Source organism: Papilio machaon, chromosome 3 (genome assembly GCF_912999745.1).
Source record: "Papilio machaon chromosome 3, ilPapMach1.1, whole genome shotgun sequence".
NCBI classification, from domain to species: domain Eukaryota; kingdom Metazoa; phylum Arthropoda; class Insecta; order Lepidoptera; family Papilionidae; genus Papilio; species Papilio machaon.
The window spans coordinates 2070540-2122163 of NC_059988.1; the positions used below are offsets into that span (position 1 = coordinate 2070540).

General features: G+C 32.2%; 1 protein-coding gene across 1 annotated transcript; it reads right to left on the reverse strand.

Moving 5' to 3' along the window:
* Positions 1–34500: 34500 nt before the first annotated feature.
* LOC106707838 (5-hydroxytryptamine receptor 2A) lies at positions 34501–45124 on the reverse strand. Its single transcript, XM_045686370.1, has 7 exons — positions 44642–45124; positions 40338–40440; positions 38952–39081; positions 38582–38780; positions 37719–37842; positions 35704–35811; positions 34501–35527 (listed from the first exon to the last, which is right to left on the reverse strand). Exons 1-7 carry the CDS (start codon positions 44994–44996, stop codon positions 34627–34629), a joined length of 1920 nt encoding a protein of 639 aa, XP_045542326.1. The 5' UTR covers positions 44997–45124; the 3' UTR covers positions 34501–34626.
* Between the last annotated feature and the right edge of the window lie 6500 nt (positions 45125–51624).

The window sequence follows — 51624 nt, forward strand, 5'->3', positions numbered from 1 at the left end:
AAATGGAAAACTTAAAATATCGCATTATTTACGAGTACGAGTTCCGCCGTGGCACTAGTGCTGCGGAAACGACTCGAAGGGTGAATGATGTGTATGGCGGTCGTGTTGCAAAAGAAAACACAGTTCGTTTTTGGTTCCAACGTTTTCGTTCTGGAAATTTCGATCTGCAGAACGAGCCCCGTGGACGGCCTGAGACTCAAGTTGATAATGAAGAGTTGAAGGCTATTGTGGAAGCGGATCCATCGCAAACCACGTCCGAGTTAGCTGCAGGCTGCGATGTTAGTGATAAAACTGTTTTAATTCACTTGAAGCAAATTGGGAAGATTAAAAAGCTTGAAAGGTGGGTACCTCACGAATTGACTGAAGCTAACCGGCAAACGCGCGTCGACTGTTGCGTTACATTACTAAACCGGCACAATAATGAAGGTATTTTAAACCGAATCATTACCTGTGATGAAAAATGGGTTCTTTACGATAATCGGAAGCGCTCAGCGCAATGGTTGGATCCTGGCCAGCCAGCCAAATCCTGCCCCAAGCGAAAATTAACCCCAAAAAAGTTACTTGTAAGCGTTTGGTGGACTAGTGCCGGTATTGTTCATTACAGTTTTCTCAAATCTGGCCAGACTATTACGGCTGATGTCTATTGTCAGCAATTGCAAACCATGATGGAAAAGCTAGCGGCTAAACAACCTAGGCTGGTCAATCGCTCCACGCCACTGCTGCTTCACGACAACGCTAGACCACACACTGCGCAACAGACGGCTACTAAATTAGAAGAGCTTCAATTGGAAAGTCTAAGACATCCTCCGTACTCCCCGGACCTTGCTCCAACAGATTACCATTTTTTTCGAAATTTGGATAACTTCTTGCAAGGGAAAAAATTCAACTCCGATGGGGCAGTCCAAATCGCCTTCAAAGATTTTATTGATTCCCGTCCGACTGGTTTTTTTAGTAAAGGGATCAATGAACTACCTATGAGATGGCAAAAGTGCATAGAAAATAATGGTTCATACTTTGATTAATTAAATATATTATATTAAAAAATATTCGACTTTTGTTCCTCCCATACAAAACGCCAATTTCATATGTAAGGACCTAATATATGTCGAAACGGCCATATAGAAGCATATTTTCATCCCTTTAATACCCCTTGAAAACGGAAAAAAACAATATATTTTGCAATGGTTATTTGTCAGTGGCCGCTTGGCCGTAAAAATAAAATTTTACCTAAAACTAAAAAATTAAAATGGGTTAATAGTTTCTAAGCTTAGACCTATAGGCGACTTTAAATACTTCGAACTAGCACTAGGTAAAATGTATTTAAACGTGTCTTTAACACGACGTTTGTCTGTGATGAACGTTGAAACTACTAAACAGATTTGTAGCGACCAAATTACAACCAATCGTGTTGAATTTCGGACGCTAAATAGCTTTTTATTTCACCGGTACTTTAGTGTCGCTTTAAATTTGTAATTTTTAAATATAAAATTTCTTGAAATTATGTTACAAACTTCAATTTCCTGTTAACCTTACTAATATTATAAATGGATGTTTGTTACAAGGTATCTGTACAACGGCTCAATGGATCTCGATGAAATTTGGCATGGATGTAGAACATAGTCTGGAAGAAAACCTAGGCTACTAAGTTTTTTTTTATAAATTCCGCGCTGACGGAGTCGAGGGCGACAGCTAGTATCAATATAATGTTGGCAAAAGAAATCTCGTTGTTGTGATTGTTACGCACCGCTGGCCTCTGCGGGGTGGCCGCAGGGTTGAACGATTCAACGATTTATCAAATTGTGACGTCACGGCCTCTCCTTTATCGTTCCCGACAACAAAGGTTATGCTTTTCGTAACATAATGGAGATATTTCGTTTCACTAACTTTTTTGTATGTCATTTAGCCAAGTATTTTTAAGGAAGATTTTTCTAGATTTTTTTGAAGATAAGAATATAACGGAATATATTGACGGCTCGTAAAATAACAGTGAAAAACCAATCGTCTTAAATTATCTACAACGTTGTAGTTGGGTAGAAACAGATGTTAAACTGTTTTTTTTTATCATTAGAGAGTTCTGTTTTTTTTTAATTTTGAAATATTATCCAGTATTAGAACTACTTTAGTATTAGCAAATTGTATGTTTTATGTACGCAGTGGGTGAAATTAATCTATCTATCCAGTCTATATTCTATTATAGTCTTGATTTAAGCCACAACCATTCTATCTCGGAACTGTATTGTCCTTTCTGAATATTGAATTGATTACACGTGCAACATATGTCTACAGTTGATTATATTAAATGGCTATATATAGAATTATTATTACGCGTTGTCATTTATTGTTATTCTTTTTTTTATTTCTACTGATGATAAACACATTTATCTTGTGAACATAGATAGTAAATTAAATTTTCTCTCTAATTTGTATACGATGAAAATTATTTATAATTACGTCTCCATTACAGCGTTAGTCTTGGTATGATAGTGTTGCGTCTGACGGCAGAAATTAATTAATCTCCGGGGAAGTTACAATGGAACAGTTTTAAATGAGGAGACATTAAACAATGCTTCCGAGATACTTTCAAAAAACAGTATTGAGGTTTAATTATTTCGTAACTTTGTCGAGTTATCATTTTTAAACAAATGCTATCGTATTTTTCTACGATATAGACCTAATTTTGTACAAAAATCATTAGTATATTATCTTGTGGAAGAAATCCAAACTTCAGTTTTTTTTATAAGAGAAGAGGGCCAGCGAGCAGTGGGTCTCCGGGGTAATCAATAGTGCCCATGAACATCCGCAACACAAGGAGAACTGCAGATGTGTTGCCGGCCTTTGAGTAAGAGATAGGTTCAAGGTCCCTAAGTCGTCTATACTAAGAATGTGCAAATGCTTTTGATCCATTTGTAACCTTCTTACTAATATTATAAATGCGAAAGTTGAGATGGATGGATGTTTGATAACAGGTATCTCCGCAACGAATCTAGATGAAATCTGTGCCAGCAGATGTAGAACATAATTTGGAAGAACACATAGGCTACTTGTAAAGTTTTTTTTTTATTTCGCACATACTGTGTCGCGGACGATAACTAGTTTTAAAATAAACTGCAAAGTGAACATTGATATGCTTGAAAAACAGCTGACATTATGTTCAAGGTTTTTTGGACTCTGATGATGATGATGATGTAATCCCGCCCGATATCGGCCACGGCGACTGTCTTTAACTCTGGTTTTGACGTTGATGTGCTCGCATGTGGCTTATGTAGCCAATTTTGTTTATGAAAATCCTCGTACATTGCGGACATGAGAGCACACCGTTCACGTAATTATAGCTGATAGTTGCAGGTGGTCGGGTTTTCAGCTCGTCGCGTCTGGCATCTAGCTCAAGAAGCCGCCGGTTTTCGAAGGCTTTGACGCTATATTTAACTAGCGCTCTCCACTCCGGCCGTTTGGCAGCCTGCTGATCCCACAGCGAAGGATTGATGTCGCACTGCTTCATGTGTCGCTTCAGCACGTCTTTGTACCTGAGGAGTTGTCCGCCATGTTTCCGCATGCCTTCCTCAAGTTCTGAGTAGAACTTGGAGTCTATTTCTTCTTGAAAGAGAGATTGAGAGATAATCTTATCTACTTTATACTTTACTTTGTAATTTTGTGTCATAGATCATTTCAAACGATTGAAATAATATTTTGTATATCGTAACAATGTCAACGTGCAGTGGTATGGCGCATTGGCAGTTTACTAATGCGTAACAAAGCATTTTATAATATACTTTTACATCTGTTTGAGGTTTAAAAACTTTTGGCACTCGTTAAAAAATAATTGTAAATTTATATTGAGATTTAAAAAAAATAGATTACGTATATAAATTACTGTTTAAAAGTGAATACTTCTCGACATATAGCGTGGAGAAATGCAATTAAGTGACTGTCAATATCTCGTTCGTGGTTCGCTGAATGTTGAAGCAAAAGAAATTATTAGCAAAGTTATTTCCAATAACAACGATGTGCAAAAACTGTTCTAGTAATTAAAATTAATTGCAAAATCTATTTGTTATGTTTATTTATTCACCAATTGTAGCGAAACAATAACTCAAATATTACACAATAAAATAAAAATATGTACAGTAAAGTTTAAATATTAAATCTATTTATTAATTAATCCGAGTACACACTTGTGTTAACTGAACAGTCCGACTGTTCTGTTGACACAGGTTTTAACACAGTTCAAAACATGTGTTGAAAAGTCTGATAACTGTACTACAGGTTGACTTACAGTCAATGGTACTTTTACATGTAAAATTTTAAAACTTTACAATTAAAATTGCGGGTTTTATAAGAGATATATGTATGAATCTGTAAATATATTACGAGAACAATGAAGGAGGTTCTATTGGTATAACAATACAGCTACCATTCACACCTACGCTATGACATTTTAAATTTAAATACAAATCGAATCAATGCTGAAGCATGTTTCGGCGTTCGGCTTTTGGTATTGTTCTCATATTTTATAGACTACCTACACATTCTACGTGGTATGGAATATACGTTTAAAACAAAACAAAAAAGTAAATATAATTTACGTGAAATATTTGAAATTCAATTCTTTTTAAGATAAATAGAATTATGTATATTATTTTTCAAACAAGTATCATTATAGTCAAAAGTCACTATTAAAAAAATATTTTGTTTAAATCTTGTAAAATAGTTGGATATAAATATATTTTTTTGGGTTTTAAGATTCAACTGGCCACCTTGCTGGCAACTTTGACATCGGGCCATAACAGAAAAATAAATATCAAAATAAAATTTTCGAGGTCCCCAGTTATTATTTTCAATGTTGATATATTTCTGTGTAAAGAACACTTTCCGCCGCCACCTTGTTTGTTCGGAACACGTTCTTATCCGTGTAAAATGGATTATCTGTTTTCACATAAGCTGAAAAAGAAAATTGTGAAAATTTTTATATTGCTTGTAATTTTTTTCTACCAAAAAGATGACTGAATTATATAATACCTAGAATATGTTGTTTTTCGTGAGCAGAAAGAAAAAAGTACATCAATTTTTTTATGTACCTGTTAAATAATCTAGTAGTAGCGAATTCATAAGAGAATAAAGAAAAGATAAGATGCCTTATCTTTTCTGTTCCGTTGTATATTTATGAAAGTGGATTTTCACGTTGCGCTGGTATGATAAAATTCCTCAGCTTCATGTTAATTAAATCAAAGTTTTACTTTTTTATACAAAGGAAAACTTTAAAAGTAACGGCAAAAAAAGTTATATCAAGAAATTTATTTATTTACTAGCTGTCGCCCGCGACTCCGTCCGCGAGCAGTTTATGTTAGTTAGTTGTTATGAAAAATAGATGTTGGCCGATTCTCAGACCTATTGAATATGCTCACAAAATTTCATAAGAATCGGTCAAACCGTTTCGGAGGAGTTCAAGTTCGAACCCCGTGACACGAGAATTTTATATATAAGATTTATTTATTCTTTAGCACTTTTATACGTATAATAAAGTACAAGAAGGACTTAATGCGTAAAGGCATTCTCTACCAGTCATCCGGTATATGAGAGGAAAGTATAATTATGTGCAGGGCAGATATGAATTAATTTACTATTTAGAGTGTAATTTATTAATGTGACTTTAGAGATCACGCTACTAAAAGATATGTAAAAGAATGTAAAAAAAATAGATTTATTAAAGGTATTAAATCATCTTAATAGATTTGTTATATTTTTTAGTAAAATAAATGACGGAACAAAAACAAATGTCGTTTTAGTTTATCACCATTGACACATAACATTTTAAAACATTTAATCTAAAATCTTGAAATCTCTTTACTTAAGTGAACCAAGTAAGCAACGAAAGTTTAATCATATGAACAAAAGACAACTTGAAAATGTTAATAAAACAACGTTGAAGACGTACTTAATTATGAAGAAAAGATTTGAAAACTCCCTCCGCGTGTGTGTCGAATCTCGCGAGATTAATAATTTTGTAAGTACACGAACGCTTTTTGAATAAACACGAGACGTCTCAAACGAAGAAAGAATATTAAAAGTACCGAATTTCCTTTTAGAAAAATAAAATATACTTACGTACACTTACTTTACTTGCATACGTAATAGATTACGATTAATATTTTTTTTATATAAGAGAAGAGGGCAAACGAGCTACGGGAGCACCTAGGTGATCAACGACACCCATAGATGTCCGCAACACCAGAGAAACTGTAGATGCCTTTCCGGCTTCTAAGGAATGCTCGCTTCTTGTAGGACTCTAATTCGTATTATTATTGAGATCTTATAAGGTCGCTTTTATAATAGATGAGGTAATTTATTTTTATTTATTTTACTTAAGGATTCAAATTAATAGGTTACTCAATTATAATTGTTAAAATAATTAAAAACATTTTGTACTTCTTCATATACGTAAATAAACACAAATGATTTTATGTTAAAGAATAAAATATACTTTAGACTTCATACTTTTGGCGTTTTTTTTTTATAATAGAATGCGACGCATGCATATATAGCTGGTAATAAATAATTTACCTTTCTTCGCTCTTTCACAAAAGTATATAATGGTTAAATATTATATTGTCCTCGCCTTTTTTGTTTTGTCAACTGAAGTAATAACAAATGCCTTTGTGAAGACATCGTATCTGAAATAACTTTCGTCTTTGCAATGGTATAAAATGATATCGAATGAAATTTATATTTACTAATAGCGGTCACTCGCGACTAATTAAACACAAAATTTAAAAGTATTCCATAAAATGTATGGACATATCAGCTGCATACCAGTGAAAGTCCAGTCAAAATCGGTCCAGTCTTTGGGCATGCGAACAGACAGACAGATCGACAAATATTTATTTATTTTTTTCGTAATAGTAGTTATAGAAAATACATCACGTACACGAAATATGAATTATATTAATCGTATAGAAAGATAGACTGAGAAAAACAAAAAAAAAAACAGTCATTTATTTATCGCATTAGTAATTTTAAACCTAACATATGTTAAGAAGATTCAATAAATAATCTAAGAGAAACTATCCTAGCACTGAATTGTTAAGCTTGAGATATATAGCAAGTAATATTTCAAACTCAACTCACACCTGCTTTAGGTCTTGTTTAATAGTTTTATTTAGGGTAACAGCTTTATTTACTGTCAAAACATTTTAAATTACAATTCTATTTATAGTAATTAATAAAATCATAAACTTATATATAAACAATTGAACACCGAGTATAAAACGCCTATATACCACGTGAGTAGTTTAACGGTAAAATCCTATGTAACATACGTAATCTTGTTTCATGTAAAATAAAATAAATAACCTGTTAAAATCATAAGCTTTTTGATTACGTATTGGCATTAATCTTAAATCAAAAGATGGATTTTCATATTCTTCAATTACTTGTTTTAAAAAAAGAGTTCATTACACTTTAAAGTTTAATGTCTTGTTGCGTCGAACAATAAACTGCAGACATTTCATCTTAAATAGAAATTTCACACGTGAAATATTTTTATATACAGAATACAGAGAAACATTTTAATTAATTCCACGTGGACGAAGTCGCGAGCAACAGGTAGTTTATAATAAATTTCATAGATATACAAGCACCGTCAATGTATAATAAAGATAAATTAATAAATATTGCGTATATCTTAATACTTTAATATTATAAATGCGAATGTTTAGATGCATGGATGTATGTTTGATAGAAGGTATCTCCCAGCCAGGAAGAATACTAGTCTACTTTTTTTTTATTCCGCATGGACGGAGTCCCGGGGACAGCCAGTTAATTCATATCCATACAGTCGTTCTGGAGATACACAATCGAACAAACAAACATCCATCCATCTAATAATTCGCATTTATAAAATTCGTAAGATTTTTCTTCCATCGTTCTATGTTATACAAACTACCAAAGCCAATTTATACCGTGTAAATATAAAATGTTTTCGACACAAGTAGAAAATATGATTTTATACGAACGAACAGTTTACAAATTGATTTTAGAATAAAATTTTGTTGCGATTCACGAACAATAACATTGAAGCGACGATATTTGATGGTACGTGACTTTTATTACAATACGTTTGCGATTCGTGTCGTAAACTATTCATAAAAATGATATCAAATTTAAATTGCAGTCTGTTTCCATTTATTATGTTTTCAGCTTTGTGTACTCTGAATTTTTATAACTTTATACGAATTTATTGGATATATTAATAGTCAAGTATTTTCTTTTAAGAATAACGCTCAGAATGCTATTGAATTCAGTAAAATATCATCATATCTGAAAGCAATATCCTACAACGTATCCCTATGATGCTATAGTGAATGTGATTGAAATTCGATCATGACCGTATGACGTCATGATTGTTCAAGCAGTTTATGTTAAACGGTACAATAGAACGGATCTATAATACATTAACCCTGTAAAATAACCTATAGTCGGGAAAAGGTGAAAACAATTACGTAATCGTTCAAATATCACTTCAATATTAACTAATCTAACTAGTTTATACTTATCAAACTGTGCACTATGTATTATGAGTATGCTAGTTTGTCTTATTTAGTTGTCAACATCGATTGGGTCGATCTCAGTTCAACCTGTTGTAATATCAGGACCACACAGAAGACGGTCGTGAAGTGGAAGCAATTCCGCATTTCGTCAGATGAGTATGTCGGAGGCCTAATTTTGTTACACTGCCTACTCCCACCCTTTGTAATAAGGAAAGGATGGAAACGGAAAGTAGATTTGACGGAGGACGTGACGCATTGGAAGGGGAAATATTCTCTATCTGTGCGTCCCCCCCTCTTTCGATTAAAGGTATCGCATCTACAAATGCGGGTGTCTATGAGCAGTGGTTGCTTCGATATTTCAGCGAATCAAGTGGCTGCTTTCTTGTTTGCCTCTTTTTAAAGTAAAAAAATTATATTTATAAAATGTCCTACATATATTTGATACAAATGCATTTAGGAAGTTAAAATTACAAGTTAGTGTGTACAGGCTGCTTGCCGACCTTTTACATTATTCATGAAAGACTTTTCAAAGCACGACAAAGTTCGAAGTTTGTCAGTATACATAATACTTCGTCTAATGGGATTTATACAACCTTGAACTTTTAAATCTCAATTTATGCTTGTTAATGTTATTTTATTCTAAAAAAAGATTAGCTTGAAGTCATTATTATAACCATGTTTGTATGAATGTGTAATAAAGTAATCTTCAGTTTAATTCATAATGTTACTAGTAGCGTAGCCACTGGTCTAAGAGTACACGTTCGATAGGAGTACGCAATATCAATACCAGTGACATTGTTTACAATATTCAGCTAAATTCACTCACAATTTAATGTCAACTGTGATAAGAAAAACTATGCGAAAAAAAAATCATAACTGGATGAAAAAACAGAAATTACGTTTTAAAGATGTTTGTTAAAAACCCATATTATGAGGTGGCTATGGAAAATGTTAAGTCAACTTTGGAAAATTTTATTTGATTAATTTCATAATTGTGTATAGTTCAGTTCAAATCTAATTATTAAAAAAATCTGTACAAGGATTACATAAAAAAATATAATTTATAACTACCACTTCAATTGAACTTAAGTACCGTCGTAGCAAACATTATAATCATTTGAAAATGATTTTGTACGTATCTGTGATTTATTTGTCCCCTTATTATTTCGAATCGTGACGTCAGAAGCAATGAAATTCGAGCGTTCCCTTGAGAGCTTCCGACTTAAATAGGTTTTGAATTCGAATGGTTATTTATATCTCCCACTGAGCCTATAACGATTTAAATTGCAAACGTAAATGTCACAAAATGAGGCCAAAGGTTATGAAGCAAAGAAAATTAAATTATAACAGTTTATTTAAAATTTCGTTTTTTTATATTGTAAGGTAACAAACGAGCAAGCGGTCACCTGAATTCATCGAAATAGCGAAGTGACTGTTGTCTAAAGACATCTATAACTGCAGTTGCGTTGCCTACCTTTATTTCAAAATATGAAGGCTTGCCACTTCATAATTATAGTTTACTAGGTGCGCCCACGATTCCGTCCGCGCGGAATAAAAAAAAAATTATAAGTACCCTACGTGTTATTCTAGTTCTAGACTATGTTCTACTACATCCATCCATCCAAACATTCGCATTTATAACATTAGTAAGATTTCAAAATATGAAGGCTTGCCACTTCATAATTATAGTTTATTAGAGCCGCAAGTGAATTTTAACTTGATATTATAAGTGAGAAGCTTCCTGTCCATACTTTAACTATAAAACATTTTTTTTATAATCAAATAAAAAGGTTATTATTAGTTAAAGGTACGGATCATGTTTTCGAATTTATTTCTCTATTGTCGTAGTATCCTAGAATAAGACCCGAGACCATATGCTATAGTTCTAGCAAATATAAGTATATTTAAATAACCTATATATTAAAAAAAATCTCTTCATAATCTGCTATATTAGATATAAAGATAGAAATCTTAATAAAAAAAAAACAAAGTGAGATAAAACTGTCGAGCGATGCGTAAAACATAATTCGGATGGAACAATAAGCGTACCGGGAAGTTATTTCGGGCGTTGAGTTATTAAATTTTGATTAAAACGCGACTTTGAGATTGGGTTTAACTAACAACAGCTGTACGGATTAACATCGGCCGTAAATTGGACAGGCCGTTTCATCGTTACATAGTACAATATATTAATTGTATTTTACCTTTATTACTCTGGATTTTCATCAAGATATATTGTCATATCTTTCATTAACTGTAAATAAACTGAGAAAAATAACATGTTTTGTGGATTTCTTTTCGGCAGTGGAAACTCACGATAATGTTAACTATTCAATTACGTCTATACATGGACAGGCTATAAGCCGTGATATTTTGTGCCAATTCGATTTTCGAAATTTTGGCGCTGACTGTAGCGGTTGATAACGGTGGTGAGGATTTGAACTATTAATATAGATATAATTAACAGTCATTAACATAAACAGGCTTTCAAGTCCTGTCCATTACTATACATGTCAGTGTAACAATCGCAAGTAATTTTTCTAGTAGAATTCCATTACTGTGATACTTTTTTCCATACATATTGTTATCTCTGTTTTATAAAAGAGAGTGAAAGGGATGACAATATATATGAATAAATAGTAGTGTTACGGCAGTAGAATTATACTGTAAAATTGAGAAGTGTGATTTAAAAATGTTCTACCCATTTGTTCAAGTAAGAATATGTCACATTGCCGATTTACATAAAACCGAATAAATCCAGCTAAATCTAAAACAAACTCGAGGATTCGGAGTTTTATATTTCAGTAGGGATTTTTGTGTGAATCCTTTTTCTTTATCCAGTCAATGTAATGTACATGTATCTTACTAATATTATAAATGCTAATGTTTGGATGGATGGATGGATGTTTGTTTGAGAGTATCTCCGGAACGACTCAACGGATCTTGATGATATTTGGCATAGATGTAGATCATAATTTGGAAGAAGATATAGGCTACTTATTAGGTAATTATTTAATTCCACGCGGAAGGAGTCGCGTGCGACAGCTAGTCTTCAATAAATTAATAATTCAGAACACACTTTAGTTTTTAAAAAACATGGAAATACTTAAAAAAAAATGAAAATTTTAAATACATGAATGTTTTTTATTTAAATACGTGTATTAAATGATTACTTGAACATTTGTGCATTGACCTGATTGTAATACTACGATACCAATTACGAAGTCGACGTGCATGAAATTGACATACTCCATCGAATTGCGTTTGTGAAGTACTGCTGAGAATATCTCGCACTTAACTATAAATAAAATACAAAAACATTACGGATTTTATCGCATCTTTTGAAAATAAATTTCTTTAGGTTAATATTTGTTTTTAAAGACTAGCAGTTTGCCCGCGACATCGTTCGCGCGGAAGAAAGAAAATCTAGTAATCAATTTGGCTATGTCATCCATGGTTGATGTAACTTCACAAAAGTGAGAGAATTTTTAAAATCACATAAAATAATATTAATAGGTATGTGTAAAATAAAATAAAACTAGTAGATGGGAAAATGTCTAAGCTAAAAATTTGAATTTTAGTAACGTGAAAATTGCTCCGGTTGATGAATAACCTCATAAAATATTTATTTTCGTCAATAAATTTCGTTAAGATTAAATTGCAAAAGGTATTTTCTATTACCCATATTCCTATACTTAGTATACTGAATTTTTAGTATAGTATTAGTAGTAAAATGTGTAAATTTTGAGCTTCCGTGATCTCATGTACATGTTATAATTTCTTTCTTTTTTTATATTCATGTATTCCTAAAATTTCGGTGTCATATGCACATTTAAAGTTCCATTCTATATTTAAATTGATTATAATTTGCTCACTTTACTGAATTCAAAGCAGGAAGCCTTTAATAAGATTAAATTTTGCTCCATCGGATTCACGTTAAACGAATAATTTCGTTAAAGGGCCACATTTACCAGAATATAAAACTCACTTCTGACAATAATTGGATTTCTACCGAGAGAATTTGATAAATTTAGTTCACGAGAACATTAAATTTAATAAATTCCATTTTATTTAATTTCTTTTTTAATGAATAAGTGACTAGTCATATAAGATATTCACTTGTCGGCATTACATAGTTATTTCATACAACCTAAATTTTAAATTTGATTAACTTTGACGGAATCATCATCATCTATATGATGATCTTTTTGCCCATGTCATGCTGGACTGTATACAGGGTATTTATCTTCGTAATCCATCTAATAATTCATCATTCTTCACTCCTTTCTTAATGTCACATAATTTATTCATCTCTTAATAGACCTACCCCTACCGATATTTAAAGTTAGTCTTGTTACGTGTCAATGAAATGTCAAAAAGTGAACATCGGTTGCATTTTGACTAAGAATTAAGCTATATAACATTAAAACTTTCGTGTTTTTTTCTAATGTATTGTTCGTAATAAACAGGATTATTACCATTACATTAAGCTATTTGAGCTCCCGATATTTCGGCACAGGTCACAGGTTACCATGATCACGGGTTGACTGGTGTTGAACTAGTCAACCGATGATCATGGCGTTAGTGTTGAACCAGTCAATCTGACTAGAAATATAGGAAGACATTTAATATGTACTAGGTATATTAAATGCGTAGGACGTTAAGGTCAATGTCAATGTCAACTAGAGTAGTAAACTAAATAAACTAGAGTAGGACACACATTAACTTATATTGACATCAGAAATTTTTTCTCTTCATTGATATTTAGATATACGAGTACTTCATGGTAAGAATATTTATGTAGTCTATTTTAAACATACGTCCTGAACTGTGGACAGTGCAGGATCTTTCAGGATACTGCTCTTACTTCTTAGTTTAAACCAAATTTACAAAAAATACATTCTTACTAATTCAATCACTTTGTTTACACTAAATATTGTCCGGTTTGTATGTATATATGTTTTTCTATATATTCTATTTGTTTTATCTTTGCCCTACATCTGAACATAACTAAAAGTTATTACCTCCGGACCCTTGGAAGGTAAACAGTGCCTTGTTTCAGTATCCCTTACATAAATAAAATATTACCTTTTAGTCTAAAGACAAGCATACAAAGCCGTATTAAGTTACTATTCACTGTGGATGCAAATGCTTTCTTGTAAAGTTATTTTCAAATGTCAAGAACAATAATTTTTTATTTAAAATCCAAGCTAAATTTGCCACGTTGGCCATTATATCAACGGCGGCTGTCAAAAGGTTAAAGTAATGTTAAACTAAATAGTGTCAAACTGTATTTTTCGTGTTAAGATTGGTGTTGTAGTTAAGATTTGACTTGATATCAAGTTATAGGTGACAATCACTAAGGAATTGACTTTAATGCCGTTTGTCCACCAACACCGTCACCGTCACGTCAACGAGAACGAGATAACAGTAGCGACAATACATTCACTATACTACAGCGGCTCGTCCACTGCACTCCCGTCACCCAAGTGCCGTCATCCCGGCCGACGATATTTTACGTAGATCGGCGCTACCGCTAGAACGGCGCCGAGAACACAAAACACGTTTGTACATGTCCATCGTATCATCAAATCGTCTATCCATGTCGTTGTGGACATATGACCACTGAAATCATTTTGATCTCGGACAGAAATAAGCTCGTGAGTTGTGCTCGGTGTCGGTGATGGTATAGGTGGACAAACGCTCTAAACCTTTGATACAGCAAACATATTATTGTACACAGAATTGTTCGTGTATTTTGACTACAAAGAGACTGGCAATTGAATGCTCATAAGCATTAAAAGGCTGGATATTTCTAACTGGGAAGTTGTGGAACAATTAAAAGCTCGATATTCATGTATAGTCAACGTTACTTCGTATCGCAGGGTCACTCGCTTTGAAGTAAGAACAATTTAAGAACACAATATTCACTATTTAAGAGATTTCCTATGTCACAGTATTTTACTACCTCAAGAGTATATTGTAAGATCAGTTCGGATAAGATTCATGTGCATATAAATACACCTTCACGTATCACCTTCTCAAAGGCCGGCAACGCATCTGCGGTATTGCAGATGTCCATGGGCGTCGATGAACACCTTTGTGTTCCCGCTGCTCGTTTGCCCCCTTCTCTTATAAAAAAATACACGTTGAAATGCATACAAAATGTTATTCCCCTTAATAAATCTGTATGGGAAGTTTTTGTATTTCGCCTTTTATTAAAACCAGTCCATTTTGCTCTATTTTCAATACACAATATACATTTCGTAGAAATTATTTATTAATAAAGTTGTTGTGGTTAAGCTATACGAGTTTAATATTTGAAGAGTATTATTAATTTTATATTTGGATATTCATTTACACAAAAGGATTTCCTACAACTTGTACTTTGTATTCCAGATAAAACCGCTCAGATCATGGTATATTGAAGTAGTTTTTTTTAAACAACATGTTTTCAAAAACCTTCCATAAAAAAAGTATTTTGATAAATTTCATAATCTAGTTTTTAATTGAAACATTAATAGTCTGCGGGATTTAAAGTAAATTGTAAATAAACAAATTATTATTTTAATTTGCATTTATATTGTTCTTTGTACAGCTTTATTATGTAAGATTAATCTTTTTTATTAAAATCAGTTTAATTTTAAAGGAATTCAGTTCAGTGGTGTTGCCAGAACGAAGAATTAGCAAAATTCGTCAGTTATGTATTTTTTAAATAAACATTTCTATTGTAAAAGTGTGTTTGTGGTCGCAAACATTGAGGAATTAATTTTTAATATTCTAAATGCGAATGTTTAGATTTATGCATTTTTGTTTGAAGGTATCTCCAGAATGGCTAAAGGGATATCGATGACATTTGGTAGGCATAGATGTAGAACATGACGATGATGTCCTCTGTGACGTAATCCGTCAATAGCGAACCTTGCTATCTTGCTATCTCCGAGAGTGCGATCGGAGATGAATGGCAAATCCGAACTTAGTTTTGAAGGTCCGGTCGCACGGCGCACAGTATAACCGGCCTGAGGAATCGTATGGGTAGGTATAGGAAGACTTGGGTCCAGTTATTTTATTTATTTATTTATTTTGGAAAATTTACACTTACACAGTTATACTTTCAAATATTACATGCCCCGCAAAACTGCTTACGCAGTTTGACTGCAGGTCACTCGCTTTACATTACTTAAATGGTTACAATGTATTTAACAGTTTTTCTAATTTGGCGTTTTGCATCCAGGTCTTGTAATCGTCGGGTTTCGAAGCGTGTTACTGCCGAATTGACAGAGTTGCGCCATTCTGTGGCGCGAGCTCTTCCCAAGCTTTGACCGTAAGTAGAACATACTCGTAGTCTGGAAGAACACATAATTAGTTTTTTTTTGTTATTCCGCTCGGACGGAGTCGCGGGAGATAGCTAGCTAATAAAATATCGCAAAAATATAAATTGATTTTTCGATTGCAATTTACAAATTTTTGAATCGCGAAAAGGCCGAACGCAAAGCCTCTTACTCAAAGTCATTTCATTTTATTCCCCAAGGAAGAGAGAATAATCTCTCGCGAGGCCTTGTGTTGAATTTTCCGTTGACTTGTGGATTCCGGTTTCATTTTCCGCTCCACGACAATGTCGTCTTCCAATACATTGTTTATTTTATCGATACACACGTCCCCCATTCAGGGATACTAAATCTCAACTCGCTTTCGTGAACGCCATTGTTGCGGAGTAACTCTATATGGTAGGTAAAAAACTATTTGTGTCGAAATTGAATCAACGGGTAACGAAGTTCCTCACGTGAAAATCATTATGTCAATGAAAAAGACCATTTTCAAATGTTGCAATGGTTCGATAAGCAATTATTATGCCGTCATTACGCCCTTGTTTTATTATTTTTATTGTTTATCTATTTATAAGTCATTTAAAAAAGATTAAAAAAATAAATAAAAGCAGAATTAACATTGACGGCCTTATTTCTAAAAGCTATCTCTTTAAGGCAACCCAGTGCGACAGGAGAGGCTAACGTAAATAGCAGACTGACATAGATAACTGTTAGATTGTTATTATTTATGTCATATAACTATATATCTAGTTTTATAGTTTTTAGTAGTCGTCTTCATGTAATCTCTTTTATACTTGTTGAAAAAAAATGAATTTACTTAAATTTCGGTTTTCAGAACGCAGAAAATCAATTTCACTATATTCATTACTTTTTCCTTATATTCCATTTATTTTGATGACACAAACTATAGCTGTAGAGTAAATCGTTCGTGGAAGTAATCTTACCGAAAATAATCAACAACAATAATTTTTCTACAATCCTTTTTTAATGACCGCACAAACAATAATGGGCACGATTCCAACGTGGAAAGAGGCAATATTGTGTTTAACGAGTTGGAACTCAATTTATCATTTTCAGCGGTAGGTCAAGCTGTCCTAGTTATAGAAGTGTTTCAAATACTTACGACATTTTGATCTATTGCTTTTGCATCCTTGTATGATAAAGAAACAATTTTATTTGAAATTACAATTCAACAATAAATAGGTATTTCAGCGTACCACATATATAAAGATAGTTGGATAGTGTGATTGTTTGTTTTTGATACTATAGTTTTTAGTATTTTGTTTTTAGTATATTTATGTAGTAGTATATAACTGCCCCAAAGTGCGTGTTTTTAGCCGAGATATGTTCACTTTTCACTGACTACGTGAAGTATTATTACTTACACAATTATACCAGAACATTAAGCCACACATTAATGTAATTATAACAAATTATCTTAGCCAAATGGACATTATATATAGGTCTATAATAATAGTATTATTAACGAGAAATATATTTTGTAACATTCAGTGAATACAGAATCAATTTTCTATAGAAATGTACATATAATATGACTTTATATGATTGATATATATACAATAACTAATAACCCATAATACACTATAGTTAATTTTAGATACGATATTTTGGATTTTCTAGAACTATGTCATTTTTATCTATAAGTTTAGGCTTTATATATCTTTAATATCAATATAAATAGTTTGATGAATCCATGTATGAATATTTAATGAATACAAGTATAGTCTGACCAGGAATATTAATAACCTCGTTGTTTTTTATATTCTTGGTTAGCCTTTATAATATATTGACTAAAATTATTTAAGACGATATGAACTTTACCTTGATGTTTTGAAAATAAATACAACGCAGTAGAAGAAAATCAAACAATGAGGTAATTTTAACCATTTCACTGCTCAAAGTAAGCCATAACAAATGTATACAATTCCTTTCCCCAGTCATTAAGCTGTCTCCCTTTGTTAACAAAATTGAGATGAATTAACTTAGCCATTCTTGATTTATTTTAGAGATAAATGCTTAATTAAGTTCCAGTATTAAATAGGTTATAGTTAGATGTGTTATAAACTATAATTTAGAAGTAATTTTAATGTATATCAAAATATAAATTGAGAATGTTTGTTGTTGTTGGTTACAGCTGTTAAAAGGTTGAATAAAGAAAGAATAATTCGTGTTGCCAAATTGTCAACAATAGCTCTAATGTTAGGACATTTTCTTTTAACTTGTTTTGTATAATAAAATTTTTAATGAAATATGAATAATGGACCACTGTGACAAAAATTAAAAAAATCATTCCCTTTGATTAAAAAAAATAGAAACAATTTCATGTGTGCAGTGTAAATCGAGGTTCTTAAATAATAAATAGACGTTTCTATTTGTCCTTGTAAATGAAATTTTAATAGAAAAAGAACACTAAAAATAGCAATTGACGTCAATTCTAATTTTGTATTTGATTGTAAAAATATTGATTAAATAACCCAAGGTTGGATTGAAAAGTTAATGATTGTTAAAAATGTACTACTGAATAAATAACTGCAAACAATCAGTTTATGAACCCCAAAAAGGATTAAACAATTTATGTATTTAAGAAACCATTTAAATGTAAAACATGGAACGGAAGCGTATACATTTTTTTAAATTTCTTTTTAAAACGTTTTGAATTTTAAAATCTATAAATATGGATCAAGGGACCGCGGAAAATATAAACTAAATAATTTATCAAGACAATAAAACTTGTAAAAAATATAATATCACTTGCTAGCAATATTTTCTATCAGATATATCCCCGAATAATACTTCCAGCCAATCTTCCACTTTAATGTGCAGATATATCGTACCAAAGAAAACGTTAATAGAAAAAATCATCTTGAAAGAGGAAAATACAACTCGATCATGATTTAAAGAGATTCCAACAATTCACATAAGTTGAATTGACAATAGGATAATAACTTTTTTAATATAAGAACAAAATGTAGGAACAAAAGTATTACAATACCACTGTTTACTTTGTTCTCTTACTCCTCTACAGTTGAACAATTTAATGAATCAATTTATCAAGTGGTGACTTTATGATCTTACTTTTGTTGTGAACGAGAACAAAGAGTGATGGCATTAACGGTTTCCTTCTTTAAAAATTTATCGGAATGAAAGAGAAAGTTTCGAATTCGTTTTAATGATTTTCTATTAAGTATTTTAAAATGAATTATACTAGTATTGTAGAAATACTACTATAGAATTAAGGAATTTATAGAATTGGCCGATGTGTGCAACTCACAATTGAGCCGAGTGAGATGGCAAAGATCCGCTCTAATACACTACTCTTACTCTACTCTAATACTCTGCTCTATTCTGTACTAAGAGAGAACTGTAACAAAACGTAATTTTCCTACATAATTTTGTTTTATCCAAAATAAGACTTAGTAAAACTATCTTAAATGCGTTGATTAATTCGCGATGGATAACCAGTTGGTCGTCACTTTCCTCTAAAATAAATACGACACATAAAAAAAACTAAACTTGACATAAGATAATAAATTTTAACAATATGTTCGACTTTGTTCAACATATTTGTGTCTAGTCGTGAAACAGGTGTCGGGGCGCGGGTCGATTCATTTCCTATCCCATCCGACAAGTGCTTCCTTTTTCCACGGCTAGTTCCGTTCACTTGGGCTCCGAGAAAATTTTCCGCAACACGACGTTTGATAAAATTTCCCCTTGTTTTATCTTGAACATTGTTACAACACGTACTCTTTTATTTTGTTACTTCCTGAGTGAATCACGACTTGGTTCAATATAAATTGAGGACACAGAATCATACTTCATACTGAAATTTTTTTTTTTTTTTATAAGACAAGGGGGCAAACGAGCAGCGGGAACACCAAGGTGTTCATCGACGCCCATGGACATCTGCAATACCAGAGGAATCGCAGATGCGTTGCCGGCCTATAAGTTATTAATTAATTCGATTAACGTGGCGATATTGTAATCATTTATCAAGAGGTGGCATTTTTAACAGATTCTAATATCAACAACATCTGTTGCACGAATGGGCCGGCTCGCCTGGTGCAATACCACGACCACACAGAAGTCATGAAGGGGAAGCAATTTCGCGTTTCATCTGATGAGTGTGCGTGCCTATGACTTAATTTTAGTCCTTTTTCCTTTCCCGCCCTTTTCTTATAAGGAAATATGGGAAGGGGATGTGAATTTATTGGAGGAGGGGAAGAGGAAGGGAAAATATATTCCACTGAGCATCTTCATCACCATCGATTAAAGGTAGGTAACGGGTCTATGTCATTGCCATAATGATATAAAGCTCACAGCACACCTTCAGTTATAACTGAACAGTTGGACTATACAGTTGAAACTGAAACCGGATATAGAATGTGTAAAGTAGGCGGCACATTGTAAATTTTACAAAAAAATTCTACTTGATAAATGTCTGACCCGGAAGGATAGTCATATTATCACGGTAATAGCTGTTTTACCCATGTGCGGCCGTAGTTTGTAGTTTAAATAACCGTAGCATATGTGCTACGAACCTTTGTAGAATAAACGTTCGTAGCAATGGTGCTACATAAAATCGTCAAATATAGATCCGTAGGGTTTGTTCCTTGAAAAAATAACAATAAACCCCTTTATCTATATCATAAAATAATTCTATATATCTGTGATGAAATATTAAATAGCAAGTATGCACGCACGCAAACTTAGGATAAAATAGTTTTTTTCTTTAGTATGAGTTTAATATTAGATCCTCGACTTGTGTAGACTTAACAAAGGATGTTCATGTGAAGAGAATGTTATTAAAATTTCTAATCTCAGCTTACTCTTGTGCAAAGACTGATTAGAACTTGCTTGAGATATAAGTCTTGCACAATATCTTTTGGTTTTAATAAGTTAATGTGTAAATTATTCGCCCTTTGTAATGTATACTATGTATTTGTAATTATATATACAAATTTTATAAATAAGTGAGTTACAGAATTACTGATTTAAATATTTTTCTGTAGATTTGATATTCTTAATCTATAAAAACTTACTCTACGTAAAGGGGAGAGTCGGCGAATAGTGGTAACTAAGTTATAGCTTCTGGAATTAACGTAGGTGTAATATTAAACTACTTATTGTGTTATTAACTTATGCCTTTGAACATTAAATTTCGTATTAGAATGTCTAACGTGTTTGACATACAATTAACATAACACTTGTAAATTAAGCTTGTTTTTTGCAGTAAACATTCAATTTTATGGGAATGAAATCGTTTTAGGTTTATCATCTTATATCTTATAAGTTTTTATGTACTTTGGTATAAGTATATTTGTATAAACAAATGTATGTTTGTAAAACTATACCAGTGACTGTTCCTGACTTCGCATAGGTAAATATTTGTATTTGTAACATTTTAGAACATTTTTAAATATAGTTCATGTTTCTAAGGGATAATGTAGCAGTAGTTTTTGTAGTTTATTAGTTACAAATAAACGAGAAACATATATTATTATATTTAAATGTAAAACAACTGTACATGTCAGTTCCATTGAGACTTTCTATATGCTAAATGCTATCTTACTATCTTACTAATATTATAAATGCGAATGTTTAGATGGATGGATGTTTGTTTGAAGGTATCTGCAGAACGGCTACATGGATCTCTATGGAATTTGGCATAGTTTTACTAATTAAGTTATTTTTTTTATAAAGCACGTGCGGTTTCATGTCCGCGACTACTATAAAATATCTTGAAAAAGAGAGTAATATTTATTTACGTGAAAAAAACTACTATTCCTATTAAATCGTCTGTAACTAATGGTCGATTTCTCGAATAGCAATATTTTAAAACAATAGTAGAAGTTGTATCTTGAACCTTTCATGAATACAAATTACGCTGGCTGGATACATTGTTCTTATATCGCTCACTGATTTTTATTTGTTTTATCGTTAAAGAAAACCACGGAAGGAAGATTTCTAGTGAAATGTTTTTTTTAATGAAACAACTGGCATTTGCCCGCGACTCCGTCCGCGCGGAATAAAAAAAACAATTTATTAATTCCATTAGTAGCCTATGTTATTTTCATCTGTCCTAGAGGAAATCTTTCGATTATTAGAATAGGATGACTATGGCCTAAATATCAACGGCGAAAGCCTAACTCATTTGAGATTCGCGAACGATTTAATTGTATTCTCTTCCTCAATATTGTTTTAAAAGTATTTTGTTAAATAAAAATGAAAATATTAATTAATATTGATTTTTAATTCGTACTGTTTGACTAAATTTTGACATAATTGTATTAAGTATACATTTCAGATATTTTAACAAGTAGTTATATTTAGGCTTTCTTTTATTAAGATTATTATCTGCCGTAAAACTAGGCAGACATTTGCGGAGGACCCACCGTTAGTTTAATAGAACTAAAAAAACACTATATACATAGTAATAAAACGTTATGCCTACATTTTACCCTAAGGATGTCATTCATGGTAACCCCTTTTAACAAAACCTAAGACAACATTTACTTTGTCGAAAGCTTTTAGGATATTAAATGTAAATATTTAAATAATTATTGATGTTAACTTGTTCAAAAAAATGTTTCATATACCTATCTACTTTTTTGTATTTATGGTCTACTTACTTTTGCTCGTGACTCCGCCTGTGCAGAATTAAAAATCTATATATATATAAAAGATAGTCGTGTCAGTTACACTATTTATAACTCAAGATCGGTTGAACTGATTTAGCTGAAAATTGATGGGGAGGTAGTTTAGAACTAGGAGACGGACATAGGAACTTTTTTATCCTGTGTGCATTTTTTTTATTCCGCGCGGACGGAGTCGCGGCTAAAAGATAGTAGAACATAATTAGTATTATTTCAGACTATACATGCCAAAATTCAGCGAGATCCGTTTAGCGGTTCTACAGATACATTGTAACAAACATACATCCATCCATCCATCTAAACATTCGCATTTTTAATCACAAAACGTAACTTGATACAACAAAAAAAATGTCTATTTGTCGCATTTTAAAGAAGTCTTTATGCAATAAAATTAAAAATTATTTTTCTTCCGACTCGAATTTATATATAAAAAAACTTTTTAAAGTTAATAATAAATTGCATTATTAAGTACTTAAAATAAAAATGCGTAAAACATCCAACTGTTCTGATCAACGTGTTTCCATAGCTTTGTTCAGTTTTAATTTAGATATTATTATAGGTAGCGTTTCACTTCTGCGGTCTGACGAACTTCAAAAGGTATTGTGTAAAATTATTCACATGCTCGCCATGTCCGAGGTCAACATGAGAATTTTCATTTCAAACTCCGGTAATACAAACCAGCTATATGCAACAGTAGCAAATAAAATAACTATTAATATGTGTATACTTTGTATAATTATACTAGCTGTCGCCAGTGACTCCTTCCGTGCGGAATTTAAAAAAAAAACATGACAAGTAGCCTATGTCTTCTTCCAGATTATGTTTTCTATCTGTGCATAATTTCATCGAGATCTGTTGAGCCGTTCAAGAGATAACTTCAAACAAATAACCATCCATCCATCTAAATATTCGCATTTATAATATTAATAAGAAGTAAGATTTGAAGCGAAAACTTTGGACAAGATAAACGTGAAATTGGACACACTTAAATAAATGTAAAGAATGGAATAAAGCTATTTTTAATCAAAAATAAAGTAAAAATATCTATAAAATAAAAAAAATCGACCAATGGACGACTAGTAAACAAAAATGTATAAAAAACTAAAAGTATGTATTTTTTTTTTTCTTCAAATAAATACGTATTTGAGTTAAAATGTTGGTATTACGATACGAACAAAAAACTTTAAATTCAAATAATAAAAACGTCTGAAACATTAGGTGAAAATAAAATTTTCAAGTAAAAATATAAGCCACCTCTCGGTTTATTTTAGTACCGAGGCTTACAATTGAATAAGATATCTCTTGTAATATTTCTTTTGGTATAAAGTGTCGGGCGCTGTAAATAAGAGAGTGTTTCTAAGTACTCCTTTGGGAATAAGAGGCGCCTGAAGCATTCATGTATCAACATAAATTGAGCTTCTTTTGTTCATGGTAATGATGAATCAATGTAACTTAAAGTTATCTCTAAGGACTAAGTATCCCGGAAAAAAATGGAATTTAACTGTTACATTTACCTGATTTTTGGAACGAAGTTCCTTATCGCGCGTTGTGAAAGGGGGCTAGACGGAAAAAATTCTTACGAAAAGTTGTCACGACACTTTTTGCTATAGTAAGTATGTTAACGACGAATGAGCGCTACTTCACCATGGCAACGACGTGACAATATATAACGAAAATTCATAGAAATAAAATGTACTTTTTGTGAAGACTTAAGTTTTTTATTCATAGAATAAACATTGGTTCCTTCACTAATTAATCGAAAGGAACTTCGTTCCATCCGGGTGTCCCTTGTCATCTCTCAAGTTTTTTTTTACTTTTCGCTAATATATTATTTACGATGTACTGCAGCTTGTTTACGTCTGTTGGAACATCACATTTATTTCGTTCAGAAAAACACAATTCATGAGCTTTCGTTTGGAAATATTATTTAGTGGCCGTCATCTCTATACACTTTTACTAAGAGCTATATAAGCAATACTAAAACCCATTTTCTGCAAAGTTGGGGCCAAAGTCCGCATGGTACAGCCATTCGTGCAGACATAGCAGGAAAACGATCAGACTAATGGAGCGTAAATATCAGAACCTTCTTTGTAATAATGCATTCGATTCCAACGGGAGTGATATTGCACTGAACCTTATTAGCCATTTCTGTTTAGAGATACTCTTATGTACAAGTTATGAATTCGATACATTTAAGATTCGTGTACTCATGTAATACGTTTTTTTTGGGTGGAGATCGTTCAGGTCGAAACTAAATCGACAAGATCGGTGCAACGGCGGTGTTAAGGGCACCTGCCGACGTGAGCTTAGATGTTTGAATTTGGAATAGGCGTTGGTGTACCTGAGCCGCTCCTTAATAAAAAAATCTGAAAACTCTGCCTACTCCACTGGATATGGGTAAAACTCGTTCTTGTTTTCTTTTAACTGTATATGCTGTCATTTAAATAGTGCACATTTTTTATAATGATTAGTATTTTATTAAATTTTATGCAATATTTTAATATTATATTTACATTGGCAGTCTCCCAAGAACACCATTAAGCTTCAGCGTTTAATTATAAAAGCTGAGCGTTGTTACGAACATTCTTTAACACTTGTCGCTTAAATAAATCAAGTCTCGAATTTTCATAGCCGCGTTCTTAAATGTGTAATTAATTTCGGATTAACGAATTATCTTTGAACATAATTAAAATCAAACCAATCTTATACTCTGTTTAATATTCTAAAATAATGTAAACGTTTGACAGATTTTAGTGTAGATATACAGGAAGGTAAATTTAATTTCAAAGCAAAAATCTAATATCTTGAAATATTGGTATTAATACGAGTAGTTGTTATAAAAGTATCTAAATATTTATACAGTAAATTAATTGGATTTTTAACCTTAATTGACATCTTATGTGAATACTTAGTATTACGTAATAAAGTTAGCCAAGTGGACGCAATATTCCCAGTATAAGTTCAAAACGTTAAAGTTTTGTAAAACTTGAAAGCTCTATTTTAATTAAATACGTTTTAATTTGTAGTGATTAAGTTAAAGGAATATAGTAACATACTTTATATACCATTTACATTATTTACCATCTCAGGAATACAAAAATGTTTTGACTCCTTCTTTCTTTTTAAAATAATAGAGAAAATTGTCGTCGACGTACCGTTCCCACCTATTTCTTATATGAAAGGAGAAATTGATTTTGCAGGGGACACATAGGAAGGGGAATTATACTCTTCTGGTGAGTTTCCTCCTTTGACAATATAAGCAGCGGTTACTTCGCTATTTGACGAATTCAGGTGCCCCTTGCTCCTTTGCCAAACTTAAAAAAGATAAAAACATGTTTCTGTATGAACATTTGATCGCTTAAAACTTAGGGTATAATGTACTAGAAGGTCAATGCTACCTAAGTTATCGATTGTCATTTGTCAAACCATTCAGCAGTTCTGAAGGCAATCAGAATTATGAACAGCGTCGTTAACATTAAACGTACCCCCGTATTGTTATGTCTATTTTGTATAAACTTTTGTTTGTAATGATTAGGGATTTAGGTTTTACTTTGAATGTATAAGTTTGCTTGGTAAATTTTACGTGTTAATAATTTCTTTTATTCTTTATGTATGCTTAGAATAGTGTACCCAATTGTACTTATTTTTTGGTTTTTGTTATATATCTGTATACTAGCTTTTTCCCGCGACTCCGTCCGCGCGGAATAAAAAAAAAAAAAGAAAACGGGGTAAAAATTATCCTATGTCCTATTCCTGGCTCTAAGCTACCTGCCCACCAATTTTCAGTCAAATCGATTCAGCCGTTCTTGAGTTATAAATAGTGTAACTAACACGACTTTCTTTTATATATATATATATATATATATATATATATATATTAGGTCCTTACATATGAAATTGGAGTTTTGTATGGGAGGAACAAAAAGTCGAATATTTTTTTATATAATATATTTAATTAATCAAAGTATGAACCATTATTTTCTATGCACTTTTGCCATCTCATAGGTAGTTCATTGATCCCTTTACTAAAAAAAACCAGTCGGACGGGAATCAATAAAATCTTTGAAGGCGATTTGGACTGCCCCATCTGAGTTGAATTTTTTCCCTTGCAAGAAGTTATCCAAATTTAAAAAAAAATGGTAATCTGTTGGAGCAAGATCCGGGGAGTACGGAGGATGTCTTAGACTTTCCAATTGAAGCTCTTCTAATTTAGTAGCCGTCTGTTGCGCAGTGTGTGGTCTAGCGTTGTCGTGAAGCAGCAGTGACGTGGAGCGATTGACCAGCCTAGGTTGTTTGGCCGCTAGCTTTTCCATCATGGTTTGCAATTGCTGACAATAGACATCAGCCGTAATAGTCTGGCCAGATTTGAGAAAACTGTAATGAACAATACCGGCACTAGTCCACAAAACGCTTACAAGTAACTTTTTGGGGTTAATTTTCGCTTGGGGCAGGATTTGGCTGGCCAGGATCCAACCATTGCGCTGAGCGCTTCCGATTATCGTAAAGAACCCATTTTTCATCACAGGTAATGATTCGGTTTAAAATACCTTCATTATTGTGCCGGTTTAGAAATGTAACGCAACAGTCGACGCGCGTTTGCCGGTTTGCTTCAGTCAATTCGTGAGGTACCCACCTTTCAAGCTTTTTAATCTTCCCAATTTGCTTCAAGTGAATTAAAATAGTTTTATCACTAACATCGCAGCCTGCAGCTAACTCGGACGTGGTTTGCGATGGATCCGCTTCCACAATAGCCTTCAACTCTTCATTATCAACTTGAGTCTCTGGCCGTCCACGGGGCTTGTTCTGCAGATCGAAATTTCCAGAACGAAAACGTTGGAACCAAAAACGAACTGTGTTTTCTTTTGCAACACGACCGCCATACACATCATTCACCCTTCGAGTCGTTTCCGCAGCACTAGTGCCACGGTGGAACTCGTACTCGTAAGTAATGCGATATTTTAAGTTTTCCATTTTGTAAAATGAGTGACGCAAACAAAAAAAAACAGAAGAAAAAAAACAAATGAATGACGGTCATCGAACCACAAATACATGAGTCTATAGCTGTACAAATTTTAATTTGGAATTCCTTACCAAAGAGGAGAAATTCGTGATTAAAGTGGTCAGTACGAAAAACGCCAATTTCATATGTAAGGACCTAATATAATAAAAAAAATCATCATTATCATCAAATGAAGTTTAACCATCGATGAATGCGACAAATTATAACCAAATTAAACATAAAACGAATGGAATGAAACTCTAATGTAAACAAGCGCTCGACAAAGTCCAAACGAGTAGCTGAACTGTTGTTACAATAAACATTAATGGATTTTGTTCAAGTTTACATTTAAAAGCATCGGTTGATAAACTTTCGTGAGTTTGTATTTGTTTTAAAACGTAAATTGGACTTGAAACGGATTTAAACATGACCAATTCTCAAACGTAGGATAAAATTTAAATAAAATACGCGTATTTAAATTTAAGTCGCCCGCGACTTCGTCCGCGCAAAGTTAAAAAAAAAAAAAAAAATGAAAAATTGATGTTGGCCGATTCTCAGACCTACTGAATATGCTCACAAAATTTCATGAGAATCGGTCAAGCCGTTTCGGAGGAGTATGGCAACGAAAACTGTGACACGAGAATTTTATATATTAGATATTGTTGTAAGTGACAGCAGTATCATAGCTATATTATAAATATGTTCATGTTTATATTTTACTCATGTCTTGAAAGTAGTTTTCTGTCAAATTGTATTTATAAGTTGCATAAGGAATCAATATAATTTAACAATAATAAAAGTTTTATTTTATTTTATTTATAGGTCAAGGTTCCGTTGATTAATTTTCATTGGATACCTTTATATTTTTATGAACCATTAACTTAATTCCGCAAAAGGCAACTCTGCTTAATCTGTAAAATAAAAATTGTAGTACGCCGGACGTAAAAAACTACTTTTTCGTAAAACGGATGTAATCCATCAGATTTAGTGGCCTATTTTCCACTAGTAATTACGGTTCGCCTTCGTTCATTGTGAATGGTTCTTCGTTTCTACTTCTGAGAAAATTAAGCCTTCATTACCTACACACTGTTTATCGGAATGTTCATATTTTAACTCCATGTAAAGTGCATTGACACAAACAATACTTACACAATGGTGGTGTCCCATTATGAAAATATTATTTGGACGGCACAACTGGGAATGAAAGAACATTGAAAAAATTTGATTGAAAAATATGTTCTTACGTTTTTCCTGTTCATTTGTTATGTGACATAATTTACGTTTAATGATAATTTTCCTAAGTTATATAGTCTGCTAACGACCACGGTCATGTATAAGAAGCCATTAATAGACAATTGTTACTTGTTTGTTCGAGTTAGAAACAGCCACAGGACACCGACAATATTAATTTCACTGAGCATCACAGTCTGCTTTCTTTCTTAGGATCAAATACCGCGGAAACAAGGTTTAAGTTTGTTCGAGACAACAAACATTCGTTTAAACTCTCAATTTGACTCAATCAAGTATCAAAATTTTATTAATAACTACCTGTCGCCCGCGACACCGTCCGCGCGCAGTTTAAAAAAACTTAATAGGGGTATGAAAAATAGATAGTAGCAGATTCTCAGACCTACTGAATACGCATATAAAATTTGGTAAAAATCGGTAAAGCCGTTTCGGAGGAGTACGGTAACTAACATTATGACATGGAAATTTTAAATATAGGGTTTAAATGATACTTAAATGTATTTAAATATCAGATGCAAAACTTAAATGCTTATAACCATTGCGTAAATGCAACAATATGATACAAAAGTTGATACTTTGAGAGACACAATATCCTAGTGTCGCTATTTCTGCACGCTACGAAAGGATACAGAATTTGATTCAAAGAAATTTCTAATGTCTCCATTGCGTGTCATACAAACAACAATTTTCATTTGGCGGCTTCAATTTAAGTTATAAAAGCATCGCGTGCACAATTCCACAATAGCAATAAATACTAAATATGCAACCGATAAAAAGTAAATTGCCTATTATTAAATGTTCTTAAATTTTTCTAGTAGTTCATAACTTTACATTTATATAATAAATTTTACAATTATATTTATACAAAAGGCGTGTAGTCTCAAGTTATTGTGGTTTGTTAAATACGCTTATAGCGACCGTTTGTTTTATTTTTGATAAATCATCTTCAGCTATGTATGTGGACAAAATAAAACAGTATAATTTGGTTTCTCTCAAAACCTAAACTCTCGAAGAATCTATTTTTTTAATTAGGTAATAAGAAATTAACTATTTAATCTTGACAAACTCTTCGGTAAGCTCCATTAAAAGTTTTTAAACTCGACAACTTTAAAGGTAAGACGTCAACTGAGAAATAAGTCCTGAACATTTCCCATTATTAATAAGTGGCCTATAAGAACATATTAATTACTTAGTATATATGTTATTATTATTATTAATAGTTTTTTTACAAAATGCAGTACTTTTGTAATTTCAAACATGCACAGTTTTTATTAAAAACTAACTAACTAGGGTGAGGCAGGGACCCGAAGTGGGCCTTGGCCTCCGAAAACAAAAGTCTCCACTTTCTCCGATCCCGCGCCGTCCCGACCCAGTCTCGGTGCCTTTCTAAGTGGCCGAGCCAGCGGAGTCGTTGCGCTTTTATCTTGCCACTGAAGTTTGGCTCGGCCACCAGTTTTTCGATCTCAGTATAAATTTTAGGGCCAGTGCAAAAAGAGGATGGAACGTAGCGCATAAGGAAAATTACAGTTTTTATTGCATCAACATATTTTCTAACGCTTGGTTTTATTAACAACTCACTATGCAGCATTGAGATCGTCAATCTGATCGATTCTAAACGATTACATAGTATAGTACGGTGCATTATGATATTATACAGTACTAGTTTTTGCCCGCGACTCCGTCCGCGCGGAAATATAAAAAGCTTTACTAGTAGCCTATGTGTTCTTCCACACTATGCTCTACATCTATGCCAAATTTCATCAAGATCCGTTGAGCCGTTCCGGAGATACCTTCAATCAAACATCCATCCATCCATCCATCCAAACTTTCGTATTTATAATATTAGTAAGATTAGACAGTATAGTAAAAGTATGTCTTACTAATATTATAAATGCGAAAGATGGATGTTTGTTATTGCGTATCTCCAGGACACATCTCGCTGAAATTTGGCATAGATGAAGAACATAAACTAGAATAGCACATAGACTAATGCTTTTTGAATTCTGCGTGAAAAAAACAAGTAATGAACTAATATAAACGTCTGCTTTAGTGACCAAGATGTATGTATATTTTAATTACGACTTAATCTAGAAATAATAGGTGTTTAGCTTCTTTTTTTAACTTTTTTTTCTTTTTATTACAGAAATATGATTCGGAATTACAGAAACGCTGGTTATGTCACTTCAAAAATGTTTTCAAAAGCTCATTGAAAGTGCTTAGTTATGACGCAAAATGTCGAGTCGTCTACATGCGATCCGAAACTAACACAAGTGTCAATTAGTAGTTTTAGAACCTCTTGGTTCTACGAGTACATCACTTGTTTATTTACCGTTTACATTGTAGGGAGTACAGCAGTCTAGTAATTAAAGAAAATATCGGTCTAGTAAACAAATATAGAGTATAAAAAGTAATCTTACTAATATTATAAATGCAAATTTTTAGATGGATGGATGGATGAATGTTAGTTTGAAGGTATCTCCGGAATGGCTCAACGGATCTTGATAAAATTTGGCGTAGATGTCGAACATAGTCTGGAAGAACACAAAAGTTACTAATTACGTTTTTTTAATGCCACTCGGACAGAATCTCGGGCGACAAAAAATATAAAAATATATATATACTAATAAAAATATTTCGGTAAATCAAAATCTTTGTAAGAATTAAATAAATGGCACACAGGCAGATTTTTTTTTTTCAAATTAAATTATTCCGAGTATATATGGTATAAGAAAGTTTCGGACCGCACTTGCAAGGAAAACTAAAAGCACAGAATTATAAAAAGTCTCGAATATCTCAATAAATAATAGATATCGGCGAAGAATCTCAATAGTTTTAGTTTCAGACAAAATTCAGTCCATTTAAAAGAATTTTCAAAGGAAAGTTTTATCGTATTTTCCATTGTGAGCTTCGACGCGATCTCTTAGAGTGCAAAAACGAGAAATACGAGTCGGAGAAAACCGACAGTACTTTTTATTACAGTTGCTAGGTAAATACCGATGCAAAGCTCTTGAGAGTTTTTGAGATTTTGTCTTATTTTGTTGGAAATTAATAAAAAAATACTCTATTGGTTCTCACAGGCAAAATCGTTAAAATTTATTAACTATCAATATAGTTAATAAATTTTAACGATTTTGCCTGTTTCAATAAATATCAAAAAATTATATAACGAGCATTTCTCATTAAGTATTCCTGAACATTTTGAACATCGTAATTAAGTTTGCCTGGATTAAAATTTTCACAATAAGCTTTAAATTAAGGTTAAACATGTTTACATGTAGCCATTATTTTTAATAGGCCGTACAAAATTTAATTTTAGTGATTTTTTCCTCTAAAATTTCAGAACAATTGTTCTAATTTCTTATTTTTATCTAGCCGTATACTTCTTTTTGCTTTCACCATAAAAAATTGAATTGTTCGATTCTTGCAGGTGTTGCTGAAAATGTTGATCGGTGTATTTATAAAAAAAATATAGGGTTGCTAATTTCTATACATTAAACTTTTAACTAATAAAAGAAAAAATATAATCTAATTTTATTTTAGTTCTACTTAAATTAAAGTCAAATAGTCGCTATTTAAAACTGCATATTTTAAGAGCCAGGTCATTGTAAAGGCCAAAGTCTTAATTAAGAATTAGTTGAAACAAAAGCGAGAACAATTAGCGACTAAAGCAAAGAGCCAGCCAAGAGGCCAAGCTTGTTGGTAATAATCAAACGAATTGATATTAATTAAAGAAAATATCTTTAAACACAACTCTTAACCTACGGAATACATAAAAATACTCGAAAACAGAGTGTTATTAATTACAAATTATTTATGTAAATTTACAACACCCTGTTTATGTATCCATTACACGTAGTCTTTTATAGGTAATCAATTATAAAATAGATTCCATCTAACGCTTAATCAAACCGACCTTCTTTACGAGTATTCCAGATAATGCTTTTAAATCAAAATGCAGAAGTTAAATTAGAAGAAAATCATCAAAATACTAAATATTCATCATACGAGTATTAACTCATATATTCGTTTTTAATACACCCTTAAATTGTATTGTTGTGTAAAATACTACAAAATATTTTTAATACATATATTTATTAATATACATAAATATATGATAATGTCTTCAACATCCAATTTCCTTAACGTACCATTTTCGTCGAAAATTGACTCTCTTAGGGAATTTAAAGGCAAATTGCTAGGAAAATGGAAATAAGTATTCCGAAGAAAGGATCTCATCACTTCTATGACTCCAATTAGACCCCAATATCAGCTTTAAAGGATTCCTTTTTTTGACGTAATATTTGTCAATACTGACTTAGGAAAATCAGTGCTAAGTCAAAACTTAAAATAATATTTTTTTTTTTTTTTAGTGGGATAACCAAACATCCTTTATTTCTCAGTGTTGCCAATTAATTGCATTTTTAATTAATGAAAATAATTTTTAGTGGTGGTCGCGTAATTCTTCAAACTGTTTGTTCTTTTTTTTCTCGTTTCACGTTACTATTTTCCCCGTTTCTCCTCTTATTTGTTATTATTATTAGTATGGTTTAATATAATTTATTTGGGTATTTAAAATTAAAAGATATTTCACGGAAATATCGATTTATTAGTGTATCCAATTTGCTTTATTAATATAATAGACTTATTTCTCTTTCAATTTCTTTTAACAAAAGAATGTCACATTTAATAAACACATAATACATAACACATTATATATACAAGTGAATCGAAAACCTTATTTTACATATATAAGTATTTTTAGTAACAAAGATAGAAATTTATTAGAGATTGTAATAGTTAAGGGTTTTTATACATTATTATTATTAATAAATTATTTTTAACTTTACAATAATTTTCAAGAATGTTATTATTTATTATAATTCTAAAATAATTATACATCTCTATTATATATTTGAAGTATTATTAAATGTAATTAACATTTCGAATTGCCACTGTATCCTTATCTATACATAGAACAATAGTTTAGACATTCTTAAACAAGTTCATAATAAAAATAATCAAAACTTTATTGTACATTTACCATACTATTTGTTTCAATATACTCCTTTGCTAGGTACATATATTTAGCCTTTATCGATAAAAGATGTTCAAACAAAATATATAGCTGCCCTAAGTTCGAAAAGACAAGGAAATCCAACTTTTTTTTGTTTTTTGATTTAGCCGAGAGTTGCATACTTAAAACATAAAAATGTAGTTGTCCTTTTCATTCTCATTGGAAAAAAGAGATAACTATATATTTTTGTATTGGATTTGTATTAAAATCACAGTTAAAAACACAGTAGTAAAGTATTTTTAAAATAATATACATATACATATACCTACTTGATTAAGTTAGCCATAGAAATATTATTTACTAATTTTTAATTCACTAACAATGAATCTAAAAACTACATTGAAATTAATATTAATTTTTGACGACAATTTTCATAATCCATCGCGACTCTTTAATCTTAAGTTTTTATTATATTACAAATAATTTATTTTAATTTTTAATATTTTGAGTAAAATAAGGAGTTTCATAACGATTTCTATTAATAAATAAAGAGTAGAATAAAATTTGAATCAGTGAAAAAATTACGACGTAACTAAGTTTATTTCGAGAAATATTTTATGTACAAACACAATATTATATTAAAGTTAGATATGTCTTTCATAATAAAGTCGTAACGACTACCAATAGACGACTCTGTACTATAAGCGTTATATTTAAAGCTCTGTGTAGTTTATACGAATTGAGATCGAATATTTCTATTGACTGAGAGCGCGCCGAGGCCGGGGTCTGAAGACGGCCGCACGCGCTCCCAGGGTGCCGGCTACCTCTTAGCTTTACAATACTGACACAGAAGCACCTTTTTGAAGGCTTGTCGAAAAACTTTGTTAAATATCGTATAGAATATTGGATTAACCATCGAACTAGCGTAACCCAACCACAGAACAAAATCAAACACCCAACTAGAAATGTGCTTCTCGCAGTCCGGACAGATCGCAGGAACCATGTTAAGAATGAAAAATGGCGCCCAAAGTACGACAAAAGTGAAGAATACGACACCGAGCACTTTAGTAGCCTTTTGTTCTAGGCGTAAAATTCTTCCATGTCTAGATGAGTTTCTTGATATGACGCTCGAATTTCTAGAGTGATGTGTCCTGGGTGTTTGTCGCTGAGGACTAGGGTTGATAGATTGCTGAGCCCTAGTGCTTGATCTTTGCGGTCGAATATTTCTAATTGGAGTGGATAGTGTTGTTCTTGCACCGCCCATACTAGAGCCTCGTCTGAATCTTCTAGCTTCCTCCCAGGTGACCATAGATGAAGCGCCGCGACTAGACCGTCTAAAGACTGGTGTACATGGATCATCAGGCTTTACATTGCCATTACGAGGGAATTCATTGCAGCCGTCGATATCACCGCCAGACACTATTATAACCTCAGTCGTACGTCTAGGCGGCGTAGAATCACTACCAAAGTAAGGGCAAGTACAAGGCGGTGGCAGAAGTAATCCATCTTCGGAGCTTCTCGATTTCGCAGTTAATGTCACAGGAGCTAATAGACCATCGTTACCTTCGTCATCTGATGCGCTTCGCGGTCTATTTAGGGGAGTGTTTGGATCGACAGTTGCTGAAAGACGTCGTTTGTCTTGAAGCATCGATGAAGGAGAGCTTGAAGAGACACTTAAAGAGCCAGGCGTCAACAATCCCCCTCGATCAGTTACATTTGTTCTGAAAGATATGCTTGTATCAAAATTATATCTACTTGTAAGAGTAAGAAGAACAAGTTATAAAGATGAAAGTGAATATAATAGCGGTGTATGTGTTTACGTGCGATAGATAGAAATAAAATAAAAACAAGCGAACATTAAAATTTTGAGGCAAACCAACAAATGCCAATCGTATACCCTTTGAATGAAGCTTTAGTTGCAGCCGAAGCTTCCAATCCACGAGAGAGGCGCAACATCTCTGCCCCAAAGTGATGCAGTGCGCTCATGGCTGACGGGGCGGGCTCGCTGTGCAACAACACATTTATGGTCACTACACAACGACACACACAGGAACAGGACAGGCGACTGTGCCCACAGATAACAAACACAATGTGGCGGTCTCCTTAATCAATAAAAAAAAAAAACTTTCACAATTAAAAATACTGCCAACAGCGAACACTACACGTTCTGAAGTAAGGGCATTTGTAACGCTTGTTTAACATTTGTAACAAATGGTCTTATACCAAATCGCGCGCTTCAAAACGAGTAATGTATATCTCTTTGTAAATGGTAACATTATGATACATGAATAATATTGCAGTCATATAAAAGTAAAATACAACAAACAAAACACTATGACGTACATTCAACACATTTCTTTTTGCACCAAACAAACACTACACTAGGTTCAGTCTAAAAGCTTTGTCTCCGTACAGTTTGCAGTGTTTTAATTCTTTTTTCTTTGTTTTAACTTTTTAAATAGTTCTAAGACTTAAAGTAAACAAAGAACACTGTAAAAGAGGTAAACACGTAAATTTAACTGTTAATGGTAAGAATCACACAAAATATAGAAATGTTTAATTTTATTTATTTCTTGAATGTTTAATTCTATTAAAAATAATCCATTTACAGGTAAAAAATCTCTACGTATAAAGCTTTTTAAAAGGATAAAAAAGAAGAAAAAGATAGAACGTCGCTTCATATGGAACGAAATATAAAAGATTCAACTTTAGTAAACTTAGCTAATTAAAAGTTAAAAGGTAAGCAATGTCCTCTCCTCATTATCATGGATTATATTTTGGTTAAGTTTTAAAACAAAATCCTCTGTTGTAAATGAGTTTTTATTAACGTCCTCACAATAGATAATATACATGACTTATTCAGAACTGTAACATGCACATGCATTCTATTCTTTTCTTTAAATTTAAAAATTTAATTCCTATTAAACTTCATTGTAATAATGTAATACGGTCTCTGTATTTTAATACTTTTATTAAATTTTCTACAATTTTTCATGCACATGCATAACTAAAATAATTATTAAAGTGATACTTATAAATTATATATTTTTTTTTAATTCAATATTTGTAGTATTATTTATATCATAAAACTATACTATTAACTAGAAATAGACCAAAATAATTAATGATAAGTTATTAATAATAATAAATATTATTTTAGTATTATAAACTTTTCTGTAATATGTATTCAATAAATACAAACGGCAAAAATATAAGATTTTCAGTATCGTATGGATTCGGAATCACAGTCAGTTGATAATTTATTAAGAAAACGTTATAAAAATATTTGTGATGGAATACATAATTTGAATATATGATTTTACTCCTAAATACATGAACTAGGAATTGAATAATAGTGTCATGGCTTAACACATTAGAGCGGAACCCGGAAGTTGTGGGCAAGCACATTTGCGAGCACAATTCGTTGCCTCAATTAATAACGATTCAAAGTTAAACCATTAAAACTTTATCATTGAAAGTTTTGTTTGATTTTTTTTATATATTAGTTTCAATTCTAGTTACAAAACACTACTAGTTCTCAAATGTTCTGAAGAGTATTTAAGGTGTAAACTAATTATTAGGAACAAAAGTTGGTGTGAAACTTAAAAAAAATCTTGTAAGGAAAGATGCAGATTTTCATTTATACAGTCGAAATGTTTACTTATTGTTACTCTCTACATGTTTTCCAAGGTTAACGTGTTTCATGCTAAGTAAGCTCCATTAGAAAGCATTTAAAACTTTTTTTTTTAATTTTAATTTTCAGATTATCGAGGGGCTCGAATCTACCCTAAGACTATTTTTAAACAAAAGGCGCTCGGCCACCTTTTGTTTAGAGTCTCTGTCCTATGTAGAAGTACAACAGTGAGTGACCCGAGTCGCACGGCTAGCAATTTAGTAGAAATAGACACTTACCTTGTGTCTTGTAGCCAAAGATCTCTTGTATCTATTGGCGGTAGTTCTGTTTCAGTGGAAGCAGCGGAGTGCTGTGGTGTACCACCTCTGGGAGCCAGAAACCTCCTCCAAGTGCAGCGACGATCTATTTAATATAAAAATTAAATTAAAAAATTAAGGAAAAAAATAGGAAATCACACAATTACTATGTAAATCTTATTATGCCACTTTTTGATTAACTCCTAATATTAAAGAAAATATATAATTATTATTAATATATTATTATTCTATAAGAAAAAAAGGACTTATAAAATAAGTAAAAATTTAAGACATAAAATGCGGTGAAGAAATTGCCTAAAAATGGTATAAGGAAGAATGGAGCTACAAAGATGAATATTGGTAGTGATGATGTAATCCCGGCCGATATCGGCCACGGCGACTGTCTTCAGCTCCGGTTTTGACGTTGGTGTGCTCGCATGTGAACACCCCCGGAGCCGCCCGCGTGCAGGTCTCAGACAAAGTCCGATCTGCATCAAACCGGACCTCTCTACCTCGACCCATCGCCACGGGACTTTCCGTCAAATCGGAGTTCATATTCGTAATCAGTCAGTTGTGCAGGAGATATTTAGGTGCACAAGCGTACGCGCAAACGCATGTGCACACCCTCGTCTTCACCCGTAGTATATTGGTAGTAGGTAGGTAGTAAAGGTAGGTAGGTGTGGAAGACGAACACGGTGTGATACACCCACTTAGGTGTTAGAAAAGGTAAAATAAATAATGGCGGAATAAGTACAAATTAAAAATTAATTAATATCTGGCATGATATTAACAGCACTAACGATCATATTTTTTACAGATAAATTTAATTTTCCCTAACAAAATACCGATTGTAGGCGCACCAAGCCAGCCGGTAGCCCAACCCGGGCCGAGCCCCTTCCTCTGTCTGGCCAGTAGGCGAACCGTCAGCGCATACGTCAGCAGCATCACGCCCAAAGGAATGAGGAATGATATCACTGATCCGATCGCCTTGTACAACGGATCTGGTATCTGGCATGAACCACCTATCAACACCGACTCTTCGTTCTGTGAATGAAAACTAGATGAAAACACAGAAATGCATTGCCATTCCTTTACTAGATCTTGGTATTTCATAATGGTGTAATGGTATTCTTAGTATACTAAGGAGGAAAAAAACTAGCGTAAAAGATTTATTTAATTATTAGAAACGTGAATTCTGTACTTATCACCACTTACCTTGGAATACATCAAACTTAAAGGTAAACTCATCGCTGTTGACAATATCCATACAAAAACTATTTTTATCGTTACTCTTTTTCTTGTTTTGTTTCTTCCAAATCGCATTGGATATCTCAGTGAGAGGTATCTAAAAAAAAAAAAAACTATATTAAACTTAGTAAATTCAAATTATATGTGACTATTACAATCTAACAGCTAAACCGATAATAAAAAGACGCCAATCTTACTTATATTATAAATGCGAATGTTTGGATGGACGGATGTTAGTTTGAAGGTATCTCCGGAACCGCTGAACGGATCTTGATGAGATTTGGCTCAGATGTAAAACATAATCTAGAAGAAGACATAGACTTTTACTAAGGTTTTTTTTTATTCCACCCGGATGAAGTTGCGGGCAAAAGCTATATGTATATATACAGAAATTTCAACAATGAACCGTAACAATATGAATAACGAGAATGTCTAAAAGAATTCTATATTAAGTATAATTTAATGCTTATAACATTATCTATATATATAAAAGAAAGTCGTGTTAGTTACACTATTTATAACTCAAGAACGGCTGAATCGATTTGACTGAAAATTGGTGGGCAGGTAGCTTAGAACCAGGAAACGGACATAGGATAATTTTTAACCGGTTTTCTTTTTTATTTATTCCGCGCGGACGGAGTCGCGGGTAAAAGCTAGTTCAATATAAAAAACTTCTTTAGTTTTTTCATATCGAAACACTATATGAAAAAAAAAAAACGAAAAGCTACGACTCTATAAAACGGGATGAAACGTAATGTATTCAAATGTCAATCTCAATTACATTCGCATTCGTATTGCGAATATCTGGCAGTCGATTGCGAATCGCATTGAAATATGTGAAACCGAAATTAACCAGCGCCAAAATAGATCAAGGTCAAAGATATTCATAGTGCTTTAATTGACTTTTTATGGAAATCATTCAAGAAATATCTCAACTAAGTGTAGTAAATACCCTTATGTATAAAACTAGCTGTCGCCCGCGACTCCGTCCGCGCGCAGTTAAAAAAAATACTTAATAGGGGTATGAAAAATAGAGGTTGTCCGATTCTCAGACCTACTGAATACGCATATAAAATTTGATAAAAATCGGTAAAGCCGTTTCGGAGGAGTACGGTAACTAACATTGTGACATGGAAATTTTATATTTATATATTAGATTATATTTCGTTTGTCGATGAAAATTTATCTTTTCTCATTAATGGATATAAATAGTTACAAAGATAAAAGAAGTGGATTTCATAAAAGGATATATTAAGAAGGGAGTAAATTCAGATATTACCGCTGATAGAAATGTATAAAGAGTAAGATATAATCAATAAGTATAAATCGATCGAAAGTTACGATTCAGATTACCTGTCCACACTTATAGTGCATAAATGCATGATAGATGCTGTACAAAGGAGAACATCAAGACATATCCACGTCAGGCAATACACCGCCGGGTAAGGAAAGTAACCTGTAAAATAAAATGTATGACAATACAAATAAGTCTCAATTTTAAATGATATTAACCAATACCTGCCATATCTATTCGACGTTCTTACGGTGAAGGAAAACATCGTGATGCAACCTGCACACACACATATCTGTGAAGAAATTCAAATTATAAAGAAATTTGTCGTCCGTGTTTCGCATAAAAAATATTTAAGTATCAACAGTTCGACATAAATAACGTTAGAAATGCTTGACCGGGAAAAGACGACGGTTTTTACAAAATATTGTCCTCGGGCTTAACAATGTAAGGCGTTGCCTTGCCATATTATGTTTAAGATAAATAAATAAGTAATCTTAGACATATTATAGTACAAATTTCACGACATCATTAACCTATTAATGTTTTTATATTTAAACAGTTACTAAAACTTTAGTTTTGGAAACTATTACGAGAATATCATTTCTGTAGATAAATTGAAAATATAAAATACAAACTCTCATTGTATTTGTAGGATAGAAATTCTCATTGTGTGTTAGACACCCCCACTAGCAAGACTAACCGAGCGAATATAGGGTAAAGGCGGGATAGATGCCCCACTTTTTGAAATATACTCCTAATTTAAAAAATATTAATTTTATATAAATAGTGTTTATTAATATAGCTAGTTTAATTCTTTATCTTTTACTATGATTTGTCTTTTTGGGCCTATAAATGACAGATTTTGCAGATTTTAGCTTTTTGTGGACCTCAATTTTTGAGGATAGATGCCTTCCCGTATGGATAGTTGCCCCACCATGAAAATACTAACAAGGATAGATGCCTGCGGCGCGGGATACATGCCCTTCATACTTTAAAATTATAATATTTATAACATTTTATTTGTGTCTTTGTCTTTTTTATTTATAATGAAAAGCATCTTGCAGTTTTTAAAATCTTTTAATTGTCATCTTTACAATTTAATTCTAATTATGACATCACATAAAATTATCATAATAAATTTCTAACATCATTTGTTCAACAAAAACAGAAATTCTAAATTCTTATTATAACTTATTAGTTATTAAGTTTCAACACGCGTATTCATAAAAGCCTTTACTTAAAAAAATTAAAATACACAAAAAGATCTTAATCTTGGAATTCTACTGAAATGATACTTAACCGGATAGAGCTTTTCCACATCTTGAGCAATAATTTCTGAAGAATGTATGCAGTTCGTATTGAGACTTCGTATGTTTATAATTTTCAAAACATTCTGTGCAGTTATCTTTGTTTGTATCTTTAGGCTTATGCTGTTCATCTCTTTTAGTTCTCTTTACCGGCAAGCAACCTTTAGTTTTCTTCCCCTTAATTTGTATTTTTGTCCAATTCCTCGAAAGCTGACTGTAATTGTTCTCTAGTCCAAGAACATATTCGAGCTCGGACTCCTTCCTTTCTTTTGTATTTTCGTGGCATAGTTCTGCTACAATCAGTAAAAAGTCTAAATATAAATTTACATAAACACATATAAAATATAATAGAACATAAAAATATGTTCAAAGCGCATTCAGTACAACTTGGTGAATGGAGGGATAGATGCCCCTAGGGGCACCTATACCGCGGAAAATCAGGGCATCTATCCTTTTTGATAGGGATAGATGCCCAAGTAGTTTTTAAATAAATAAAAAACAAAAGAGCTACTATTTCCACCTAGATGCATACTTGATGAATCAGTATATTGACGTAATAAAAAATATAACGGAATTAATAACTACTTATAAAGATATACAACAGCAAATACTTACCTTTAAAACTTTGACGTGTTTGTTAAGTTCGCCGCGGACATAAATCCACAAATAAGCGAAATGCATCTTCACCGCACCACGCCCCATTGCTAACTAAGGTGCAGGGTACCTGCGGCTCTTAGTTATACTATTGATTTTTAGTCGCGAGTTTGTGAAGTTAGGTTTTATGAAAATGAGGCATCTATCCCACTGAGGCATCTATCTCGCCTTTACCCTAGCCATGCGTCACCTCTGTTTTTATGAGTGAAGTTTGTGCTATTAGTTTGCGGCGGTTTTCATTAAAAAAAAATATATGGAAATCGGTACTAAAGGTTAAATGTTAATATTACATTCTAAGAAATAATGACACAATAAAGCACAATGAAATCAGACACTAATTGCGATGCCTTTTTTCACACCCACATTATGTTGACGCACCCAAAATACTTTTACTTTGTACAGACAACTATGAAAATATCACATTTCAAAGAGCTCCTACTAAAATTGTCGATTCTAATAATTAGAAATTCTAAATGCTAAGTAACTTGGCTAAATTTTAATTATATTGTTTAGTATCTTAATTCCTAACTACATTTAAAATATTATTTCGCGACACTAGAATTAAAATAATCTACTTTTTTGTGTTGTCTGCGTTCTTTAAAACAATACAATTTGTTACATTCTCAATTTTAATTGTTCTTCTCTATACGAAATGTTAGAACTGGTACAAAATGGATTTTTGTACTCGTGGTAAGTGCAAATAATTCAACAGCTGTAGTTAATTGCAGACTGAGAAATCCCTTGTCCCAATTTTCTCTATTGGATTCGCTGCAGATGCTTTTTCTTTTCCAATTAACGCGAGATGCAGTTTCATTTACTTCTAATTTATATTTTTAGTTAAATTTATGGAAATTGATACTTTTCTTGTCATTAAATTTAATAGGTGATCCAAAGGCGGAAGAAAAAGTAATTTAAAACCCTTTAAAGAACTAATAAGCTTGAAACGAGGCAAGCTATTAAATGAATGAAGGAATAAATCGTTTATTTTCATGATTCACATAAAAATGCAAACTAGAACTCTACCTGTACCTCTATTTCACTTGTAACAGTAGTAGACACCAGCAACAACAACATCTGTTGCATGAAGAGACCGGCTCGACCGGTAAAATACCACGACCATACAGAACACAGGAGACAAGTGGAAGTAATTCCGTGTTTCGATTAATGAATGTTTATATTTGTTTGCGTTATAGAGGCCTAATTTGGGTTCTCTTCCCCTTCCCACCCTTTTCTATAAGGAACGGACTATTTGATGGCGGAGGGAACAGAAAGAGGAAATATTCTACTTATGTGCGCCTTCTCCTCCATCGATTAAAGGTAGAGAACGTATCTAAAATTGCGGATGTCTATGGGCAACGGTCACATTGACATTTCAGCGAATAAAAAGAAATACCTAAACTAAAATAATACGATTAATTATAGTACGTCAGTACATGATCGTGATCTGATAGAAATACGACACGTACCAAAACATTTTGTGTTATATTGGTAAAATATTTTATTCCTATAATTGACATTTCCAAGACGTGCTTTTTTCATTTTATGTATTACATCGAACCTTTGTTTCATTGACAGGCCCAATAACATTAAATTATAGTCAAACTTTTGTACTTTTGTACTACACGTGTATTTTATTTGATAACATAAGTTAGGTTAGGCTTCACTCGGTTTTATTTGAATTTAGATCTGAAAGTGGTAATAGTTTGGACCACTGAATCCAATTCAAATTATAAACCAAGTTTTATGGTGACACTATTCAATATTGCCGGAATTCTATTTTAAAAGTGTTTTAAGATATTTATATTCTTGTCTGAAAATATTTATAAATTGTAACATTGAACCGATCGATATGACCTTGGCCGTTGAAGTTTAAAGGCTATTTTCTATTTAGCACAGCCTGCAGCATAAGTTTTAAAATTAGATAGTCATGACATAATAGCATATGACGTATAAAGTAAAATTTTGGAACCAGGTATATTATAAGTGGTTGATTATGTTTATTCTGAAATGCTTTATTGTATTATTGACTAAGAGACTTCACTTATGGCGATCAAATTACGCCGGTGGTAGACGCCTCCAATAATAACATCGTTACACGAATTGGTAGATTCAATCGGTGATTACAGTACACTTTCCCTTCCCATCCTTTTCTTATAAGCAAAGAAAGGGAAAGGGAAGATGATTTAGCGGAGGAGACACATAGTAGGGGGTAATGTCCTCTTTCTTTACGTCGCCTCCACCATCGATTTAAGTTACAAAAAATGTATGATTTTACGGTAAAATAACAAGTCAAGTCTTCTAAATTAAATATGTATAGAAAGTATATATCAGTTCTCGCTTAAAGCGAAAGTATAAAAAAACAAATAAAAGCATTGTTAATAAGTGACACAGAAATAACTTACCTCTTACAAGGGTTAGTATTCCAAGAGGCATTACAAGCACCGCCACCAGTAAATCAGTTATAGCGAGAGACATGAGAAAGTAGTTAGTTACGTTTTGAAGCCGTCTTTCCAAATAAATAGCTAAGCATACCAGCACATTACCCGCCGCTGTACAAACAACTAGTACTAAAGCAATAAGAGCCCACCAATTATTGACAGGTTCTTTCTCAATAAATACAGTTACATTATCCAATCTATTTAGTTCAGTAATGTTATGATCAAATGAATGATTTCTCGATGTCCAATAGAAATCGTTCGATTCATATTCATCGAATTGGGACAAAGTGACTCGATTTATGTATTCTAATTCATTCATTGTTATCTCTGTGGCATTTCACATCTTCTGAATTCATCTTTGAAATCCTTTCTATTTATTCTTATTTCATCTCATTTCGTAAATGTGACAAATGACGTTCGGCAGATTCATTTTATTAGCCATCACCCCGCGAAGTATTCATTACCTGTAACAAATTTTTAATTAAACAATTTTATATTTACTTGTTGAGCAAGAGCGTCGGTGGCTCAGGGGTTAAGCACTTGACTTGCAATCTGCAGGTCCAGGGTTCGAATCCCACCATGTACCAATGTGTTTTTCGATTTTAGATTTACATATGTACATTTATCCGACGTTCTTACGGTGAAGGAAAACATCGTGATGCAACCTGCACATATCTGAGAAGAAATTCAATGATATGTGTGAAATCAACCAACCCGCACTTGGCCAGCGTGGTTGACTATGGCCTAGTCACCCCTAACTTGGGGTAGGCTCCAAACCCCTCAGTGGGGACGAATAGTGAGCTGATGATGATGATGATGATATTTACTTGATCAACCGCTCTCATTGAATCCATTAAGTGCGTGGTAAATGTTCAAATATGTTTAAGATAGACATTAAATATTTTAGATATGGAAAAAGTGTAAAAAAATAGTCGTACACTATCAGTTAGACAAACACTTTAAAAAATTGATTAAAAAAAATTAAGTAAAATTGAGAAGTATTGTGGGAATAATGTTGAATCTCAGATGACACTATTTCGACCAAGTATAATCTATGTTGTCTCTACCTACTAATCCAATACTGATAAAGTAGGAAAAATTAGAGATACATGTTTATTATTAATATATAATAATACAAACGTACCGACGTTAGTCAACATCGATCCAACAGCTGAGTATCGCCCACTTCCCTATTGTTAGACTGCGCTATACATTTGAGTATTTTTACTTTGCTACCATTTATAGTGCACTACACGCCAATCTAATTCTATTGATTGCCTACGCTGGACGGCCTAACATTATGTTGCTAAAGGTTTTAGTTTGATTGCTGTAGAAAATCTATTTAGTTTTTTTTGTTTAAAAATATTTGCTAACATTTTATAACATTTATTTAAAAAATTAATATCAATAACAAAGGATAATTACTTTAATGAACTAATATGTGTTTTTAGGTCAGGAATAACGCCATCTGTTATCATAAAAAGAGAAAAAACCAACATAGCTTAATTTCTAGAGGGATTTAATTAATTGTCTTTTACTTTCCAAGTTTCATGGCAGTGTGATATCAAAGTTTAACATTTAGCCAAATCGCGTTGGATTTGCGGCAGGTAATCGGTCGTGGCTTATCTACATCAGGCGTAATTAATGAAATGTCCGCTAGAGAACACTTTGTATCTGTAAAACTACGTTACCAATGATGACGTCATTTTCTTAAAAATATACATTTCTATTGAGTTTTTATCTAATACATTTTGATTTCTTCGTATTTAATTTACGAATAAAATATAGCGTGTAACGTTTTTTTTTTTAGAATACGGAACATTTTTTTAATTTACAGTTAAGTTTCGTAATTTCTTTTTTATTTAATTTTATGTCTATTAAATCATAAAAGAAAGTTATGTAACAGAAAAAAACTTACTAAAACAACTTCGATTTTATAAAAAAAACCTTTTTGTCTTTGACCTTTGATACTTGAGGAAAATAAAATAAAAAATTAATCCAATTAATGGGATGAGAAAGTGCTCCTACACTTTCGCTTTAATTATGCGTTCATTTGCATAAAGCCAAACGACCTCTTTTTTTCATGATTAACGAGAGACGGTAACCTTGACTTTGTTTCATCGATAAATTTTTCTCACAGGTTACCTTGACATCAATTGATTAATTTTCAATGATAAAAAAGTCCGCTGTATGTGTCTCATCTATGAGACTTTGAAGAAAAATATAATTCAATTGACAAGGTACTCGACTAAATCAATACAACGGTTACGGCTGCAGGAGGTGACAATAACAAATAAAAAAAAAAAAAATTAATATTTTTATTTAATCTTGTGATTGGGACAAAAAAAACAAAGCACCGACAGTTTGCACTAAAAGTCCGTACGCACGGATGCTTTTTCATACACGCTAAAAAGTGTTCAAATACAACAAATGTATGTCTATGTATTTTTTTATATGGTAATACTTTTAAAGTAGGCGATTTTTTATCGGGCAGAGTTGCATTTTGAGCATTAACCGAAGGAAATAAGATTGATTGTATAACGTTTATCGTCCGAGAGCTGCCAATGTCGAGTTTTAATGCAATGTTAAAAAATCGTCCGTGCGAATGTGTTCTAATACTGTTTGGACAAACGCAAATAAATTCACAACTAAAGTTTGTTAAAATTAAACAAAGCAGTTATTTGTCTCAACTAGTGGCCTAATGGGCAAAATTCAACCATAATTCATATTAGAATAAGTTTTATTTTTAATTAAATTTTTAATTAAAAGTAGTAATTACCTTTTTGCACTTTTACTACACATTAACATCAACTGTGTCAAACTTCACGTTCAATTTTTCGCCCAATTTTCTTAAAAAGCGGTACAATGTTTTTTTTTTTGTTATGTACTTTATTTCAATGATCTTTATTTAAACAGCCGCTATAATATGCTCCCACTCTCCATTTTATAATTAAACTTCAACAAGAGTCAAGTGTAAATTGCTATTACGTATGCAGACTGTTGTCAAAGGAATGCGGCGGTGACATTTACGTTCCAATTAATATCTAGGAGCTTTTAACTGTCCCGTGTTTACTCCTCGTTATTAAGTCAAAGTTAATTTGTATTAATGAATATCGGCCTGTACACGAAAACATATTGTTGACGCAAAAACATAAAAAAAATAAACCGTGAACTACACTTTTCTGTTGGTTCTCTCTCAGTACTGTGGGCCTATCACGTATATTTGTGACAATCGGCTTTGTATATAGGTAGTCATCGTTAATAATGTCAAAAATAATGAATATATATGCTTTTATGTTCGTGCTATTGATGTTATGTCATATTCTATCCAAAAAATGTGTTTCAACATAATATCTTTAAGTAACTATCTATATTATTTTAGGACAATTATCTGACTTCAATCGAAACTATGTTTACATCTGCTTTTGATTATTCATTACCAGATAGCGCTATTAGATAATACTGCTGATTAGGCGAACAACTATCTGAGGGAATGCAGGTCTTAAGTCCTCAAAATAACTACATAATCTGTTAAACATCTTTGGGTTCACGATTTAATTTAATATTATATTCTAGTAAATATGGCTCATATTTTCACCCGATTTTTTTAATTCTAAACTACAATCGCCAGTTTACTGCTCTTTCTTATGCATGTGTAGATACCACTATAAAGATAATGAAATAAAAGCATCTTCCGTCTTTACCCCTCTAGAGCTCTAAACTATTTTATAGCATTAGCAAAATGATAAAGAAATAGCTCAAGTTACGTCAAAATTAAAACCATGAAATTTATTTGTATGTTGGCATTACAGTAATGTTCTAAGAAATTTTAAACTAATATATTTAGCCTGTAAAATAAAGTTTCCTTTCGACCTTTAGCTAAAAGCCAAAAAAGAAAGAAATGACAATGCAAACAGTTTTAAAAGCCCGTCTCTTTTTCATTAGCATACTATTAAAGAGGTTTTAGCGTTCTTATAAGATTCCACTGTTTATCTTTATAAAAGAGCCGTAAAATGTTAGGAACATTTTAATGAGAATAACAATGTTTTTCTTGTCACAAAAAATAAATTTGCCTCAGTTATTTACTTGGTTTGAAAGAAGAAAGAAAGAAAAAGTTTGTGTAATTATTTCGTTAAAATGATAGCAAAATTGTTTAATTTCATATTGTGCCTACATTTTACTAAGAGAATATTCTAATACTATATTATAAATGCGAATGTCTAGATGGATGGATGTTTGATTGAAGGTATCTAAGGAACGGCTACACGGATATTGATGAATGTAGAACATAGTCTAGAAGATCACATACTTTTTTTTTTTATTCCGCACGGACGGTGTCGCGTGTGACAACTAGTGTTAAATATAATTCTCTTAAGTTGTTCACAATACATTAAGATTTAAGAAATAATTTAATGAATCACGGTTGGTTTAATGTTTGATTGATCACGATTTGAATTATAAAATATCAAAACTGGCGATGATTACAATCAGACGGTGATTTAAAAAACAAAAGCGTACCAAGAGCATTGTAATGACGGGATACGCTCACAGTACCCTGACCATTTATAAATTTGGAATTCCATTAAGAGATTATCTTAACACAATAAAATGAGTTGAGCTTTGTTACTCATATCTCATACAAAATATTCACTGCCATATTGTGGTCTCTGTTTTTTTTTTTTTTTTTCAAAGAAAGTAAAAGGCATGACAATATGTTTTAGTACAGGTGTTTAGGTAGTGTAAATCTACGGTTATTTGTATTATTGTATTGACGGCTTCCATTACGTAATTGAAATTATCTCCATGAATAAGCCGGTCCATTTGATTTCGATTTGTGGCTTATTTTAGAATAGTCACTTTGAGTTGACGTAAGTAGAAGCTGCGATTTCCATTTTTAGGTGAGATTATTTTGTATGTTATTTATTTCATGTTATAAAAATTTATACAATTCTTATATTTTTATGAAGGTATCTCCAGAACGTCTCAACGAATCTGGATTAAATTTAGCACAGATATAGAACATAGTCTGGAAGAACACATAGACTACAAATAAAGTTTTTTTTTTAATTCCGCGCGGACCGAGTCGCGAGCGACAGCTAGTATTTAATATTATGATTCTCTTTTGTTCGGATTAAATAAGTAAGTAAACCTTCTATCGTAAAATGATGTCTTCACCATTTCATTCACCTTTCTAAACTGTTAAAATCATGATTAAGAACTTTTTCATTCAAAAAAAAAGGTCAAACAAAAGCGTGGAAAAATTTAATTCATTAATAACACGTAAATCAAAAAAATAAAGGGAAAATGAGCTCAGATGAAGATGAATTGCCAGGAAATATTCCGTAGAAAGTAAGACGCTCATTATAATTAAGAAGCTTTTAAAACATTAAAATGACTAACGACTCTTGAAATATTTTAAAACCAAAGATCATTAGTAGAATAATATATATTCAATTTATATCAAAACTGGAATTAGAAATACTGACGGTCGCCCATTGGTCTAAATTCGACCAAAATACACTGAAGATTTTTTTACATAAAAAAAAAAACTTTCTGCAATTCTTCCACATAACACTTATTGCGTCAATTGTTCAGGTAAATCACTTAAAATGGCAGTTTTCGCTCCACATATTTTTGTCTTCTAAATAATAATTCGACATAATTACTTGCTAGTTTTTAAACTTGATCTTTAATGTAAAAGCAACCCAGAATGTAATTAAGAAAGGTCAAAAGCTCAAAAGTATCAAAGTTACATTATTAAATGCCACCAGATGTACTTTGAAAAGAGTTAAACAAAACTTATTGCTTACGAGAAGTTACATTTTAATCATTGCTAATAAATAAACTAAATAAAAACGGCTACACTCACGTAGGTCTCACGAAAGTTTAAATAATTTAATTGGTATAAATGTTCAAATATTGTTGTAGTTACTATTAACTCCCTGCGACTTCGTCCGTGTTGATCAAGTAAGAAGCATTTAGCACTATAAATTCCAGACCGTAATCTATCGTTTCTTAATCACGGTTTCTTACTTCATCTAGATCCTTCTGGAATTACGTGGTTCAAAATATCCATCCATCCAAGTTTGTGAGTTTTATAATATTAATAATATTCTAATGATAATCTTGAAACGGGTCTTTTCCGTTAGGATTAGAGTCCCAATGAGACTTTGCCGATTGAGTCCATAGAATAAAAAAAAAATATATTCCGATTGTTACTAAACAGCATTTTTTTCATAAGGCTTTATATGACAAGGGTCTACATAAATGGTCTTAATAGCGTAAAGAAGATAAGTCTTAAGACAAGAGAAGTAATCTCAGTTGCGGTAAACTATGTCTCGATTAGATACGACTCGCCTGGGGATAGCAGACCGTAAAATAGCCTCTGAGCGAAATATGATTCGTTATAGAGACGAGATGTGAGAAAAGTCTCTGAAAATTACAACAGAGAAATGTTTTCTATTACATTTTTATTCTTAAAGTGTTGTGGCGATTGAAGATGGTTCTCCTTAATATATAAATCGCAATATTTTTCTATTTTTTTTTTTTTTGAATTCGTAAAAATCGTTGTTATCGTAATAAAACCTTTTTAGTTTCAAGGTATTTTAAAAGTGACGATTTATTTATTTAAAGTGAAAACCTGTTCATTTTAAACTTCATCTGCAGATGAACTTTTTTTTAGCGTCAAATTAACTTTGCTACGATATCAATTTAAAGTAAATCGTAAATTTAATTGAAACAAATTTACTAACAACAAAACATTGTTTAATGAGCAAATTCATATAATTACGTAATAAATCTTCCGTAACATTAATACTCGGGGCTAAAAATCTGTGTCGAAATCTCTAATCTAACCCCTCGCTTCAAGTCGACTGAGCTCTTGCTCGCTGCCTGAAATAACATTTGGATTTCATCTAAACCTTTCTCTTACAACGCGATAACTTAAA

Bases quoted from the DNA above. Each gene is read 5' to 3' on its own strand.
- LOC106707838 (XM_045686370.1), bottom strand. From the start codon at position 44,996: ATGAATGAATTAGAATACATAAATCGAGTCACTTTGTCCCAATTCGAT. The intron at 38,781-38,951 runs GTAAGTGGTGAT...TTTCATTCACAG, and splicing joins TAAGTTTGATGTATTCCAAG to AACGAAGAGTCGGTGTTGAT. The intron at 35,528-35,703 runs GTATACGATTGG...CATATCTTTCAG, and splicing joins ACTAAAGCTTCATTCAAAGG to AACAAATGTAACTGATCGAG.